Here is a 72,089-nt window from a genome sequence, read left to right as displayed (position 1 = left end):
CAGGATCCTTGAAAGACTTTTTTCTTCCCAAACTGGGCCATGATTGAGTTGCGAGTTGTGTAGCTCCACCGTGGGAACAACAAGAGCCTGCCTGTGAAGTTTAAACGGACACAGGGAGAAGACTACCCTCTGGCTGGTTGTACATTGGCTTCAATTTCCCAAGGACTTCTTTTTTGTTAGTAATGTACCCCTTTCAGACGTCCCATTTTTGAGGAGGAGCAGTCCTTTGCGGCTCCTCGTCCTAATTCCTATTGCCCTGTGTGGTCCTCCTCGTCCCCTGGAACCAGGGTTATTTTTGACTATATTAAATGATACTCTAGCCCTCATAAAAGAAACACTGGAAAAGTCTATTGAAAATGTTTTTTACATAGAATTGGACTAAATGGTTCTAGGATTTGCTTTTTGCTTATGGTTGAAAAATGTTGATGGTTCTGTTTTTAATAATAGCCACTACTCTCTCCTGCTATCTGTTTGACCCAATGCTCTTTTCCCTTTGTACTCCTGCTTATACCTTATATGTACCCGCTTAATGAAAAGTTTAGAATGAAAAATGCCCACTTAGCAATGGATTAGGATATTGATGAATTTATGAGAATAAATGTGCAGAATATTTTCTATGTTCCTACTAGATCATAGGAATGTCGTTAGCTCATGCTAAAAGGACTATCTGTTAAAGATTGCAAGAATCGCTGTTAGCATGAGCTGAAAGCCATTTTGTACTTGGCAGCGATCTTAGTTAGCCATGTGCTTTCTCCCTCTTCCAGACCCTCACACTTGCTCAGAAAGGCCTAGCTGACAGAATGCATCTGTTGTTATGTTATAACTGTCAGGATATTCTTGCTAATGTAAGGAGAAATGTCTTCCTCCCACTTTGTTGAGCAAGCAAATTTTGTATAGTCATATTAGTCAGTAAGTATTCTTGTATGTGCCAGGACCTCCCCTTTGCTCTATGCTGACTATGTAACCTATGCATATATAACCCCCCTGTTCTCTGTACTCCTTAGACTGTCTCCTACAGTGGCCTGATGGTACTTTGTGTTTTGTATATGGAACAAGGACCTCCTGATACAATAGATACTCCAAGTCCTAGGTCAGGGATTAATAATATGTGAACTAACAACCAAGGCACTTGAACGAAACAATTATAACAATAAACCAGATGAATATTAAAATAAAATTTAAAATATAAGGAAGACGAAAAGTGGCAGGTCTGTACTCAAAATTTATTATTCACTTGATTTTAAAAAAAGACAAGAATTACAAGACATAAAAAGATCAGAAGAACTGATCAACAAATTAATTACTACCAAAATATTCACTAACTCAGCAAAACATATTTTAAAAACATTCAAGAAATGACAACTTATAGTAACTAAAGTGGCTTAAAGATTAGTTCTCTACGCGCGTTTCGGCGACCAGTGCCTTCTTCTGGAGATGCCACGTGTGGCGTACTATAGCGACGACTAAGGCGTAGGATAACCTCATAGAAGTAAACTGATCACTCATATTAGTGAATTAAACAGGACACGAATAAGCTCCTATAGAATTTGAACGCGGGTACCGCACCTTGGTCACACCAGGTTCTCAAATAAATAACAAATTTGTGGTAGGGACTTGTGATGAGAGATAGGAGACCGTCTGGATCAATTCTCTTAAATAATGTCCTGTTGTTTTGGTAATTTCGATGTTTAGGTTCTGATATATATACACGTTCTGATTTTGAAACAGATTTAAAATCCTGTCTCGCCTCCCAGTTTCATTGCGTAGATTGTATGATAGGAGCGCTAAAGTTTAAACGTGTGCTGCACAGATTGCAGTGAAGGTTTCTTTCTGATATGAAAAGCCTTCTTTTGTTCGTTCCCGAGCGGACGTCGATCAAAATGGATGCAAACTGGAGGCGAGACACAGGGTTCTAGGTTTTCCGAAGCAGCAATGATGGTACTTTGTGACACACTCTCCCTCATGTGAGGTTAATAAATGCATTGTTTTTATATTACAGCTTCTGTGCCAATTTCTTCTTTGTTGGTTAAAAGGACCAGGTGTATCAGTGAACCCCTTAGAAGGTTTTTATTTCTACAGTATTGGTGATGGTATTGGTGGTGGTGATATTGGTGGTGGTAGGTGAGGTATTAGTGGTATTGGTGGTGGTATTGGTGGTATTGGTGGTGGTGGTGGTATTGGTGTTGGTATTGGTTGTGGTGGTGGTGGTGGTATTGGTGGTGGTGGTAGTGGTGGCATTGGTGGTGATCGTATTGGTGGTATTGGTTGTGGTGGTTGTGTTGGTTGTGGTGATATAGGTAGTAGTGGTGGTATTGGTGGTATAGTCAGTAGTGGTGGTATTAGTGGGGGTACTGGTTTTGGTATTGTTGGTGGAGGAGGTATTGGTGGTGGTGGTATTAGTATTGATGGTGGTGGTGGTAGTATTGCTGTTGGTATTGGTGGTTGGGGTATTGGTGGTGGTATTGGTGGTGATGGTATTGGTATTTGTGGTGGTGGTATTGGTGGTGATGGTGGTGTTATTGGCATTTGTGGTGGTATTGGTGGTGGTGGTATTGGTGGTGGTGGTATTAGTGGTGGTGGTATTGGTGGTGGTATTGGTGTTATTGGTGTTGATGGTGAAATTGGTGGAATTGATGGTGGTGGTATTGGCGGTGGTGGTATTTGTGGTGGTGGTGGCATTGATGGTGGTATTTGTGGTGGTATTTGTGGTTGTGGTAGTGGTGGTATTGGTGGTGGTGGTATTAGTGGTGATGGTGCTGGTGGTGGTATTGGGGGTGTTGGTGGTGGCATTGGCAGTATTGGAGGTGGTTGTGGTATTTGTGATCTGATATTATTGGTGGTGGTATTGGTTGTGGTGGTGGTGGTATTGGTGGTGGTGATGGTATTGGTGGTGGTTGTGGAATTGGTGGTATTGGTGGTTGTGGAATTGGCAGTGGTGGTATTGGTAGTGCTGGTATCAGTGGTATTGGTGGTGGTAGTATTGGTGGTGGTGGTATTGGTGGTTATGGTGGTGGCATTGATGGTGTTGGTGGTGGTGGCGGCATAGGCAGTGGTGGTATTGGTGGCAGTATTGGTATTGATAGTGGTGGTATTGGTATTGGTGGTGGTTGTACTGATATTAGTGTTATTGGTGGTGGTGGTATTGGTGGTGATGGTAATATTAGTGGTGGTGAGGTATTAGTGGTGGTATTGGGTGTTGTATTGATAGTGGACATGGTATTGGTGGTGCTATTTGTGGTGGTGGTATTGGTGGTGGTGGTATTGGTGGTGGTGGTATTGGTGGTGGTGTTGGTGGTAGAGTTGGTATTGGTATTGGTGGTGATGGTACTGGTATTGGTGGGGTGGTATTGGTTGTGGTGTTGGTGGTATTGGTGGTGGTATTTGTGGTGGTAGTGGTAGTGGTGGTATTGGTGATGCTGGCATTGGTGGTATTGGTGGTGGTGGTATGGGTGGTGGTATAGGTGTTGGTGATATTGGTGGTGGTATTGGTTGTGGTGGTATTGGTGGTGGTGGTACTGGTATTGGTGGTGCTGGTATCAGTGGTCTTGGTATTGGAGGTGGTATTGGTGGTGGCGGTATACGTGGTTGTGATATTGGTGGTGGTGCTGGTGGTAGTGGTGGTATTAGTATTGGTGGTGATGGTACTGGTACTGGTAATGGTGGGGGTGGTATTGGTTGTGGTGTTGGTAGTGGTGGTATTGGTGGTGGTGGTATTGGTGGTGGTGGTGTTATTGGTGGTGGTATTTGAGGCGGCATTGGTGGTGATGGTGGTGGTGCTATTGGTGGTATTGTTGGTGGTTGTGGCATTGGTGATGGTGATATTTGTGGTGGTGATATCGGTGGTAGTTGTGGTATTGGTGGTGGTGATATTGTGTGGTTGGTGGTATTAGTTGTGGTAATGGCGGTTATTTTGATGATGGTGGTGGTATTGGTGGTGGTATTTGTGGTGGTGGTGCTTTTGGTGGTGGTGGTATTGGTATTGATGGTGGTGGTATTGGTGGTGGTGGTGTTGATGGTGGTGGTATTGGCGGTGGTGGTATTAGTTGTGGTGGTGGTATAGGTGTTGGTGATATTGGTGGCGTATTGGTGGTGGTAGTACTGGTCTTGGTGGTGGTGCTGTTGGTGGTGGTGGTATTGGTGGTATTTGTGGTGGTGGCGGTATTGGTGGTATTGGTGGTGGTAGTGGTAGTGGAGGCTGTGCTATTGGTAGCGGTGGTATTGGTGATGGTGGTGGTATTGGTAGGATTGGTGGTGGGAGTATTGGTGTTGGTTGTAGTATTGGTAGTGGTATTGGTGGTGGTGGTGGTATTGGTGGTGGTAGTGGAATTGGGGGTGGTGGTGATGGTATTGGTGGTGGTAGTGTTGGTGGTGGTATTGGTTGTGGTATTGGTGGTATTGGTATTGGTGTTGGTATTGGTTGTGTTGGTGGTTGTAGGAGAGTAGGGTCTGCTTCCTATGGTCACCCCCACTTTTTGCTGTGATTCTGTTTTTTCAACTATAGTGTGGCTGTGGGCCTGCTAATCAGAACCACAGCCCAACTGTTCTCTCTCTAAATTGATACCATGTACTATAGGTACATACCAGATTGGTTACTGGGTCACTCTTGTGAGCCCCGGTATAGTGTACCATAGGTACCCAAGGCATAGGTGTACCCTAGGCCTACCAGGGGCTGCAGCATGTATTGTGCCACCCCTGGTTTGCCTTCTAAACTGAAATCACAGGCCTGTTCACACAGCCTGGGTAAGGTGGTGTAATCACCCCTTACTTAGATATTGTATACCTATATCTGCTGTTACATATAGACACATATACACCTATAAGCCACTCCTATGGTAGGCCTCGATAATCCTTGAGGCAGAGTGCTTGGTTTTATGTGTGAAGGTGCCCTATTATGAGCTGAGCCCCTCTGCAGTTTTCAGAACCATCTCCTTATAGTTGTTCTATGATATAGCCATACCATATACTGTTTAGTGCATTATAATCCTCGCGGTTAATGCTAACTTTGGTTTGGCTTTATCAAAACATGTTGTGTAAGGTGTCAAACACTTTGGAATACTACCCCCACCCCCGCCAATTCTAGTGGCATGTGTAGCATTCCACCCTTCTAGAGGGAAAAGACATGTAGCTTACTGCTTTACCCGGTTAAAGTTAAACAGAGCCTCAGCATCACAAAATGGATGCTGCTGCCACAGACACGAGGCTGACCTCCTGTTGCTGGACTATACTCCGGCAGGGGATGCCTGGACAATAGGTTTGCTGTCCAAGCAGGTGCTGGCCCCTCCCCAGACAGGGGTTTTGTGTATTGGGGCAGGGAGGGCTGCATTCAGTGAATGCATCTAGACACTGCCTGGGGCACACAAGGTGCTCCATGCATATCCCGGTCAAACCAGTTGCTGGGGCCCTCCAGCTCTGCTCTGGCATGAAACTGGACAAAGGCAAAGGGGTGTAACCACTCCCTTCCCAGGTCCACCTATAGGAGGGACCTAGTCAGGTAATCCAGCCCCCATCCTTAGTATAAGTATAGGAGCTAAGTTCCTGGGATTTTAGATTATCCTGGACGAATCTTTGAAAGACATATCTTGGACCTTCGACATTCCATTCTGACTGGAAGACGGAAGACATCTCCCTTGTGGTCAAGGAGTGACCACCCTGTGCAAACAGGCGCCAACAGCATCATTGCCGGTCTGCAGTTTCAAGGCTCCCGTCAGAACCAACAGAGTCTACGACTCACGAACTGGACTTCCAGACTTCTCTGACACCGACCCACATCGACAGCAAAGCTGAGACTCGTGGCAGACACGAGAGACATGGGACTGGACATCTTGGACATCCTGCATTTTGCTACCTGCACTCCTTTCCTGAAGCCTCAGTAAGTTGTGCATTAGGGTACTAGAAGCCCCAGCCCGAAGCACCATTTGCTCCAAAGCCCAGGCCCCCACACTCCAGGAGTGTTCTGTGGGCCCTGCCTTTGCATTTGATCTCAATGTGTCATCCTGGTTCCTTGCCCATTGGTTATTGAGCCCCCTGAAGATGCCATTTTGAATTTACTTGGCTTTCCTGGTTGCTCTCGGATTGCTACAGCTTCCATGAAAAGGAGAAGTGCCACAGACCTTGCTGGTCTGCAACAGAGCCAATCTTGACATCCTGCGTGGGTTGTGGTTGCCAAGGCTTGTTATGTCCAATCATCCGGATACTCACACCGCAGTCATCTGAATCTATTGTGGGACAGCTTGAATCCAGTGCCTGGGCATCGTCGATGCCTCCTGGACCTCGTGGCTGAAGAGAAAAACTCACCTTCTTCACCTTCAAGCACCCAACATCGCCTGGTTCCTTCCTGGTACCTTCCTGGTTACTGGCTAGTGACCCATACTCTGTCCCCTCGGTTTTCCGGTTCTTCTCTTCACCGATCCACCCTTGGATCCACCTGTATACTTTTCCTCTGGTCGCCTGCAGCACTTCTTTGCAGCTCTCCATAGAAAACAACGACAAAACCAGACACAAAAAGACGCCTATGCACCCGGCTTCCCTGGGTGAGGTAACACGAGTACTCCAGTTCTCCCATGGGTCTTGACTCTCGAAGTGTCCTAGTTTAAAAGGGTTCCATCCTAGTCCATCCGGAAGTGTCCTTTAAATTGTATATTTGTAACTTCTTTGTTTCCCACAGAAAGTCAATGGTAACCCGCGTCTGTGTTTAGACACATCTTCCGTGGGCATCCTACTTCCTAACCTTTAGTTGTTTAGTGTAGCCCCAGCGATTCCACAGGCCCCAGGCCTGCTTTCTAACTCTTACGTGGTACTTATACCACTTTCTTAGTATATGGTTTGTGAGGCCCCTAGGGCATAGCGTATACTGTGCAACTTATCGAATATTAACTGTGTGACTTGTATTGTATTTTGACCTCTGACCTCATAAAGAGTGCAGAGGGGTTGTGTTTAGATTAAATACATATATATTTGATATATACCTTGTGTGTTGTCCTTTTATTTGGTATTCAAGGGATTATATATGGTAAAACAACTGACTTAACTCGCCTACAGAAGTCTTAGCCTGAAGACTGCTGTTTCATGCTACCACTACGATAGCTTTCTATAAGGTTGACTTTACAACCACCATCAATAAGGGTCGATTACGCTGGTGCAAGGTGCCCACTAGAACTAGTGGACATCATATGCCAGGCTAACTTCTCACATTGGTGGCAGCGGTGGGATAAGAGCTTTCAAGTTGTTTTACCAAATAATTTTGTAATATCATCTGAAAGATCATATCAAGGTAACTGTAGGTACATATAAATCAAGTCTTAGATATACATAGGTTCTACTGAACCTTCGTAGTTGTAGGTGGTAAGGGCTTAGCACACCCTGACTGCAACTCCTAGAGAGGTTCGAGTAGGAAACCATTTAGTGTAGGTAGGTGCCCACACCACATCTCACTAGAAAATGTCCTTGGAAGCAGGCCCTAGTGGACCTCTTCAGGAAGAAACCCAGAGGGCGCCTTCTAAATATGTCTCATTCACTTTTCAAGAACTGGGAAGCCTGTGTGCAGTCAGAAAGTTGAGACGAGGACAGAGTCCAACCTTTTTCCCACCTGGTAGATATCTTAGTGGCTCATGATGTAGAGAATGCATCAGACCCAGGTAGCCAAGGGGGTAGAGAGGGGCCCATCTCTTAACAGAGGAAAATACAATTGGGGGAAGATCCAGTTGTCTCTAATGAGGATGATGACCAGGATGCAGTGGATGAAACTGACCTGGGCAGCCTAGGACTATCTGGAGGTGGAGAGGGCCAAGAGAGGCCCCCCTCCACTCACCCCAGCAGTCCTAACCTTGGAAACAGAAGGCACAGATCTAAGCATGGGCGGAAAATCCGTTTCGCTCGCGGATTTTGCGGATTTTCGGTAAATTCGCAATCCGCGAGATTCGCGAATTTCCCGCAAAATCCGCAAATCCGCGAGCAGCGGATTTGCTCGCACTGTTCGCGTGAGTTCGCGGCTTCCCAGTTCAACCTCGCGCCCCGCGAATAAGCACTAAATTGCAGAAATACGATTTTAGCAAAACTGAAACTACTTACCAGGTTCAAAAGTTCAAGCTCATCATTAGTAGCCATTTCTTGTAGTGCTTCCGGAGGGGCCCCTCCAGAGTTCAGTTGCCTACTTGCAACTATTATGTGACCCTGCTCTGACCCTCAGAATAGTTACACAAAGGTCCTGAATTACAGCTAAGGCAGACAAGCAGGCGCCAGGCTGGAAGTTCAAATCCAGTGACACATTAATCAGCCCCTAATTCATTATTGTCAGTTGGGGCAGGGCAGGTGTTGTAACTAATTTTGCAACAATGAAAGCACTTAGCAAGTGCAAAAGATCACTAATCAGGAAGCACTAAGGAAGCAGGTGCCAGCTAAAAAAATATTCTGTGACACATTAATCAGCCCCAAATTAATTCAGGTCACTTGAGGCAGGGAAGGTGTGCTTTGCTTTGCCGAAAATAATGTACACTGGACAACCAGAGGGTGCGGTGATGAAACAGAGGGTGGCATGGGTGGGCCAGAGGGTGGCATGAGTAGTCAGAGAGTGGCAGTGGTGACAGAGAGTGGTAGTGATGAAGAAGAGTGTCCCAAACAGGCTGGACACATAGAAACAACAAGTTCGCAAAACTTGCGACCCGACAGGTAAGTTCGCGTTTGCGAAATTGTACAAAACCCTCGCGAACTGGCAGAAACCCACGCAAACACACAAAAAAAATCCGCAAATTCGCGGATTTTGCGGATTGCGAGTTCGCAAATCCGCAAAATTCGCGAACGTGAGATTCGCAAAATTCGCCCATGCTTACACAGATCACTGTCCAGTGGTTCTGAGCATTCTGATTCCTCAGTAGGGTCCAATTCCTCTGCACTGAGGAGGTTTTTTCCCCTCAGAGAAGAGAACACAAGGCTAGGATGAGAGAAGCCAAGCTTAGGGACAAGAGGCAAGAAGTTGCCCCGCAAATGAGACCCTAGCTCGTGAGAGAGAGAAAAAATTGAGAGGGCTAGAGCCCACTGGTGGCAGCAGAATTCCTAGAGATAGGGAAAGGTCTCATGACCATAGAAACCTGAACAAGATTGTCCCTCCCTATAAGATTGGGTATGACATCCACAAATGCATAACTCCTTTGGAGAGGGATTGCAAAGTACAGCAGGTACCCCAACGTCAGTGGGCAGCAATCTTCTGGCTTTCCTTTTCAGATGAAGGCAGAGATACGCTCCTGACAGTTAATGAACAGGATGCTGACAACTACTATGTCCTGAGGAGTGCTCTCATAGATGGGTTTGGCCTAACCACTGAGCAGTACAGGTTGCTGTTCAGGGATATCCAAAAGACACAGACTCAGGACTGGTGATTTTGTAGATTGTGCAACCAAGATTCTGGAAGGCTGGTTACTGGGCAGTAAAGTCAATGACTATACAGGATTGTATAATTTGAATATGAGAGAACAATTCCTAACAACTGTCAGAACCAGTTATTGCATCAGCACCTGGTTGACTCTGACCTGACCTCTCCCCAAGGAAGGATTGGGAAAGAAGGCAGACAAATGGGTCAGAACCATAGTGAAGCAGAAGGTACAGAACCAAGGTGGTGATCAGAAGAAGCAAGACCAAAAGGGTGGGGAGGAAGCAAAATACCAGAATTCTTCTCAAGGTCCCCAAAAAGCTTCTAATGGTCTGGGTTCCCAATAATCTAAAAAGAAAGAAGGCCCATAGAAACCATGGTGCAAGTTTTATAAAGTAAATACTCACTGGACCAGTGATTGCACCAAGAAGGAGGCAGCTCCAGCCACCATTGCCCCTAAGGCAACTGTTACCCTAGTCCAGCTCCAAGTGGTGGTTCTCAACAGAAGGGTGTAGAAGGGTTAACTCTGGGAACTGAGATGGATTCTGGCCTAGTCAGAATACCAACTCAAGCTGTTTTGATCTGTGATGGGGACACAATTCTGTCCTCTACTGTGAGTCCCAATAACTTGGGCAAGTACAGACAAACTCCTTTAATGACAAAGTGGCTCGGGTCTACAGGAACACATGTGCTAGTGTCACAATGGTGACGCCTGACTTTGTGGACCCTGGACAGATCATACTAGGTGAAAATTACCTAGTGACTAATGCTAGCAATGTCACTAGCACTCACAGTATGGCAATTGTTAATTTCTCCTGGGGAGGGGTAACTGGCCTCAAAAAGGTTGTGGTTACCTCAGACCTCCCTGTAGAATGTTTGCTTGGTAATGACCTGGAGACTTCAGCTTGGCTTGAAGTGGAGTATAGGACCCATGCATAAATGTTAGGGATATCAGCACATGTCTTTGCTGTGACTAGGTCACATGTCAGTAATTGCCACACTCAACAGGCACTGGATTCTGGAACAATGGACCAGTTGTCTACCAGGATGATACGCAGTAGAGTTAAGGCAGTGCCTTCCCCCTTGCCTCAGGAAGAGGATCAGCCTTCTAAGGAACCTGATTGTGAGACCCAGGAGGAAACTGTCCTAGAAGAGCTTGAGCCTGATCAGGTTGAGTTTCTTGGGGAAGGGGGACCCTCCAGGGCAGATCTGAGGCAGGCGCAGTAGGACTGCCCTTCTCTTGAACCCCTCGGACAGCAAGCTGCAGCTGAGGCTGCAGGGAATGCTAGTGGGACCCACAAAGTTTACTGGGATGATGGGCTCCTGTATTCAGAGGCTAGAGACCCCAAGCCTGGAGCTTCCAGGAGGTTGGTCATACCTTTGGCATTCAGGGGATTCCTTCTCACACTAGCCCATGATATTCTCCTTGCTGGACATCTTGGCCAGAACAAGACTTGGGGCAGGCTTGTCCCTCACTTTCACTGGCCTCATATGTCAGAGGATACCAAGGAGTTTTGTCACTCCTGTGTCACCTGCCAAGCAAGTAGCAAATCAGGTGGCACCACAAAGGCCCCCCTAATACCACTACCTGTGGTGGGGTTTCCTTTGAACGTGTAGGGATTGACATTGTTGGGCCAATGGATCCCCAAACCACCTCTGGGCACAGGTATATTCTGGTGGTAGTGGAGCATGCCACCAGATACCCAGAAGCTATTCCCCTAATGACCACAACAGCACCTGTTGTGGCAAGAGCCCTCCTGGGAGTTTTCTCAAGAGTGGGTTTTCCAAAGAAGGTTGTCTCAGACAGAGGTGCAAACTTTATGTCTGGATATCTGACTGCAATGTGGAAGGAGTGTGGAGTGAACTACAAGTTCACCACACCCTATCATCCACAGTACAATTGTCTAGTTGAGAGACTTAACAAGTCCTTAAAGGGCATGGTTAAGGGTCTTCCTGAAAAGCTCAGGAGAAGATGGGACATCCTGCTGCCCTGAATTTTGTTTGCTTACAGAGAGGTCCCACAGAAGGGGGTTGGTTACAGCCCTTTTGAACTTCTGGTTGGGCATCCTGTAAGAAGACCCCTTTGTCTGGTGAAGGAGGGATGGGAGTTAACTCTCAAAACTCCCAAACAAGACATTGTGGACTATATACTTGGTCTCCGCCCCAGGATGGCCGAGTACATGAAAAAGGCATCCAAAAACCTTGAGGCTAGTCAGGAATTGAAAAGGCCTGGCATGACCAAAAGGCTGTGCTGACAGTTTACCAGCCAAGACTGAAAGTGTGGGTGTAGGAGCATGTGGCCCAGCAGCTCTCCAAGACAAGTGGAGTATACCCCACACTATTGTTGAGCAGAAGGGAGAAGTCTCCTACTTGGTTGACCTTGGAACTCTCAGGAGCCCCCAGAGGGTGCTTCATGTCAACAGATTGAAACCATATGTTGACAGAGCAGACATGGGCTTGCTCATGGCTACAGAAGGGGGACAGGAAGAGGAGAGTGACCCTCTCCCAGACCTGCTTTCTGAGAACCCTGATGATGGTTCAGTTGATGGTGTAGCCTTGGCAGGCAGTCTCACTGACCAACAGTAAGAGGACTGCAGACAAGTTCTACAGTCCTTCAGACATATGTTTTCTCTGACTCCAAGTCAGACTACCTGGTGCACTCATGAAGTGGACATTGGGGAGAGTCTGACTGTTAAAAGTAAAATTTACAGGCAACCTGATCATGTCAGGGACTGTATCAGGACAGAGGTCCAAAAGATGTTGGATTTGGGTGTCATTGAGCCCTCATAGAGCCCTTGGGCCAGTCCAGTAGTCCTGGTGTCTAAACCTGACACCCAAGATGGTAAGAGGGAGATGAGTTTTTGCGTGGATTAGAGAGGTCTCATTGCTGTCACTAGGACAGATGTCCATCCAATACCCAGGGCAGATGAACTCATTGACAGATTGGCATCTGCCAAGTTTTTGAATAAGCCAAAGACAGCATTTTAAACCCCAGGTGGACATTATCAATTTGTGGTAATGTCCTTTGGTCTGAAAAATGCACCTGCCACATTCCAAAGGTTGGTGAACCAAGTCCTCTCAGGCCTGGATGACTAGTGTGCAACGTATCTAGATGATATTGCTGTCTTTAGCTCCACTTGGGAAGATCACCTGATCCACCTAAAGAATGATTTGAAGGCCCTGCAGAAGGCAGGCCTAACTATCAAGGCTACCAAGTGCCAGACAGGGCAGAGTCAGGTTGTATACCTGGGCCACCTGGTAGGTGGAGGCCAGGTTCAACCATTGCATAGCAAAATCCAGACCATAATGGACTGGACTGCTCCAACCACCCAGACTCAGGTCAGAGCTTTCTTGGGCCTGACTGGGTATTACAGGAAATTTGTCAAGGGGTATGGTTCCATAGTGACACCCCTGAATGACTTAACATCCAAGAAAATGCCAAAGAAAGTTCAGTGGACAGTCAGCTGTCAAAAGGCATTTGATGACCTGAAGCAGGCCATGTGCACTGCTCCCATTCTGCAAGTCCAGACTACTTCAAAGAATTCATTGTTTAAACAGATGCTTCTGAGTTGGGGGTAGGTGCTGTGCTTTCACAACTGAATAAAGATGGTCAGGACCAGCCAGTAGCTTTTATTAGCAGAAGGCTGACCCCTAGAGAGAAACTTTGGTCAGCTATTGAGAGGGATGCCTTTGCTGTGGTTTGGGCCCTCAAGAAGCTGAGGCCATACTTGTTTAATACTCACTTCAAGATTCAGACAGACCATATGCCCCTCGTGTGGCTAAATCAGAGGAAGGGTAAAAATCCCAAACTGCTTAGGTGGTCCATTTCCCTACAGGGGATGGACTTTACAGTGGAACATAGACCTCGGACTGACCATGCCAATGCAGATGGACTCTCCAGAAATTTCCACTTAGAACATAAAGACTCAACTGGTCAATGTTAGTTTAATGTCTCTGTGTTGGGGGTAGGGGGGTTGTGTAGGAGAGTAGGGTCTGCTTCCTTTGGTCAACCCCAATTTTTGCTGTGATTCTCTGTTTTTTTTACTTTAGTGTGGCTGTGGGCCTGCGAATCAGACCCACAGCCCAGCTGTTCTCTCTCTAAAATGATGCCATGTACTTAAGGTACATACCAGATTGGTTACTGGGTCACTCTTGTGAGCCCCTGTATAGTGTACCATAGGTACCCAGGGCATAGGTGTACCCTAGGCCTACCAGGGGCTGCAGCATGTATTGTGCCACCTCTAGTTTGTATTCCAAACTGACACCACAGGTCTGTTCACACAGCCTGGGTAAGGTGGTGTAATCACCCCTTACCTAAATATAGTATACCTATATCTGCCTTTACATATAGACACATATACACCTATAAGCCACTCCTATCGTAGGCCTCGACAATCCTGGAGGCAGAGTGCTTGGTTTTATGTGAGAGGGTGCCCTAGCATGAGCTGAGCCCCTCTGCAGCTTTCGGAACCATCTCCCTAAAGCTGTACTATGATATAGCTATACCATATTCCTTAAGTGCATTAAAATCCTTGCTGTTAATGCTAACTTTGGTTTGGCTTTATCAAAACATGTTGTGTAAGGTGTCAAACACTTTGGAATACTACTCCCTCCACCAATTCTGGTGGCGGGGGTAACAGTCCACCCTTCTAGAGGGAAAGGACATGAAGCTTACTGCTTTACCCAGTTAAAGTTAAACAAAGCCTCAGCATCACAAAATGGATGCTGCTGCCACAGACACAAGTCTGACCTCCTGTTGCTGGACGAAACTCCGGCAGGGGAGGCCTGGACAATAGGTTTCCTGACCAGGGACGTACTGGCACCTCCCCAGACAGGGGTTTTGTGTATTGGGGCAAGGAGGGCTGCATTCAGTGAATGCATCTAGTCACTGCCTGGGGCACACAAGGTGCTCCATGCATAGCCTGGTTCAAACCAGTTGCTGGGGCCCTCCAGCCCTGCTCTGGCCTGAAACTTGACAAAGGGTAAGGGGTGTAAACACCCCCTTCCCAAGTCCACCCATAGGAGGGACCTAGTCAGCCCCCATCCTTAGTACTTAGTATAAGTATAGGAGCTGTGTCCCTGGGATTTTAGATTATCCTGGATGAATCTTTGAAAGACATATCTTGGACCTTCGACATTCCATTCTGACTGGAAGATGGAAGGCATCTCCCTTGTGGTCAAGGAGTGACAACCCTGTGCAGTTTCAAGGCTCCCGTTGGAACCTGAAGACTCTGCAACTCAAGAACTGGACTTTCAGACTTCTCTATCCCCGACCCACATCTACAGCAAAGCTGAGACGTGTGGCAGACATGAAAGATGTGGGACCGGACATCTTGGACATCCTGCATTTTGCTACCTGCACTCCCTCCTGAAGCCTCAGTAAGTTGCGAATTGGGGTTCGAGAAGCCTGAACCCCGAGCACCATTTGCACCAAAGCCCAGGTCCCCACACTCCACGAGTGTCCCGTGGGCCCCGCCTTTGCATTTGAGCTCAATCCGTCTTCCTGGTACCTTCCCATTGGCTAGTGAGCCCCCTGAAGATGCCATATTGAATTTACTTTGCTTTCCTTGTTGCTCCATTCTTGCTCCAGCTTCCCTGAAAAGGAGAAGCACCACAGACCTTGCTGGTCTGCAACAGAGCCAAGCTTGACATCCTGTGTGGGCTGCGGTTGCCAAGGCTTGTTGGGTTCAATCCAGATACCGACACCGCAGTCATCTAGATCCTTTGTGGGACAGCGCGAATCTAGCACCTGCTCATCATCAATGCCTACTGGACCTCATGGCTTAAGAGACAAACTCACCTTCTTCACCTTCAAGCACCCGATATCGCCTGGTTCCTTCCTGGTACCTCCCTGGTCACTGGCTAGTGACCCAGACTCTGTCCCCTCTGCTTTCAGGTTCTTCACATCACTGATCCATCGTTGGATCCACCCGTACACTTTTCTTCTGGTCGCTTGCAGCACTTCTTTGCAGCTCTCCATAGAAAACGACGATGAAACCCGACACGAAAAGACACCTATACACCCGGCTTACCTGGGTGAGGTAACACAAGTACTCCGGTGCTCCCGTGAGTCTTGACTCTTGAAGTTTCCTAGTTTAAAAGGGTTCCATCCTAGTTCATCCGGAAGTGTCCTTAAATTATATATTTGTAACTTCTTCGTTTCCCTTAGAAAGTCAATGTTAACCCGTGTCTATGTTTAGACACTGCATGCGTCTCCCGTGGGCCTCCTACTTCCTAACCTTTGGTTGTTTAGTGTAATCCCAGCGATTCCACAGGCCCCAGGCTTGCTTTTTAACTCTTGCGTGGTACTTATACCACTTTCTTAGTATATGGTTTGTGAGGCCCCTAGGGCATAACATATACTGTGCAACGTTGTGTATATTAACTATGTGACTCGTATTATATTTTGACCTCTGACCTCATAAAGAGTGCAGCGGGGTTGTGTTTAGATTAAATCCATGTATATTTGATATATACCTTTTGTGATGTCCTTTCATTTGGTATTTACGGGATTATATATGGTAAAACAACTTGATTAACTCGCCTACTGATGTCTTAACCTGAAGACTGCTGGTTCATGCTAACACTAGTATAGCTTTCTATAAGGTTGACTTTACAACCACCATCAATAGGGGTCAATTAGACTGGTGCAAGGTGCCCAATAGAACTAGTTGACATCAAATGCCAGGCTAATTTCTCACAGTGGTGGTATTTGTTGTGGCAGTTGTGTTGGTGGTGGTGATATAGGTGGTAGTGATTGTATTGGTGGTAAAGTTGATGTTGGTGGTATTAGTGCAGCTACTGGTTTTGGTATTGTTGTGGAGGTGGTATTGGTGGTGGTGGTATTGGTATTAGTGGTGGTGGTATTGCTGGTATGGGTGGTGGTATTGGTGGTGGTTGTATTGGTATTTGTGGTGGTGGTATTGGAGGTGGTGGTATTGATGGTGGTGGTATTGGTGGTGGTGGTGGTGATTGGTATTGGTGGTGGTATTGGTGGTGATGGTGTTATTGGTGGTGGTGGTATTGGTTGTGATGGTTTTGGTGGTGGTATTGGTGGTGGTGCTATTGGTGGTGGTGGAGGTGTTGTTGGTGGTGTTGGTGTTGCCCTTCGTGGTTGTGGTGGTGGTATTGGATGTGGTGGTATTTGCGGTGGTATTGTTGTTGTTAATAAAAGAGACTTTTGAAAAAACAACATCTCAGATGGCTTTAGTGCGGATGACATGTAACACCGTGTCAGCTTCAGCCCATTAGCACAGGATTATGTGCTACCTGGAATTCACATGACTTAATTTGCTAATCATTTCAAAATCCATTTTACTTGGGGGGGGGGTTTAAACAGACACAAGATAATGCAGGTTTAAATTGTTTTAAAATTGGGAGCCCTTGTTATGGGGCGACCTGGTTGCTTAAAAAAACACAAGCAGTTTCAGCTAAGGCAGCGCATGTCCAGCATGCAGTAAGAGAAACTCAATAAAGTAAATAGTGCTTAGAGACCAAATAACAGGTCCTGTGTAACAACTAAGGTAAAAGGGCCAATAGCCATGGGAGGTTACAAATAAAGAAAAGGCCACACTAAGGAGGGATTAACAAGCCTATTAACAAATCCGAAGGCAGCATTTACAAAAGACAATGGCACAAGCCAATGAAAAATATGGGCGGACAGTGGGCACTGGCTTCTCACCCTCACTCTACTACAGCAGTATCGAAGTGCGAAAAGCACTTGCGTGCTGCCACCAGGCTCGACCTTAAAAATGATGGTTATTAAGAGTAATGAAGGTAAGGTATGACTTAGTGTATATCGTTGTTTGTCCTATCTAAACATAAATAGACTCTCAAGATGACCCAGTGGAAATGGTTTTTCTTCCTTAACCACACAGTCATCCATCTTAAAAGTGGATGAAGAAATTATGAATTAGACCTAATTCTAGTGGGCAGGTGTAAGCTAGAATATTATGAAGAAGAGGCAACAAATTATCCTAAATTGATTGTCTATAGCTTGCAAAGTAGAAAGGGTTGACGTAACCCCAGATATCGCTACCGTAAGACCCAGCAGAAGCACTCATAGCCTGATATGTCTTTAACATGGCTCTACAAGGTTTTTTACCTAATTTAGGCACAAAGTCAAAAGCTGACACAATAGTCCTTCAATAAAGAACATATAACAGTGAATAATGGGGACCAAGCGCACATACAAATAAACAACATCGTTGAGCCTGCAGCTCTACTTGGAGAAAACAGAAGTCCTTATTCTCGGACCCACCCCACTGCGTGGGACAACACCTGGTTGCCTCCCGCCCTCGGAAACCCTCTCACCAGATGGATCATGCCTGTATCCTCGGCATCATACTCGACTCCTCCCTCACCATGAACCAACAGATCAATGTTATATCCTTCACATGGTTCAACACCCTCTGCATACTCCACAAGACATTCAAATGGATCCCCCGAATCCATGAAGACCATCACCCACGCACTCATCCCCAGCAGACTGGTCTACGGGAACACTCTCTTTGCCTGAATCAACAAATCTCTACTTCACTGACTCCAGGCTGTCCAGAAAGCCACAGCCAGAATCGTCCTCAGCATCCCACGACAAGACCACATCAACCAGCACCTCCAAGATTTCCACTGGTTCCCCGTCGAAAAAAGAGTGGCCTTCAAGCTGCTCACACACGCCTTCAAAGCCCTCCACAACACAGGACCCCAATACCTCAACGAAAGCATCTCTTTCTCCACCCCCAAAAAAACCTCTGCTCTGCTAACCTAGCCCTGGGCAACATCCCCGATATCTATAGAGCAAAACCAGGAAGTAGATCCTTCTCCTACATCGCGCCAAGACCTGGCTCTTCAGATCACCTCAGAGCTGCCTGAAACCCCCTCCCCAGCACATTGAGACACCTACAGGTGTGTAGTGCACTTTATACATCCCTGATTGATTGATTGAATATATTCCCAGACATGAGAACAAATTTTCCCTAGATAAATTATGGTCTTCTTTTCAAAATGTTTTTGTCTTTGTTGACCTAGGCCTATGGACCACAAGATATGATTTATTATAATTGGTAATCAAATCAAGAGGATTCAGAAATGTAACAAAAGAATCAAATAAAGTTTCTAGCAAGTAGAACTACGTTGTCCTCCTACAATAGAGGTGGGTTCGGGCAAGACCCAAGACAGGGCAGGTCTGAGCTCTGTGCTAACAAGATCTTTTCCTAAAATATTGATGTACAAAGTAAATGGAAATGGTTCAAAGATGCACCCATGTCTAACTCCCATTTGACTTAGAGTGCCTGAGAACAAGATCTATCAACATTGTATCTTATTGTAGCAGACAATTTAAATGTAAACTTGTAAAAAAGATACAATATCCTAGTCAATTCACAGGGAAAACAATATCTTCCACAATTTGTCCCGGTTTACTCAGTCAAGGTTGAGAAAAGTTCAATAAATTCCATGTGTATAGACCTCTCTTTGACCATTATTTATTTGTTGATTGAAATATACAAATGTAAACACTGATAAATGCACTGAGCCCAGTCCTAAAACCGTATTGAAGGTCCAATATTATTTAGTTTTTATCTGACCATGTTGTCACTCTGGTCAAGACCACTTATCATATTGCTTTCACTACAGCTTACTTTAGCAATAGTGGTCTTTAACAATGGGGTAGAATCTTCTCACCTGCAAAATCCTACAAAATTACTATTAGGTCCAAGATTTCACAAAACCTTCTGTGACTGCTTCATTTATCATCTGAGTGAGCAGCGGACTGTAAACATGTTGGTAAGATTTGTATTAGTCAGGAGGAACTCCATCTGGCCTTTGTATGGTGTTCTTTGATAGCCATAGGATTGTTTCATTGATTTCCTCTAAAGAAAAGGATATCTTAATGACACCCTCATCGAGGCTCACCTCTATTTTAAGAGAACCTGTAGCATCAAAGCCATAAATCCCTGCAAAATGAGTCACTCAACTATCCAGAGAAATATGTGAACATAAAGGTACTCCGCTAGACCTGACACATTTGGCATGGTATTCCCCCCAACTTTTTGCCTTTATTCCCTGATTTAGACACAACTCGCTTTTGTTGGCATTGGGACTGTGTTCATTTCCCTCCTGATAACCTGTGCTAAAGTGCTTGTGCTCTCTCCTTAAAACGTGTGTTGGAGCTGGGCCTTTTTACAGATTCTCCCCCAGATTTTTGCCTTCCATTGCTGAACCGTTATTTGCTGGCATTGGGACTTGAGGTACTTTTTCCTTGCCAGTGATAAAGTGCTTGTGCTCTCTCCCTAAAACATGGCAAAATTGGTCTACACCTTATTGGCACATTTCTTTTATTTGTAAGTCCCTAGTATATAGTACTGTGTGTATGCAGGCCGGTAAATTAAATGCTACTCGTCAGATCCTGCAGCCTTCATTGTGTCACCGACTAAAGTAGCCTTTTAAAACATGTCTCAGGCCTGTCAATACAGCCTGTAATACAGCTTTAAACTGTCATTTTGACCTGGTGAAATTGTTTTTTTCCAGGCCTAAGCTAACCTTTTTAATAAATATAAGCCAACCATAAGGTAAGCCCTATACTACTAAGACAGGGTGCTTAATTTTTACATATCCTGGAAGTGAAAAACTCCTAACGTCATGTCCCACTTTTGTAAGGTGTGAAATATTGGGTTGTTGGGGTGTGAGTCATTCTCAAGCAACAGCCACAGTCCTTGTCAGGATGAACCACAAAAAGTCACTAAATTAACCTGTGTTTAACCCTCTGGTAGCTTGGCACAAAAGCAGTCTAACTCAACTTAGAGGAGATGTGTTGAGTATTTATAGACCACAGAGACAGTAACAAAACAAAAACACAACCCGAGAAAACTCCCACATCAATTTAGAAAAAAATTAGTTGACACCAAAATGACAAAAATCAAAGGCGGTATTTAAATCGATAAAAGCCAAGTAAAGACTGCCTTTGCCAATGGTGACCACCTTCCAATGTAGCAGTATCAGTCTAAAAGCCTGGTCTATCGTGCCAGTGCAGGCCCTAAAGCCCGCCTGATAAGGTGAGATGATGTTATTCTCATCAGCCCAGGAAAGAATCCTTTCCAAGAGTACCCTGCCAACCAACTTCTGTCCCGCATCTATAAGACTAATTGGATGGTAGTTGGCAGGGTCCTCCGTGGATCCCTTCTTGTAAATAGGGATCACTTCAGCCGCCTTCTATGAATTCGGGACAGGTGACCCCTCCAACAGAGCATTTGTAAGGCTTACAAAATAAGATGCCCAGCCTTCAGGATTGGCTTTAAAAAGGTTGCCCGGTACACCGTCCTGCCCTGAGCATTTAGCAGGTACTATCTTAGCTATTGTACACACATGAGGGGTGAATAGAGTAGGTAACATAAAAAATACATGTATACACAACAAACAGAGAGGGCCCCAATAGGGCAAACCACTCTATTTGAGAAAACTACCCTCACTCACATACCAAGGTATTTGACATGCTTCATCATCGGGCCTGCTTACAATACGCCCTGGTGTATCCCCACACAGGGTGGAGCATGAGGGAGGGGAAAAAAAATAATACATTTCTTTTATCACGACATATAGTCAGGACAAGTAGACATAGACAACACTTACCACATAAATTGGTGAGAATCGTGCAAACACCAAGTGAACTGATTGAATACTATCTTAGCTATTGCCACCAGCACCTCTTTCTTATCAACTCTAGTTACGGGGACCCCTCCAGAACCAGAAGCCAGGGCACCGCTCAAATGCCCTGGAGCTCCGGGCAGTTCATCGCCCCCATAGAGTTTACTGAAGTGCTCAAACCATTCAGTATCTGTAATATGGTTGGGGATTTGGTCTGTATCACAGCCGTTCGATCTTCTAACTAGGGCCCAAAATAACTCACCGTTCTTGGTTTTACTTGCAGCTCTGAGGCTTTCCCAGTGAGATTTTTACCACTCCCTTTTAGCTGTTATCATGGCTTGTTCATAGAGCAGTCTTGCCAACCGGACAGTAACTGGATTACTAGATTTATTAGCGATAATCAAGTTGTTTTTCCTCATTCTGCAAATACTGTCAAACCATTTCTGCACTGGCTTGGCAGTTATCGGGCTAATCTTCTTTCCTGGAACTACGAACAGTTTGCTAATCTGATCTATAGTATCGTTATAAATGGTAGCTGCCTCCGCAGGCCCAGCGGCACCATTTCATGCCACTGAAAGCCTTAGAGACTGCTCGATGAGGATTCCATCCAGTGCACCTAATCTAGTTTCATCTTAAGCTAAACTTGGGCCACTTGAGGAATCTATTGCAGTTAGATGGTACAACTCTCTTAGTTAATAACCTCGCACTATCTGACGGAGTAAGCTCGTTTCTCTGCCACACATCCAATAAAGTAAGGGATAGGGTGTTATGGTCACTCTCTACTGACGGTATAATAACCATGTCCACCACTAACTTCCATGCTCCCCTGACCACCATTATATAATCAATTCTGCTTTCATGCATTACTCTATTATATGTATTTGCCCCTGAACATCGGAGATGGTGCAACCATTTAGAGCTCTTAATCCTGTTTCTATCATGAGGGCGTTCAATTGGATAACAACTGGGGACCAACACCTCACAGGCGTGAGCAAGAGGGGCGGGATGCCCCACCGAGCATCATCTTCATGCACTCCAAGGATGTCATCTGCTGCCAAGGGCTCAAACGAACAATTAAAGTCCCCAGCAACCAGAACTAAAGAGTCAGGAGAACACAATTTTAACAAATCAGATAAAATGGCAATGGTGGATGATTTGGCCCCCCCATGAGTGCCTCTAGCATATACATTAAAGATTGCCCAAGTGGTAGCACCAATCGGGCCCCTAATGGATAGTCTCATAATATCCAAAAAGATGAGCAAGTATGATGAGTGATCTTAAGGTTAAGGTCAACCTTTACCCATGCCATAAGCCCTCCAGAGGGACGTCCTCGCCCAACCTTGGTAGCAGGTACATGAAAACAAGAGAACCCCTGTTTTTATAAGGGTTCAAGGCACCATGTCTCCTGGAACATACATATGTCATACCCATCAATAAAGTTATTCCAGTCCGGTAGTGAAAGCTTGTTTCGCAGACCTGCCACATTCCACGAAGCAAGTTTAAGATTATCAATGTGAGCATTACCGGTAATCAGGGGACATGAATTAACATTGCAATCTTGACTGGTGGCAGAATTAGTAATCCTCATAGGTTCCAGGGCTGAAGTTGTGAGATCAGGGGTTAGTGGTAACACAGATAAATTGGCAGAGCAACCACCCAGAGGGGGAGAAGGACTATTCAACACTCTTGCTTCAGCATCGAGTCAATCAACTGACTCCAAACAGTCAAACCGGTTGTAGTTGGAAATAGGTTCTAAATGAAGGGAGAGCATAAGCCATCCCCCCTGAGGTGGTCCCCTCCTACTCCGCTGCACCAGTGACCAACCATCTGTCTCTGAGGTGAAATGACCAGGGGGATACAAATAAGTCAGTGGGAGCGAGTGAATAGTTGTATCTGCACTTGGGTAACTCCAATTACAAATATGATCAACAATTCTAGGGTTGTTAAAATTGATCAAGATACAATCGCCCTTTATGTTTTTGGCTAGGTTTCCGACCCACGGAACCCTCCGGATCATAAGTATTTTAGCAATGAGGTGGGGGGCAATGGTCTGTTCAAGTTTAACCAATGTACAACCCTGTTCCGCAATTTGGTGGGGGTTTCAACCTCGCGTTTGCCCAACTCTGGTACCCCAGCCAAAATTACTACAAGTGGACAAACCTCCGGAGGTAAATTTAAGATGTTCTTCCCTATATTTGGATGAGCAATTAAGATCTCACCACCTATGCTATCTTCTGGTGTATTATATATGTGCGGCCTATTTATATTAACAGATGCTGTATCCTTAATAGGAGGTACACCTGAGGGTGATGGCAAAACCTTGTGGGCTGTGTTTGATACTACTACGTTCTTCTGGACAGCTGCGGCCGGAGCCTTATTCCCACGAGTTTCGTTTAATGGCTTAGTAACTGTAGGTGTGTTATCCCTTAAAGGGGGTTCAACTATTCCCTTGAGGTCACATTCAATCCGTTTTAAGTGGACCTCAATGTTAGTCAATCTAACCTCTAATGGAGCTAGAAGAACTCTAAGAGTCTCATAGATGGCATTTGGCTCATTCGCCGTCCCCCCTTCCTGATCGCCTTGACTCGGCACACCTCCTGCCACCTGGTGCACCCCGCAAGGCAGTGAAGGATCAGCTAGACCCGGGGTGGAATTTACAAAGGGCTGCTCAGGAGGGTTTGGGATTTCTTTCATGCTTTTTGGGGCTTTCATTTTCCTCCCACCTGTATTATTTGTAAGCCTTCGCTTATTTTTTGGAATTGCCCCCGGGTCTTTCCCACGCTGTTGTTTAGTATTATGCACCTTCATTACATAAGGCACAATGGGCAACTTTTGGGGAGATAACAGCAAAGATTCTGAGGCTGTAGACTGATTATCTAGTGCGGTCTGTGATAAGTCACAAGAAGGGAGCAGTAGAATGGGGAGTTCTAAGATTGGTGAGACACCTAAACAAACATTTCCACCTAAGTTAACAGGAGTCCGCACATTTGCAATGTGTCCCATAGAAGACCTTCTTGCAATGGCCAATTCCTGAGAGGCGCGGCGCTCCATTATAGTGATCCCCTCATCAACAACAGAGTTCATTCTTGTGATAAATTGGTCCAGAGCTCCCGTAAGGTTTGCAGTGTCCACTCTCCCCTTAGCTTCCTTAGGGGGTATCTCTGAAACCCCAACGAATTACAGTAACGAACATAAACAAAGTACTCACAGGGGTAGGTCGCATGATGAATATCAGGGGGGTGGCCCAACCCGGCCTAGTCCGGTCTTGAACGGGCTTGAACGGGCCCGCCCTTGGCCCGGGCTTCGCTCACGTCCCGCGACGCGGGGAGCGCTTTGGTTAAATGCGCCTCCTGGCGCCCTTCTGCCGTTCAAAGTGCGCACTGCCGGGTAGTATAGTCCCGGGGTGGCGGCGCGAGTAGTGTGCCGATATTGACTCTTGGCGGTGTCGGCAATGAAGCCCCTGAATTCTGGCTGTGCCCGCTACCGCTACTCCGTTAAAGATTGTGTCTGGAAAGGAGTAATATAACAAAGGTCCCAAATTCTCCAGCACAAGCACTCCTAATATTAACATTCTCAGACCCAACAGTGCACACTTTATTAAGAAGCGGAACTTCAAGATGAATGCAAAATGATGCCTATACGTCCCCTTCCTCACTGTGATCTAATAAACTCTCTCCCTCCATCCAGCGTCCAACACAAGACCATCTCCTCTTCAGAAAAATTGAGAAAATCTGGTCCGAGCACACCATCATAACCCACACACAATAACAACAAAACAACTCACTACCATTGCTAACACCACTATACATATCTCTCGTATTACTCAAACTTTAGTACATTACCTTTAAGCAACTTTTTCTGACTAAGCTTATGCTCCTTCTTAAATGTACACCCATGCAGTGTCCAACTCCCTTAGCACTAACATAGCCTCATAGATATAAACAACATTGTCAAACTCTCATCCTCGCTCTATGTCTCTCTTTTCATTCATTCATTCTCGTTCTCTCTCTTCTTTTCTCCTCTTCCTTTTCTCTTTCTTGCCACCTCCCTCCAACCCCTTTCTTTCTCTTTTTCTTGAAGCTAGGAAAGGTGACAGAGTCAGCACTGCAGTCAGGGTCGGATTGGGATCACAATTCGGCCCTGGCACTGACGAAAAAAGTGGCCCACATTCAAGAGGCGTGGCCCACATTCAAGGGGCGTGCCCTTTCATGAAACACCATTTGCACAGACAAGGAATGAAAGTGGGAGGATACTGTTCTTGTAGAGAAAGGCAGTGTAGCTAAACTCTAAGGGCGTAAATATTCCCTGAATCAAAATCCAAAACAGAATAATAGACCCTCTAGAGCAATCAAAATAAATGTGTGCTGAAACGAACATTTATACAAAAATCCTTTAGTTTATTTATTTTTTGTTTTTAGTATATTTTGTTTGTTGTTCATATCCTTTATGCAAAATTCATTTACTTTTTTAATTCATTGTTTACATTTAAAAAGAAACTTGATGTGTATTGCATGATATCAAAAAACATAGGCAAACAGTTAATTATTTACACTTAAAGGTGTATAGAATTAGTAAGTGAGAACAGAAAAATTTACATAAACACAAATACATGTACACATTAACCCCGTGATATACGAAATATTCAGTTGTTGGTAAATTGATGAAGGCAATGCGGTTGAGTGGAACTACGCGCGTTTCGGCCAGAGGCCTTCGTCAGGTGACCGTCATTCGTATATTAAACATACATAAAAAATAGTGATATAACACAACAAAGGACAGGATGACGTATCAACGCTTTTGCCTCTTATGGTGACACATTTGATATCGTTAGTCCAGTGTTAGATATTCTTATTTGCTCCTGCCACGTGGTTTTCTATCCATCAAATCAAATCACATGTTGAAGAGTAAAGCGAATCTTTGGGATCCTTAATTCAGAAAACTGGTTCTTAAATATCTGGTATTTCTGAAGTATTTTTTTCGCAAGGCAAACCACCGAAGAGGTACAAGCTTTTGAATCACTTTCTTTGTAATCAATCTTGATCTAGTAGCGCTGTCAGCTGCGCATGCTTGGGATATTTGCCACTTTGAATACTGATGCTCGGGCGTTCTAACGGGAGTTCTGTTAAGGTGATGCTTCCGACGTCCGCAATCTCAAAGGATAATGTTCTTGCACAGGACACAGAGCCAAGGTGACAATGGCCTACATGCTGAGCAACTAAAAAAATAGCAAGGGCCCTTTTTGTCACAAAATTATTCGAGCCCTCCAGCACAGGAGCACCTGAAAAGCAGCAAAGCCCCTGCTATTACTAACCTACTTAGCCCTCCCCAGACCTTCAGCTCAGGAGCACATGAACAGAGGTAAGGCCCCTTCAATTAGTAAATTAATCAACCCTCCAGGCCTTGGGAAAATGTCCTGCAGGGGAGCACAAAACACAGCTTTCTGGGTCATCCAAGGGAGCCAGGTAGCCAGGGGGAGGCTGACGTGAAGCTGGTGCATGGGAAGTGCCTTCCCAGTGTGTTCTGGCAGTTTGAGTATTTACCATTTACTGTAGTATTACCCTTGTACCTGTGTATGGTACCCTTTTGTAACTTGCACACGTCACTTTTCTCTTGTAACACACTGTTTGCTACCTCTCACTTTTGTTTGCTTTAGATACTTGCACAAGTGCCACCATTGCCTACGTAACGTTTGTTCTTGTGCTGGAGTGTCTGCCATTAATTGCAGTATTATACCTCTACTTGTATTTTGTACGCTTTTGTAACCTGCACACATATCACTTTTTCCTCCTGTAATGTATTGTTTGCTCCTCTTGTGTTTTGGTTGCTCACTATTGTCACTTTTGATTCATGTAACTTAACGTTTGCTTTGTAATTTGTCCACTTATAATTTTCTCCTCATGTATTATTGCTGTTCCTAGTGTGAAGCGCTCTGACACCTTCGGGTAAAGTCCGTGCTATAAAAAATCGCATAAATAAATAAATAAAACAAAAAAATTCCAAACATCACCAGGCCCCCACAGCAAGACCCATTCTTCCTCGCCCACTGTGCCCTGAATGTGAAGGGCTGTGGGCGAGGTGTTAAGACTAACACCGTTTCTGGGCTGCATGGGCCCCTGGGGGGCCGAGGTGAAAATGGCTCAAAGGCCTGAGAAACACCTGGCCCCCAGGGAGGCGATTATTGCATATAATCACCCCTCCCCAGCCCAGCCTCAGCTTGATTGCTTGGCAGGGTAGGGGTGAAGGAGAGCCCACAGCTGACAATCGCTGTCTGGCCGCACAGCGAGGCTGCTTTCATTTTCTCTGTCTGTCTCCCTGCACTCTGTGGGCCGGTTTTTTTTTCTCCCCTTTCCTAGTCCACTCTCTGTGGACTGGGACAGGGGAGAAAAAAAACGGCCCACAGAGGGCACTGAGGCACCGGCCCTTCGGCCCATGCCCGAATGCCCGCCTTGCCAATCCGCCCCTGACTGCAGTAGCCCTGGGCATTTAAAACCGGACTCCTCTAGCTCCTTCCAACCGGGGAAATGCACAATGAAATAAAAGGCCAGACCATCCGTGCTCGCCGTACATTTACGCGAAAAATAATGGTGTAACTGCTTGTATGTTGATGTCAGGAAAGGTGAAAGTTAAAGGGGTAAAACCGGTGAAATTAATTCACATAAAAGAATAATTACTAAATAGGAGTAACAGGTGGTCTCAAGCAATTTAGCTAAACAAATAACTGAAGAAATATTGCTGAACCCAATTTAAAAAATCGTCTTGTGCTCACATATGTAGGCCAAAGTGTCATTTAAGCTTCATGAAGGTAACGGAAGGGGATTAATGTTCTGGAATTTTGCTCATAAAAACCTCTGAACTAGTCATTTTTTACACTAACCGAATCCTTGGTGAACGGAGTAAACGGATAACATCTCACTGTCTTATTATAGTGTGTCATAAATTGCCAGATTTATTTTTATTAGGTTTTAGACCTTTACATAAGTCTACTTTGTATTCATTAGGTCACTTTACTATGTAGACAACAATGTATTTAGATCAAAATGTGGTTTAATAAATACAAAATATAAAATCACGGGTTGAAATACAGTGAAGTCCTACACAATAAAATTAGAGATTCAGGGAATCAAGTTCACTACGAGAGCCTGTTGTCCCTGTTAAAAGAAGTCTCTAATTTCCATATTACAGGCGAGTTCTGATGTCTCTTGTCGCGTATAACAACGAATTTACATAGCAGCTCATCTATAGTAGCTTATTACAAGTGAGTTATGGTGTCATAATGCCTGCTGCCAGAGCCTTTGACCTCGTTCCTCTATATTTCAACAGAACCGCTAGGGGACTTGCAGAATCCTTCACATGTAAGAAAGCGGGGGTACTTTATGTCATATATTGAGCCAGAAGAATTTCGTGGCCTCCACCACCAATGCACATGCTGTTCCGGCTTGTTTCTGGGAATTTTCAAACCTTTCATCCCAGTCAGCGAGATGCTGTCCGTGGCTTCAGGCAAACTTGTTGGGAGCATGATAGGTTGATTATCCATAATGACGTATCTACCACAGGAGGGCCATTCATTTGGGGACTGTGGAAAGTACTGGAAACCAAAAGTCATTGCATGGTGAAAAAAAACACTTTCCATGATGGGAATCCGATTTTTGTATAGCTAAAGTAACTTAAAAAAATGGTGTGTGTTGTAATTCTTTATTAAGAGATATCAAAGGTACATAACACGAAAAGGCTTAATTCTTCAAACATGTACAGTAGCTGCATACAGTGATAACATGGAAGATGTGTTAAAAAATAGGATTAAGGTGGATCATGGGTCAAAGCTATTGTGCAAGGTTAATCCTAGGGAAAATAAGTAGACCGGAGTGGCCCAGTTTCCAAGTGTAAAGGGACCACAGAAGCAACTTCCAGACAGACTATAGACGATAAAAACGTAGACGCTTTCAGTAACTGCTCGCATTTATTGCCTAGAAAAGGACAGGAACGCGACGCGATTTATTTGCGGTTGTCAGCATTCGTCACACAACCTCCATAATTGCTGCTTAGAGCAGCGCCAAAAACGAACACCTATTAGAGGGCCTCATGGGGCGGGGGAGGGGTGCTGCAGGTGGGTCCTGAATACCAACGCTTGTCTCAGCTGCAGCTGCGATGTTAACAATTCTGAGTGCTCAGTAAAAATGGAATAACCTTGAGCAACTGATATGTGGCGCATATTTAAATGCAGTGAAGAAGCTTTATTTTCTGCATCACTGTTCCCGCGCCTCTCGTGGAATGGGTTCGCTCTAAACCTAAAAGCATTTTTCAGTGAGTCATTAAACCAGTGCCTGGTGCTACCTGCTAGGTAATTTTAGGATACCGCCAAATTAGAGAAGCGTGTAATGCGTTTCCCGCCTCCCACTCCTTGGCAGCCACATCGTGTAATTTTCTCCAACTGAAAGATGTGTACTGCAGCTATTGCAGGGAATGGACGCATTGAACATCTAAAATAAACATTGTTATTTAGGATGCTAATAACAGAAATCAACGTAATCATAAGTGTATTTCAAATATGAAGGTTGGTTCTTGAGCGATATCCATATTAGACATCTGTATACCTTTTGTAGAGGGCACCTGGGACTTATTTTGAAACGTGTGCAAAAATAACATTTTTTTTTACTTGAATCAAGTAGCAAAATAAAGTAGGGTGGCATTATTGTGCAGGATGTTTCATCTCAGGCAACAGACCCTTAATGCTACTTGTTTCAGTACCAGATAATGTCCATGTCATCAGGCCAAAGCGAATGCTTTCAGTACAGATTCGCAAAACCAAAAAGTACAAGGCCACAAAGTTCACTCATGCATAAAACAATTTTATTTTCTGTTTCTTTCAGTACCTCATCAGAACGGCATCATAGCCAAAATCAAACCACCTTCTGAAAATGTATGCAAAATGTAATCATATTTCCAACTCACTTCTTTCTCATGCTTGAGATAGATCCAACCCACTGGAAGCATGTACTGGACTGCATTTGATCTGATTTGGTTTTTTTTATTTATGTCTTTTATCGGATAAGCGTTAAAAGTATGAATTTAAATTTCATCTGCGATTTTATTGAAAGGTGCCACGTTTTCACAACTTGATAAACCCTTTGTCAATAAAAAAAAAACACCGCATTCTCTGAAAACACAAGAAGCTTCTACTGCTCTCGTTCTAATAGAATGGGAGAGAGAAATGCTTACATGGATAAGATTGCTGAATATAGCTAAGGATGTATCCTGACGGCTAGAGCCGTCGAAATTAAAACTGGGGCACAGGGTTCGAGTCTCAACGATGTCTAGGTCGACAAACGCAAAACTGTAAAAGAAAATAATAGATCGACTTTGACAGACAACTCTTCAGCATGTATTGTATATATCTTCAGGTGTCATTTGCTGTTAACTAATACACTTTGAGTGTTGGCATAGCCATGGCTACCAGTTGTACCACCAATACCACTCTTAGGCATATGTTCACGGTTTCTTTTTTTAATTTATTAAGTAGAGGATGAGATGGTAGCACATATTTTGACATATTACAGAAATAATAGGTAGAACATAGATTTACAGTAAAGTCAATAGCAGTAATAAGACAATATATTCACAGTCAGATTTATCATAGTTCATTATATAAACACATTCAGCTATCTGGCCGTATTCTTGTCATTAATGTTAAGTCAAAACACTTATTACCATGAGCACGTTTAACAAGTTGTACTGCAGCCTCAAGTTTATATGTATTCTATATCAAAATGCACCAGTTCTCTATATTTGGTGAACTAAGATGAGTCCAATCTAGAGCCACGACGAATTTGGCTACCACATTATCATTAAATACAAATAATATGTGCTTATAGGGTATTGCTTTTTAATAGATCTTAGCATTGCTATTGCTCAATGATTTTTGCAGATTAGATGTACAATCACGTGAGGGTTTTTTTGCTGCAAATATCACTATTATACAAAATTGGGTTATTGGTTGAGGGTTGTGAAACGTCTCTAAAGCAACAATCACATTCCTTGTCAGAGTGAACCACAACGGTCACTCTGGTAGCTTAGCACTAAAGCAGTCAACTTTAACTTAGAGGCACTGTGAAAAAGTATTTATGCAGCAGACAAACAGTGATGAAGTAAAAACACAACACAAGAAAATTCCAAACCAATGTAGAAAACACAAGTACATTTCAATATATAAATTGAGACCAAATCGACAAAAGTCAGATCGGTAGTACTGGAGATATGCAATTTTAAAGTTTTAGGTAGGTATAGTACCTAACAGCACAATGTTCCAGTTGCCGTTACCTTCTTGTGCTAGACCATGGGAAAGTCACAAATTCAGGCCAACCACAATAGAGCATGAGTGGGATATAGAGTCAAGGTTAGTGCATCTGAAACATTTACTTTCTCAAAGTTCACACAAAGAGAACAGATCTTCAGGATTTTAGCTTTCTTGTAGAGGAATGCACCATGATGCCAGGCAAGGGTCCAGCACCTGGGGAGGCACAACTTTGGGATCATGGACTCCCTCTAGCAGAGACAAGCAGAGCTCAGGTTTGTCCGGTTGCAGAAACAGGCAGGTACAATTAAGCAGTTCAGTTGGGCAGTTGCAAGGAGTACTCTGGAGTGATTTTGTCCCTGTAGCTCTGAACAGTAGGTCAACCACTGACCCTTGGAGACACTCCGGTAACCTGGGAGGAAGGGAGAAGGAATATCTTCATTAACAGAGAGCAGGAAATGCCTCAATCAGCAGGGCATTCCTCTGGGGTACAAGGCAGGCCTCAAGCATCAAGGCAGTGCTTTGGGGAGCAAGGTAGGTCTAAAGCAGCAGGACAGTCCTCTAGGTAACGTGGCAGACCTCTAGCAGCAAGGCAATCCTTCTTTTTTAATGTCCCTAGGTCCAAGATTGTACTGTATAGTGGCTCAGGTGGTCTAATATTTATACATGGTGGTAGCCCTTGAATTGCGGGAATTTTCAAGGCTACCCCCTGTATCTGGTTCTGGAAAATTCTTCCATTCCCCTGCCAAGGCTCCAAAAGTCTGGGGAGACAAAATACTAGTGTCAGGTTTCTTTGTGTATGCCAGAGGCAAGCCCTTTTAAATCAAAATGGGGCAAGGAACAGCTCTGCCCCAACCATTCTAGCAGGATGATCCACCCTGCCCCAGGTATTCCCTATTGTTCAGTGTCTTGGCCAAATATGCTTTCTTAATGGGGAGCCGTTAAAAGGCCCAGACATCTAAAATCTCCTACAAGGCCATTGAAGCATTTGGACAGGAAAATAGCAACTTTTAAAAAGTGGATTTTCAAAACTTTAAAAAAGAATTGAAGTTTAGCATTAGAAATGATTTTATATTAAAATTCATTTTAGACCAAACATAACATTTCTGCCTGTTCCTCATCCAATGTTAGCACTTATTAAATGTAATAAGGTAACCCAATGTTATCCTATCAGAGCAATAGACCTTAACCCAAATGTAGGTATTTTTCTCTGCTGGGACATGTATGCCTTAAAGGCATATATTTAACTTTTTAAATATAGTGAACTCTGCTCTACGGTCTGTTTAGAGCCTACCTTAGGGGTGCCTTATAATGTATTAAAAAGGATTGTTTAAGCCTAGCAAAAGGTTTATTTTGAAAGGTCCAATCAACAGTTTAAAACTGCACTATGGGCTGTAATGGCAGACCCGAGAAATGTTTTAATGGCCGACTTTAGTGGGTGTCATAATGAGTGCTAGTAGCATTTTATATACAGGTTCTGGGAACTCACAGTATAACTTTACTAGGGACTTACAAGTAAATGAAATGTGCCAATTTGGTGTTCACCAATTTTACCATGTTTAGAGGGGTTAGGAGCAAGCACTTTAGCCCTTGTTAGCTGTGGTAAAGGGCATAGAGTCCTGAAATCCCAAAAAAAGAACGAATTCAGCAAAACAGGAGGGGGAAAGGCAAAGAGTTTGTGAAAGTATCACCCACAGGTGTCAGGTCCAACAAAAAGCACTTTCAAAACAAATACTTGAGTTAGAAAACGTGGAGAGCTATTTGACAAGCGAAAGAAGGGGAGGCACTGTATACAGTTCAATTAACATAATTTCCCATTTTTTCTTCAGATGTTGCGATAAAAATCTATATTAGCACTGACATTCATTTTTAATGTAATTTTATTTCATCAGTAACCATCAGATTATAATCAGTGTCAATCTGGGTTACTGGATTTGAGGGTATTACCAGTGCTGAGGAACAGTGGCAGAGTAACAATCCATTGAGACAAGGGAGGAGGTGTAGATCGTTGGAAACTTATAAAGGAGAAGCACGGCTGGATTCAAAAGGGAAACATGAAATAAGGTTGTCGCGATAACAGATGGCTTGGGAGGCAACCGCAGACTGCAGTAGAAGTCCTACCAGGAGAGGCCCAGTGTGGGCAAAACTGCAGAGAGAAAACTTGTCCCATTTTAGAAATGCAATGGATTTGAATAAAGAGGAAACATGTTGATTTTCTGGTGTCAGAACAGTCCTCTTTATAGAGTTGGAATGTATGTAATGACTTTAAGCAAAAGGTGGGGGAGTCAATAAATTAACAGGGCCAATGTTCTGGCTTTGTTCCAAGAGCCCATGCATGAGCCAAGCCCTGAAAAAGCTTCTATGTAAATTATGCAACAAACCTTTTGTAAAAAATAACAGAATCACTTCCAAATTTTTAAAAGTGTATTTCTTTAACATGCTGAAGCTTTGACATTAATATGTCACGTTATGTCACTGCACTGAGTGGTTTTCATTAAAAGTCATGGTTTTAAATGGGATCTTAGAACCATTCCAGCTCCTGCCCTGGTGATAATACTGATATATTTGAAGATACATTCATATGTGATAATGAAGAAAAAGGAGGATGGAAAAAAGTATTTGTTAAAAGGGTGTTTGGATATAAAGTCAGCAAAATAATGTTGTGATACAAAAATATACTGTCAAGAATATCAGGACATCAAAAATGTCATGGACTTGAATTTTGAAGGTAAAAATTGTGTTTTCAGTGTCGTTTTTAATATTGTTGTAAACAATATTGATGTAGAAAATATTCAATATCGTTTGTAAGTGTTAATGATTCTGTAATGTACTGTAGTATGTTTAATTGCATGTGTTTATTGTTATTTTTATTTTTGTTTTTAGTTAGATATTTTTTTACTCAAAATTGTTGAAATTTTTATTTTCAATTGTATTAATCAATATGATGAATTATTGAATTTTTCTTTAGAATCAGGATGTTGGTTTTTTTTAGGGGAGAAGGATGGTGAGAATAAAAAAAATACATGTTTTATATTTAAATTGTAAAGTAATACTTTTAAATGTATGCAATTTAATAACTTAAAAATGTTAACAAAAATATGATATCCATATTTAAATATATTTTAATTCTATGGTAATTAAGATGTGTTTCAAGGGTATTATTTGTTTTAAATGAGAAAATATTCAATAGTAAATGGTATTAAAACATATACAATTTTTAAATTAAGTAGAATAATTAGAAATATGTTTACTTGAAATTGAAAAAACTACACAGTTTTAAAAAAGATTTAACATTCCATAATTTTAAGTTTGATAAGCAACAGAATATCAATTTTTAGTCAAATAGTTTTTAATGTTTTTAATACAAAATGTATACATTATTTTAAAAAATGTATGATTGATAATTTTGTATTAGGGATTTATTTTTTTGTTTAAAGTTTATGAATGGAAGTAAATATTTTGAAAAATATATTATTTTTTAATCAAAATTAAAATAGTAATTGTATAATTTAAAAAATAAATATGTAAATAAAGGTTTGTAATTCTGAGTAGTGTTTTTTAGACAACAGTATTGATTGTGTATGTAATATTTTAATTTTGTAATATGTTATGTAAAATGTTTTATTTTGAAGTGGATATTGTAAATTTCAACTCTTCATTATCCAACACATTTCCCCAATATGGTTAAATTGGAGTGAGAATAGTAAATGCCACCCCAATAGTGTAGAACAACTTCCAAAAATTGGTTTAGATTGGAGTGGGAATAGTAAATGTTACCCCTTTAGTGTCCAACACCTTCCATAAAAGTGATTAAGATTGCAAAGGTTATAGTAAATATCACTCCTTTAGTGTACAACACCTTCCTCAAATTGGTTCAGATTAGTTTGGGAATACTAAATGTCACCCCTTTATTGCTCAACACCTTCTCCCAATATGGTTAGATAGGAGTGGGAATAGTAAATGTCCCCCCTTTACCATCCAACACCTTCCCCACACTTTTTTATATTGGAGTGGGAATAGTAAAGTCACCCCTTTTAGTGCCCAGCACCTTCCCCCAAAATGGTTAGATAAGAGTAGGAATAGTAAATGTCATCTCTTTAGTGTCCAACACCATCCACAAATTGGTTTAGATTGGTGTGGGAATAGTAAATGTAAACCCTTTAATGCCAGCACCTTCCCCAAATTGGATGACATTGGAATAGGAATACAAAATGTCACCCGTTTAGTCTCTGTTAATTGGTTTAGATTAGAATGGGAATAGTAAATGTTACCCCTTCAGTGTCAATACCCTCCCAAAAATTGGTTGAGATTGGGGTGGGAATAGTAAATGTCATCCCTTTACTGCCCAACACCTTCCCTCAATATGGTTAAATTGGAATTGGAGTAGTAGATCCCACCCCTTTAGTGTCCAAAACCTTCTCCAAATTGGTCAAGTTTGGATTTGGTATAGTAAATGTCATTCCTTTAGTGTCCAACACCTTCCCGAAATTGGTTTGGCTTGTAGTTGGAACAGTATATGTCACTTCTTTAGCATCCAACACCTTCCCCATATTAGTATAGGTTGGTGTGGGAATAATTGATGTCAGCCCTTTAGTGATCAACACCTTCCCTCAATATGTTTAGGTTGAAGTGGGAATAGTAAATGTCACCCCTTTAGTGTACAACATCTTCCCTAAATTGGTTTAGATAGGAATGGGAGAAGAAAATGTCACCCCTTTAGTGTCCAGCACTTTCCCCTAATTAGTTTAGATTATAGTGGGAATAGTAAATGTCACCCCTTTAGTGTCGAGCAATTCCCCCCAATTGGTTGAGATAGGAGTAGTAATAGTAAACGTGATCCATTTAGTGTCCAACTCCTTCCCCAAATTGGTTGGGAATAGTAAATATCTCCCCTTCAGTGTTCAACATCCTCCCCAAAGTGGTTTATGTTTATATTGGAGTCGGGATAGTAAATGTCATCAATTTAGAGGCGATCAGCTTCCCCCAATATGGTTAGATTGAAGTGGAAATAGTAAATATCACCCCTTTGGTGTCCAAAACCTTCCCCAAATTGGTGTCGATTGGAGTAGGAATAGCAGATCTCGCCCTCTTTAGTGTTCAATACCTTCCTCAAATTGGATTAGTTTCATGTAGGAATAGTAAATGTCCCCCGTTTAAGGTCCAATGCCTTTCCCAAATTGATATAGATTGGAATGGGGACAGTAAATGCCCCTCCTTTAGGGCCCTACACCTTCCCCAAATTGGTTTAGATTGGAGGGGGCGTAGTAAATGTCATCCCTTTACTGTCAAACACCTTCCCAAATTGGTTTAGAATGTAGAGGGAATAGTAAGTGTCACCCCTTTAGCATCCAACACCTTGCCCATATTGGTTTAGGTTAACGTGGGACTTGCTTCAATACGGTTGTGTGGTTGGACTGGGAATAGTAAATGCCACCCATCTGGTGTCAAACTCCTTAACCATTTTTTTAAAATGTGATTCGGAATAGAAAATATCACTCTTTTAGTTTCCAACACCTTCTCCAAATGTTAAATAATAAAGACATGTCACACATTTTTCCATGTTTATTTTTTTCAATTTTTTTATTATTTTATAGTTTTACATTTTAATCAAATCCACTGCAAATATGAATAAGACAAATTATAAAGATAAGTTAATGAAACTTTTTTAAATATGTTTTTTAATAATAAGACATCAGGTATATACACTTATATGTTGTACATTGTCAACTCTTATTTTTCAGTGTTAATAATTCTTTAAGATTTCTTAATTTCTTTGTATACATATTTTCAACACTATTTCAAAATGTGTTCCATTACTTTAATAAATATTTATATATATTGTATACTAATATTTAATCTGTACTTTGCAATTTTTGTATAATTTGTAAAAACATTGTTTAATATGTTTTACATGTATCCGAACTGATAGTTTTTTCTGTCAGTCGCTTTTCCTTTGCCTTCTGGATATTCAGACAGAAGCTTACATCATAGATTGCACCGTATTATCAATTGTCTCGTAAAATATGCGCTTTATGTATTGTGTACTTTAGAAACGCTCCCCTTATTTCTTTGGGGACATGCAGGCTGCATGCTTCTTAGCAGGAAGCATGCCCCACAGCTGTTTCTTAATGTATTTTGATGTTTGCTTGGCTGTCCATCTCTTGAGCCCTTTTTTATTTAGCTATTTGAAAATGTATCAGTTTTTATGTTATTAAACTGTAAATTAACAATGTTTTCTAACTTTTGTATACTTTGATGGTTTGTACAAGCAAACCGAATAAAGTTATTTGACTGATTTGACTGATGCATGTTTAATAATTTTTTACATTTAAAAAATATTTATTCAACATTTTTCCAATAGTCCCCACTTATTGTTTATCATTTCATAGCCATCTTGTTTTTTACTGCTTCCTTCTATTTTGTAAATTTAGTCAATTTTCCCAGAACCAGGTTGTGGTAAGGTGGTGCTGTACATTGGAACAGGTAAGTACCTTTTCAAGGATTTATTAAGAGCTGGTCTGTTCCCATGAGGCACAAGGTCAAGACTGATTTACATATAGCTGTGTCTGGACTGGGGTGGCAAAGTGAGCTAGGAGAGAGGTTTAAAAGTTAGTTATGGTGTTGTTTATGTTTGTTTGTATATTTAGATACATTTTTGTTTATGTTGTTCACTAGTTTGTCATTTTGCATTATTGTACACTGCTTTAATAATGTATCACTCTGCTACGTTAAATTGTGTGAAATTAGCCATATTTTGATGAGTAACTAGAATGTATATGTATTTTTAAGGTTGGTTTCTTTAATTTACTTTACAGGTTTTTGTCTAGAAATGCATTCTATAGGCATTTGGAGTTTATGTTTTGTTTTTAAAAGGAAATCAGTTTTGGTTTATAATAACTCGATGGTTTTTACTTTAATTTTCTTTTCATCCCTTGTTTTTGGGCTTTCCTTTCATTTAAAATGCTTTTTCCAGTTTTATATGGAAACTAGATACTTTGTATTGCTTCTAGGAGTTTTGATATATTTTTCTACCTTTTGGGGAGAATTTTGAAATGATTTATGTCACTTTTTTGGGATTATTATGATTGCTTTGGAGAATCTTTTGGATTATGTGTCGTAATTTTTTATTTGATCGATTGAGTTTGCTTTTAACTATTTTGGCTAGTGATGGTTACATAAAAAAAATTATATATATATATATATGTATTTTAATTATCTCAATCTTTATCAACATTTCAATTTAAAATAATTATTTGACAGATCTAATGCAATATTATATTTAATATTTGAAAAAATAGATTTGTTATGGGGGTTTAGAGTTTGTCATCCTTTTTGAGGACTTTATATTATGCTTTTGGCTATGATTTGTAAATAATCTACTCCTTTGTTATTAAGGAAGGCTTTTTCTTAAAATTGTACATTCTTTTTGTTTGTTTGCTAAGTTGCGGGCCACCTTAGCTAACAGATTGCTCCATTCATAGTTCATGGTAGCTTTGCTCTTTTTATAATGCTTCTAAAAAATGTATTATTGCCTTGTCAGGATTGGAAGGCATCACTCCATCCATCTATTGCATTGTTTGTTTTGGCTACCTGTGCCAAAGTCCTGTCATGGACATTCCACCCTGGCATTTAGAATTTAGGTTGGCACCCAGATGAATGAAGTCTGCAAAACCAAATGTCTTCAAAATAGTCCATTAGGAGACTTAGGGGCTCATTATGATGGCAGGCGGACATCAGTCTGCCCACCATTGTGGCAGAGCTGGGACCAGGGACCAGGTTATTTCACATGGCAGACGGTGCTGCTGGCTGCAGCCCTGTACGCAATGCTAAATGCCATGCTGTGTATTTCACTGCACTGCATGGCAGGCATCATGCTGTGCCTACCACACATTGCAGGGAAGTGCACCCCCCAACTCAGGCTCCACCAGTTTTTTGGAGTCAAGTCAAGTCAAGTCAGACGGAAAGGAATTTCATAGGGCCACAATGCTGGCCTGTTTTTGGTGCCGCAAGTTGGGCAGAAAAGGACCGCCTTGTAGAACCAAGGTGGACAGACTTTCTGTCCGCCACGGACACATTAGGATCCCCACCGCCATCCTTATGCGGCAGTGAGAATATCCTGTGTGATGGTGGAAGAACTGCCACCGCAGGCAGGGCGGTGGCGGTCCTTCTGCCACCATAATGACCCCCTAGGTTTGTCTTCCTTTTTTTGGGCGAAATGGCTTTCCATTAGTAAAATATAGTGATTTGCTAGCTCTGTGACAGGGTCATAGGCTAGTGCTGTAATAGCTTTTAATTCAAAGGGAAATTGGCTGTTTGTGGGATATTCTACAATTACGATTACGATTACGGGGGTCCCAAACTGTGGTACCCACATTGATGATCCAATCACCCGGATACGAGGTTGGCATACAGACTACCACAAGCTTGATGAAAGACTGCCACAACTGTCAGGATCCTGACAGTTCGGCAGAGGGAAAAGTGGTGATCAATGGTGGTGGTGCTGAGGCCGACATCGCTGTGCTGACCATGACCTGATTTTCTGCCAACCATTTCATGGTGGGGACCCCGCTATGAAAAGGTAGGTGGAAAAGCAGGGAAGGAGCACAAACAGGATCACAGGGCCAATTGACCCGTAGGGGTTGTGCACGGGGGCCCTTCTGCTTGCACTGTCGTGTTTGCACTCCCAACATGGTGCATGGTACACAGTACACCAATGTGCAAGCAGTGCTGCCACAACGGCTGCATGTGCTTTAGGCTGTTTCTATGAGTCAAAGCATCCCGCCGCTGTGGCACCACCGATACCACACAAACAGCCCAACACAGTACTCATAATACAGTGGTTAGGATGCCAACAGCTTGGCCATGTTTGAACAGCTAAGCTCTCGCAACCACAAACAGAGTTCCACAATTCAGTATATTGGTGAGTAACAAAACACAAAATAACATAGAAGCAGATCCTTTGGTGTGATTCTTGTCCCAGCAGGGTGGAGTTTTATTGGGTCCAGACTTGAGGAATAACAGTAAGCCGACACGTGTTTCGTCGTGTGCCGTTGAGTCAACACGACTCTTCAGGGCTTAAACTCAACCCCTAAAATTGGGTTGAGTGAGGTCTGGAACTTATAGCGGTGTTCCACGTAGGTGGACTAGAGAGAGGCACTGGGATTACTGGAATTCAAATATCTTTGGTTGCAAAGAGATGGAATATCCTGTAGACCTGAACATAAAGTCACGTTCTGTTAGACTAGTAGCGTCTATTTCTTAGACGTGTCAGAGACTTCCTGGTAAAGAGCCTCTGATTCAAGCTGTGTAAAATGTGTAAACCGGGAGGGGATCCATAGAGTAGAAAACCAAGGAAAACGGGTATGTCTCCTGGTTGGCGGTAAGCTATTATTCGGTATCCCTCCTCCGTGAGTTCCCGGTGGCCGTCTGTCATGAGCTTGGCCATGTTTCCCCGATTGCTGCAATGGCGTTCCGGCAGTCAGACCGCCAATATCGTAATCAGGCTCTGATTGAATTTTTTTGGAGGTGTCACCATATGCTTTGATCTACATAATAGTAAGAGCTTTTTATGACAATGTGGGGGTACACTTTTAGAATGGCTTAAATCATGGCTTGCTAAAAGTGTATGATCATTTTTGGGAGGTAGTTGTTATTTGTTTTATGTTTTATTTGGTTTAAGAGCTTGTAGTAAGTGCTGCTTTATTTATTTGGTAGTAGGGGGTGCTTAAAGTGATATTTGTGTTTTGATATTCACCATAAAGGGTGCATATCTGAGTGAATGGGTTGGAGCACATTTTGAAGGTCCCATCCGTCATACAGTTTGATTAGGTTGTTTGCTGTATTGAATATTAGGATTTGTTTCTCATTTTTTAAGTTGTCATGTAAAAGGAAAGGTTCCTCATTATATGTAATCGTTAAATATTCAGGTATGTGTATGTCTTGGTATCTTCTAGCTGCAGTTGGGCTATCTCTGGTGGCTTATTTAGTTCACACCAATAAACATTTTAGAGTGGGGTGTAGTGCTTGTAATTTTACACAATAGGGCTACCTCCCATCCAGATATTTCAGTTGGTATCTGGGAGTCTAACCTGCCTTAGTTTTTCTGGAAAACATTTTTCTTTTCCCTTTTAATTTTCTTTTCGTATCCTGACAAGTGATACCAAAAATATAGTGCTTGTAATTTGATACAAAAGGACACACCTGGACCCTGCACTCCCAATAGGAAGCAAATGCACTACTGCACCTTTAAACAATACACGTTAAACATTACTCCCAAAAGACGAGGCGATAAAACAAGACCCAGCACAATCTTAAGGCGAGGCAAGAAAACAAATTCAGGTGCATTTAAAGTGACACACACATGTTTATTTAGTCAATATTTTAGAAAGGAAGGAAAAATATATCAATTATTGCAGACTCCCACATATCAAGTACCTCAAGTGCAAAACCAGAATAAAATGTACAATATATACATGTAGCAAAGAAACGTAGAAATGATGTACACAAAGTAAGGAACACCTCACCAATCGATCATGCAACATCCTTGCCAGTTCAAGCTAGAGGCGCCCGTCGACAGCCCAGAAAAGAGTTTGTTTCACAGCAGTACGTCTACTCTGTGAATGAGCCCCTACCCTCCCTCCTGAAGACTTCCAGCTTTAAAACCTTTACTCAACGTGTGGCGAAGGTTCTAGAAACCTCGCCTCCTTTCTTCTGTTAAAAAAAAGAGCAGACCCTTCTGGTCTGTGTCAAGGTCAAGACAGATGCTGGCCAGGCTCCTGCATTTTGACTCCGAGACAGAGCCGTACATTCCGCACAGTCCCTGAAAGGTACCAGGCACGCATCCCACACAACATGTTCCAGTCCCCTCTGATCTGTGAGGAGTGAAAAACAAGAGAAGAGTGAAAACATGCCCTCCCCACTTTGCAGCTACGTGCGGGCACAGAAAATGGAGTCTTTCACACAAGATAGAATCTGCACAGAAAATTGAGTCAATTATGCCAAATGGAGCCAATGGTCAATATATCATTCTTAATATCAGTACATGGGGCTATGTGGTAGTTGCCCTATTATGTGTTCCGGGACTCTAGGTTGTATATCTTTCAGGATTTTGCTCATCGGTTCCTGAGAACTAGACCTTACCTCTCTTATATCCTGCTACATTTCTCTTACTTTTATTTTTGCCACATTTGGGGGATAGTTGTGCTCTCCTACATGGATTACAACATCACCTTTTGTAGTTGCCCTCCATAGTATACATTAGAATAATATTTAGTACGTTTCTAGTTTCTAGTTTCAGATGATGCAGTAGGTGTAACCCATGTGATTTAGTATCTGCTTTCCTTTCTGAGAAGTGATACATTTGGCGGCCTCTGTCATTCTATCTGCAAGTAAACTACTAGCATAAATATATATTACATTTTAACTTTCGAATATTTGTTATTAACATGTTAAAAATTCAATTACTTTTATTTTGTATGCTTACATGTATGTTCTGTTGAGAGGTTTAACAGTTTTCCAACTTCAAATTTGAAACAGGTGCTTTTTTTCTGCTGAATTAAAAAAAATGCACATTTAATTTTAAATGGTACTATGTTGATAGCTTGTAGAGGTTGAGGTTGTTAGGAATATTTTTATTTGCTATTTGTGTGAGATGATAATTTGTTATTTATTTATGCATACTTACTGTCTTATAGGTTTTTGCTGGTGTGTGATAGTTGTTATTTTCTGGTTGTTTATCGGTTTTTAAGTTGTAGATTTTTCATTTAGGAATTCTATGTAAAAAGATAACATTTGGAGAGTGTGTTAATATTTATTTGCTATTTTAAATGTTTAACTTTCATAACAGTTAAGTTTTAGTTTAAATGTAAGTACTGCCTACGTGGTTATGTAGCTGAGATGTATATATTTTTTCTTTGATGGTTTGCGGAGAGAATCTGGCAGTTTCCTCATCTTGCAGGTTTTCCATGCTTTAAGTATTTAGGGCCTCATTATGATGCTGGTAGGAAAACCTCAGGCCACACATCGGAGGGTTACCGGCCAACAGGGTTGGTGTACAGTCTGGCCAGTGAATTTGACTCGGATCTGATGAGCTCAAGAAGCCCAGGCATCTGCAAGTTGGAAACCTATCATAATCCCTTATTATGGACAGCTTTTCTGCCATCTGGATTATGATGTTGGTTTCTAACAGCCTTTCCATGTCAGCCTTTCTGACATGGAATTGCTGTCAAAAAGAGGCTTTAGGAACCCCCTGAAGGCCCCCATCCCTCCCCGGCATATGGTAGTGGGCCTGGTGGGCACCTAAAGGGCCACCCTGAAAATCGCTGTATGGTGTGGCAGGCACCATGAGGTGCCTGCCCCATGGTTCAGGAATTTTTACAAACTTTTACAAACTATATATTATTTAGGTTTGTATTTCAATGTTCATAGTTAATGCTAATTATTTGGGGGTTTTATTGTATATGGTTTGGTTATATAGTTTTTTTGAGGTGAATGGTATATGTTTATTTAAAGGTGACAATAATTTTGTTTTCGTTATATATGTAAAAATCTAAATTATTAACAACAATATTTGTTTTCTCGATATTTGTGTTTTTCATGGTTAAATATACAGAGTTGATATTTTTGCTATCGACATTTAATTTGCGATATTTTTGTGTGTCAATATTTTATGGATGTATATTATGTCACTGATCCTGTCTAAGACCACAGTATTTGGTTCAGCGGGAAAACTTGGGCTGATCTCATAATTTCAAGTTTTGCTTCGTACAGATCAACCACTAAACAGGAATTTATTTGTCCCTCTTTTTTACTGGAAATGTTAATTCTTTGCTTTTAGTTCTTTGAGCATGAGTGTAGAGCAAAAGTACGAAGGCAGAAGCCACCTGAAAGCTTGCCTTGATTTGGCCTTGAGTTTCTAGGAGTACCTCGAGCTGAGCCACAGCCTAGCTCATGGCTCTAGACTGCCTTGAGCATCCAGTGGCTCGTCTACCTTTACTTTTATCATCATTCTTCTTGGTTTACCCTTATTTTGAGAGTAATCCAACTGGAGCCTATCTTCACCCTCTCAACATGGAAAAGGCTGATTCAGACGTAAGTTAAACTGTCCACTCTGCAAACAGCCATCACCTACTAAAACACGTCAACACCCTTGCATGGAAGGACAGGTAATTCTGACCCTGTGGCATAGTTTTAATCAGTGGCAGAATAGAGGATGCTCCTAGAGCATCATGGTCTGCCATAACTCAATCTTACAGAAATTGCAGCCTATTGAAATGCCTGAGTGTGCCTGTTTATAGTGGACGTAAATGCTTTAGTAAATTACATCTTTCTAGGGCTCATTGGAAGTTTGTTATCCCTTCCTTACAACCAAATACGCACAATTTCTGCATCTCTTTTCCAAGAAGAAGGTTGTCTGTCAATATCTGCTCCGAGACACCTATGCAGCTTGTAAATCAATTCAATTACTTTATTCGGATAGATGCATATCCATAAAAGCGCAAATCACATTTCAGCATATAAAATACACAGTTGCATCATAATATAGAATATAAAATGAGGTAAGTTAAAACATTATTCATAAAGTGCACTTAGTTTTGCGGGCTCACACAGCAACTTTCAGAAAGGCAGTAAGGTGAGTTGGTGAGCTATTTTTAAAATAGGGTATTATGAGCCATTTAGCATACTTTATATAAAACTTACAGAAAAATATAAGATGTTGTGTGGATTGCCCACTCTGGCCATCACACGGGCAAGGCAAGAGTTTGAGGTTGACATGGAAGCCGAGTGTGAAGCAAAGTAAACATTTCACAGTACCCGCTCGTCAGCAAAAAAGGAGTCCCCTCTTCGACTGACCAATAGGTTTTTTGAGATAGCTAGCCAGCTGATAAAAGTGTTCTCGATTGACATAAAGGCAGCTACAGTTGGTTTCTTCGACTCCCTGTCTAGTTTTGCCTTGTTGTAGTGCATGTAAAGGTCTCCTTTGCTAACAGTGTCTGCATTGTTTGGGTTTGTGAAGTTATGTTGGTAGTTAACCCTGCTTAGACTTGAGCACACCTCTGCTAACCACGGGATGTCCATTCCCTTTTCACATTTAAGACAGTGTCCTATGATCTTCCGTGTGAGGGTGGCAGCTGAGTTTTTCCAGATAGCTAGCCAGAATAGGGCGGGGCATGCCTGTTTATAGGCTTCGATGTAACATGCAGCTTGTAAATCTTTTCAAAAAAGAATAGTCCCGATGAAAGTAATGTCTTTTGTAGGAGTTTTGGGGCATATTACCAAGCATAATTATCGCTATTGCTTGGTTAGAGCTAAAAAATTATCGCCGAGCTGCGGCGATTTTTATCGCAGATAAACCTTGGTATTACCAAGGTTTATCGCAAATGCGATAAAAATCGGCAATAATGCATGAATATCGCTGAAAAGTCAGCGAAATTCATGCATTACCGAGCTAATGCTCTTAGCTATGTTATCAACTTACCATTGGATAACATGGCTAAGAACTGCTATGGGGCAGGTGTTAGCTTTTGGAGATATTCGCGCTTAGCGCGAATATCTCCAAAAGTTGGTAATAGGAAATAGCAATGTTAGCGACTGTTTCCAGTCGCTAACATCTTGGCACGCCCACTTTGCATGTCATTAGTAATAAATATCACTGACATGCAAAGCGGGGCCCAAGATGGTCGCTATCTCCTACTAGCTGTCGCTAACTGGTGTTAGCGACAGCTAGGTAATAGGGAGATAATTTTATCTCCGCTTTCTTGGCTTTTAAAGCCAAAAAAGCGGAGATAAACTCCCTTGATAATATGCCCCTTTGTGTTTGTCTTTGAAAAGTCAGTACATATCCATATAATATCAACAATCACTAATCTGATGTTTAAAAAAGTACCTTTTGGTGACAGGATTTGAGGGATTAATGTAATCCACCATACTTAGCTAAATATCTCCATCGCTAACTCCATAAGGTATCTCACGTATGTGCTTGCTCACTGAAAAATGAACACCACATTAAGGCTCTTATGAGGAAATGAGCAAAAAACGGAAATCTACACGCTTCCATCATTACCCTAATTTAGATTGATGTGGTAACACTGCCATACATACCAGCATTTTCAAACGGGGATGGGGAGGTTTTGGAAAATTCAGAGACAATTTTAAGCGGGAAACACTTAAAAGAAAGCCATTTTTAGCTTCAAATAAATACTGTAAAGACAACCACCCGCAGAGGGCTCCTGTCTGTAATTTAGAACCCCCAAATGCAAAATAAACTGCACAGAATTAATCGCTGGAAGTTATTATCTTTTTTTATTCAAAATCCCTACATTCAGTTATTAATCGCCACTTGACTGGTGTAACATTAGCTCTGCATCAGGCCTTTACCTCTGGTTTCCAATGCTCTCTAAATGAGCTCCGTTGTTAAGAGCTTTTGGATAAAGACAAATCTTTTCAGTGAACTCCAGATAATTGATTGACACTGTGCAATAAGGTTATGAGGTGAACAGCGTTTCCTCACCTCAGCGTAGGTTTCTTCCTCGGTGTATGTTGTTGATATCAATAAGGGCTTTATTTCGACTGACCTAACATTTGTAATAGGCTTTTGGGAATCGATATGACAGGATAAACATTGACTTTCAACAGCCTAATCAAATCTGAAACTGCTGACACCACCTGCGCTAACCCTGATGCGCGCCCTAGGGTGACGTGGCTGTTGAAATGAATGATGCAGACCGTGCCAGCTGTTGCAGCTGATAATGAGACCAGAACAGCGGCGGCCCAGCAGCAAGCAAGAGGAGGGCCTTTCAAAAGAGCACTTGTGCACACTGACGCTGCAATTATGAAAATGTCACACAGACCAATCTGAGACCTTGGCAGCTAGCCAAGGTCTCAGATTGGTCTGTGTGACATTTTCATATTTTCAGTGAAATTATGAGTGACATTCAACGACTATGATTGACACTTTCTCGCGAGCGTATTCAGGCAATGAAGACAAGGGAGACATAAAAATATCAGAAATTACACCCATTTGAGCAACGAGAAACTCTAATATCTTACAACTGCTGCAAAGCACCAATGCACATAACGGTTTTCTTGAAGTTCGTGGTTCTTATTTATCCAACAGCACACATTCCTTTCTAAGGTGCTGCACAATGTTCAGCCTCTTAAATACTTATGCACACAACCTGTCATAGCTGATAAAGATTTGAGATTGCTTATATGTAACATTTCAATATACTTATGAGTAATATTCAGCTGCCAAATGTGACACTTACAGCGATACTTTCTCTCCATTAAACCCATGGAATGAAGTGCTTTGAAAGAGCTACATATCAAGTCAAGTGATTTATTGCATAATTAATTAAAATTATTACAAAATTTCACATGATAAAATAAAATGAAAGTTAATAAAAATGTTCTTGAGTTATTGCTTCTCGAGATCTAGTGAAATTAAAAACGAATATCTAAATATCAGAAATTACAATATTCTGAACAATTTAAAACATGTCTTTAAACTAATTCAAAACTCCTGAAATGAAAGCTAACTAACAAACAACCTCTTTCGAAATGCCCATACAGTAGAGCAACTGTGGCAAAGCCTTTCACAGCAATGAAGACACACAAGGAGGACGTTTTCAGGGGGCTGTGAGCCACTTGCTTGCCCTGACAGGACATCAATCGTGGGTCAACACTGCGCAGCAGGCACAAAGTAAGTTTTAGAGGCCAGTGCGTCTAAAAATATACTGAGACTAAGACGAGCATGCCTTGGGTTCTCGGTGTAATATGGCTAAAACATTGAATGGTGGTGATGGAGTAGGTCTTTTGCAAATAGAAACGTGCCTGGATTAACACCCCGTAATTCACACTAACAGTGTGCAGTGTAATCTGACATACAAAATCACATGAAAACACATGGGAAACTGCTTTTCGCATGTGCAATAATGTGAAATAATGCATGAAAGAACTAAGCCGCATTTACATTGCGCTTTGAAATAAACAAGAAATAATGCATGACTAGGCTGCATCTTGCATCTTGCTTTAAAATAAAAATAATGCTGCTCTTACTTAAAGCTTTGCTAGGAAAAAACACTAACATGGGATAGTGAAATGGTGGGCGGTAAACAGTAAAAAGTGCATTTCTGTGTAAATAATAAATGTCTGTATTTTGTTCGTCATAGTGAGATGAACAGGCATGAAAATGCTTATCTTGACACGTTAGTTGAGCTGTAGAGAAAACCAGAAATAATAAAGAAAATAGACAGAAAAGGCTGAGCACAGCAGAATAGGAACCAAAGACCAAGGTTGTTCAGCTCAAAGAACATTGGGGCATATTATCAAGGGGGTTTATCTCCGCTTTTTTGGCTTTAAAAGCCAAGAAAGCGGAGATAAAATTATCTCCCTATTACCAAGCTGTCGCTAACACCAGTTAGCAACAGCTAGTAGGAGATAGCGACCATCTTGGGCCCCACTTTGCATGTCAGTGATATTTATCACTAATGAGATGCAAAGTGGGCGTGCCAAGATGTTAGAGACTGAAAACAGTCGCTAACATCGCTATCTCCTATTACCAACTTTTGGAGATATTCGCGCGGGAATATCTCCAAAAGCTAACACCTGCCCTGAGCAGTTCTTAGCCATGTTATCCAATGGGAGGTGGATAACATGGCTAAGAGCATTTGTTGTTGGTAATATGCCCCATTGTTTGCCTGCCAAGAAATGAGACTGGCCGTGGGACCCAAGACTTCTTCCGCGGACGTTGCTGAGAGACATGAGAAAAATAAGTTTAAAAGGTTACATGTATTAAATGTATGAACGAGTCAAATCTTATATCATGAGACTGGAAGTAGAACAATAGACTATAGTAAACCTGAATGAAATCATGATGGTGTGACAGACTACCTCACGGCCCATCCAATGAAAAGTCAAATTCTATTAATTGTTTTAACTAATGTGGGTTGGATATGTACGTTTTAGGTACAACTGGGGTGCCTTCTGGGGTGTGGTTTAGGTTGTCATTGGGGAGAGAAGTGAACGTGAGGAGAGAGGGGTGATGTGTTGCTGTCCGTCGATTTGCAGAGAGGCCTAGCTGTTCCTGTCCTGTTCCTGGGTTTTGAAGACTTTGGGGCATATTACCAACAACTAGCGATAATTTTTGTCTCTAAGTTGTTTAGAGACAAAAATTATCGCCGCACATCGGCGATTTTTATCGCAGATAAACCTTGCTATTAACAAGGTTTATCGCAAATGCGATAAAAAACGGCCGAAATGCATGAATATCGCTGAAAAGTCAGCGATATTCATGCATTATCGAGCAAATGCTCTTAGCCATGTTATCCACCTTCCATTGGATAGCATGGCTAAGAACTGCTCAGGGCAGGTGTTAGCTTTTGGAGATATTCCCGCTTAGCGCGAATATCTCCAAAAGTTGGTAATAGGAGATAGCGATGTTAGCGACTGTTTTCAGTCTCTAACATCTTGGCACGCCCACTTTGCATCTCATTAGTGATAAATATCACTGACATGCAAAGTGGGGCCCAAGATGGTCGCTATCTCCTACTAGCTGTCGCTAACTGGTGTTAGCGACAGCTTGGTAATAGGGAGATAATTTTATCTCCGCTTTCTTGGCTTTTAAAGCCAAAAAAGCGGAGATAAACCCCCTTGATAATATGCCCCTTTGTTCCCTGACTCCATTTCTGGGGAGGCCCACTACATCCTTGGCAAGGAGGGTGGTATTTCCCTGATCTTTGGGTTAGTTTATCCGTCTGACTTGTACTTTGCATCATTATTTGCAAATATATTTTGTCTCTGAAACTTATGTCTCTTTATCTATCCTCTCCATCAAGTATATTGTTTCACATTGTCTTGCTGAAACCTATGTCTCTTAATCTATCCACACCTTCATGTGCATATTGTATATTGTTGAGGAGTAGGACACTGTTTTCATTTGAACTTCATTGTTTGCATTTGTAACCGTATGCAATGAGCATTTATTATTCACAATTATTTGAGATAAACTTTATTGACCTTACTGAGAGTCTGTGATTATTTAGCTAACTAAATAGTTAGTTAGATAGTACTATTATTACCATCAACTACTCAACCAATTGGTCCATCGACCAGAGGAAAGAGAGTTGATATACAGGTTTAGGTATGTATTTAGAAATGTCAAACATAAACATGTGAAGAAAATGAATTTCTAACGTCATTAAAACTTGACCCCCAGTGCATCAGGGATATTGGGTGAATTTGGATGGGCCATTTGTATTTGATGTTATTAAGTATTGATCCTGATTAAGTGTTGTGCTGGATCCCTTTTCTGGAAGCAGACAATGCTTTTAATTATTGATTAGTTTGGTAATTATTATTGATTAGTGATTATATGTTCTTAACATGAAAAGTTAGTGTACTGTTCTATGTTGTCTAAAAGTACGGGTATGTAGTTATGTGAGGAATCCAGGGATTAGAATTGAACCTGAATTAGTCAGAAAAATAGTGTGGATAAAGAAATCACACTGCAGAAGTACTTTGTCTGTTGTTATAATATCAAAACTGTGCAGGGTTTTAGGTGTTATATTTAGGGACAATTTTGTATGTAAGTAGAGTGTCTGAAATAGCAAAGGGTCCACTTCCGAAACTCTGGCCTTATCCCCAGGGGAGGAAAAAGACCGCTTTAAATAAAGTCCGCTTGTGAAACGTTTGCATTATCCCTAGAGGAGTACCAAGTCCACCTGGAACTTGTTTGAAAGGTAAAATAGCACTGGTCGGTATTCTTACTTGAAGTGAAATAATTTCTCTTTGGAAAGGTGAAGACTATCTCTTTATTTAGTGGAGCAGACAAGATGCCATTGTTTTGTGCTGTTACTGACAGAAATTTTGATTAAGAACACGTAGAACAATATTGCCATATTATTTTATAAAGGGAGGGTCAGTACTAGGAGTAATACTGACGTTACAAAAAGGCAGTGCTCGCATTAGTCAGGCAGCAGGCTTGTACTTAGCTTTGATTGGTTGGTTAGTGTGAGTCGTGCTAGTATTGGTCAAGATAGCAGATACGTAAAGAGTTGTGATTGGATGGTTGTTGTGTGTCGGGCTGGTATAGGATGAGAACTGACAAATAGAATAAGTAGGATAAAAGAAAGGTTTCCTTGTTCTTTTGCTGAGATACATTAGAGTAAAGAGTCGGACAATGAAGTTGATTAAGAAAATAAAAAATTTCTTTAACAAGGTATTGGAAATGGAGTCTCTAGTTGGCAAGGGTTTGCACCTTTTTCCAAGTAGGGACCCTACTTCCTAGTCAGGATAAGGGAGTTACACTCCTAAAATAACCCCTGCTCACCCCCTTGGTAGCTTGGCAGGAGCAGTCAGGCTTATCTTAGAGGCAGTGTGTAAAGTATTTTTACATAACCAACAGTAATACAGTGTAAGCACTACAAAAGGATACCACATCAGTTTAGAAAAATATCCAATATTTTTATACACTTAAAACAAGTTCCAGATGACCGCGTTGGTACAGGACAGCAACAGCGTGAATAGACTCGTTAACAGTACCTTTCTTAGGGCGGCTCACACGGAGGTTCGAGTCGGTCTTGGCATCCGTCGCGGTTGCGATGCAAAGTGGAAGCGGTGCACGGTGAGGTGCCCTTTCGATGCGGTGCGAGCAGCCGCTCGGTGACGATCATCCACACGGTGTTGGTGAGACCAAGGATTGCGGTGCAGGGTGAGATGATGCTCGATGCAGTGCGAGACAGTGCTTGATGCAGTGCTGGCAGGTTGCGATGCAAGCAACAGAGCCGGTTGGGGGGAATTGGTGCTAGCGGAGCTGGACAGCTGGCAGGTTGCGGTGCAGGTGACAGAGCCTGTCGTGGAGTCCGTCGCGGTTACGGTGCAAAGTGGAAGCGGTGCAGGGTGCGGTGTCCTCTCGATGTGATGCAGCCAGCGGCTCAGTGACGATCGTGCAGACAGCGTCGGTGAGACCAAGGCATGCGGTGCAGGGTGAGACGGTGCTCGATGTAGTGCTGGCAGGTTGCGATGCAAGCAACAGAGCCGGTTGGGGGGAATTGGTGCTAGCGGAGCCGGACAGCTATGCGTGACGAGGCGGCGGCGGGTTTTGAGCCAGCAGCGATTGTGTCGGTGAGACCAGGCCAGCGAAGTGAAGCAAGGGGGTGCAGGTGGCGGTACCTCTTGATGCGGTGCCGGCAGCAGCTCAGTGACAATCGTACATACGGCCAAGGCTTATGGTACCGGGCAAAACGGTGCAGCCTGCGGTGCCTTCAGGACACAAGGCCAGCGACGGAGTCAGTTACAGAGTCAGTCACGGTTCCCTCTTCTCTGTGGCAACTGAAACAGCGGTTCCAGGAGCTGTACCCAGAGGTGGGTGAAGTCTTTGCAGTCCCTAAGACTTCATAACAGGAGGCAAGCTCAGTTTCAGGCCCCTGGCGATACTCAGCACAAGTAGGGAAAGTTCAGTCCAGTCCTTTCACTGCCCAGGCAGAAGCAGCAGCTGCAGGCCAACTGGAAAAAGCAACAACGCAGCAGAGGGGCAGTACTCCTCCTGGCAGCTCTTCCAGCTCTTCTTCTTGGCAGGTTTCTTGATTCCAGCGAGTTCTCAAGTCTTGGGGTCTGGGCTCCAATATTTATACCAGCAATTCTTTTGTCCTCTGAAGGCAGAGGGTTGTGTACATAGTCCAAACCAGTTCTGTTCAGCCTTGGAGCACTTTGTTTACAAGACTCCTGTTTTTCCTTTGACAGCGTAGGCCAGGGACATCAGACGCAGCACAGGAGGTGGAACCAGCATTGTGGAAGGCAGACACTGCCCTATTCATACCCAGGTGCTTCTCCCCTCCCATCTATGTGCAGATAGGACTATTCAACCCTGTGCTGCCTGGAGTCTCCCAAACCCCTTTCACTCACAAACCAGACAGACAATGCACAACCTCGCAGAGGCAGGCTAGATGGTTAGGGAGGAAAATACCTACTTTCTAAAAAGTGGTATTTTCAAACACAGAATGTTAAAACCAACTTCACTAAAAAATGCATTTTATCATTCTGCGTTCTGGCATACTAAACTCAAATTTCTACCATGTTCCCTGGGTTAGTTAGGATTATAGGATGTTACAATTAAACTGCTCACTCTGGCCTATAGGGAACCGGTAGCCTTGCAATAGTAAAAAACAAAGTAGGCTGTATTTCACTATCAGGACATGCCACACACACCAGGGCATGTCCTGCCTTTCACATACAACACACCCTGCCCATGGGGGTACCGTGGGCCTACCTTAGGGGTGACTAACATGTAGAAAAGGGAAGGTTTGGGGACTGGCAAGTGTGTGCACTCGCCAAGTTGACATGGCAGCCCCAGGCTGCACACAGGCTCTGCAATGGCAGGCCAGAGTTACACTTTACAGGCTGTTTGCATGAGTGGCACAATCCAGTGCTGCAGCCGCCCAACAGCATTTAATTTATAGGCCCTGGCACCCTCAGTACACTTTACTAGGGACTGACACATAAATAACATAAGCCAATGATAGAAATACCAATCCATAACACATTTTACTACAGGAGCACTTGCACTTTGCCACTAGTCAGCAGTGAGGAAAGTGTGCATACTCATTACACCATTACATGCCATGTACCCCCATGTGCACCCCCCACCCCACGGAGTCCTTGGGGGCCCGCAATGGGCCCTCAAAGCACACTCTGCATGTCTTTCCGTGGCCGCATGCCCATTCTAACATGGCTAGTGATGTCTGATAGACAACGCCACCATATGAAACCCTTTTCCACCCGGTAGACATGTCAACCGGGCGGAAAAGCTGTGGACGGTCTTTCCGTGCGCCGCGGACCCCCCAGCCATAATAATATGGCGGGGGGTCATTTCGGCACGGATGGCGGGCAGATCGCCTCCGCCAGGCCAGCGGTGGCTACCACCCGCATGTTTGTGGCGATCCGTCAGACATCCTAATGGGGTCCTTTGTGTATTGTTTTGTATTTGGATTGAAACCAGAGATTAGTAACATGACTCAGAAGCATTTGATCTGCTGGTAAAGCAAAACAATTGATGACAGTTTAAGGTATGCAAAGTATTGTAGTGATGATATTGAATCGTGACATAAAAAGACAAAAGTGAACATTTTGTGGGCGCAAGTGAAGGTAGCATCAAGAAACAAACAATAGTTCTCAAACAGGTTATCAGATGAAAGGTCAGAATCAAAATGGTCAAGTATCCAGTGGAGGTAGATGTAGATGTAAAATGAGTAGAGAGGGAGCTAAGAAGAAATTTCCTTGTCCTACATGCGGGAAATATGGACATTGGAAGAACGAGTGTAGATCTGCTTGAAAGAATAATGGGGTAAATCAAAATTTAAATCCGCAGAATGAGGTGGTTGTGAATCAACAGCAGCAGCAGGTAGTTACTTCATAGTTACAGATGCCACAAGGTCCAATGCCAAATAATATGAATGCTTAAGTGCAGAGGTACAGTGTGAACACTGGATTTCAAGTTGGAGGTGATCAAGTTGGTATGAATCAAAATGTGCAAATGGTTCCGCAATACTAGTTGCAGGGCAATGAGATTTAGACTCATCTCGATGATGGTGCCTGAGGGGGGAGGAAAAATGTGTACTTGGCGCATCTTTTTCGGTAGATCAGTCAGGTCCATTTGTTGACAGAAAGATGGAAGGTAATAATATTACATTCTTGGTGGACATAAATTCCGAACCAACCCCTCTCGGGTGAAACTATCCAAGTTGTAGGACTCTTGAATAAGCATATTAGAACACCAGTCAAAAATCCAAGAGAAATCATTTTTGGAGTTTCAGAGACATGCATCACTTCGTGGTATCTGACTCAAGTCCAGTAAATCCCTTGGGCAGAGATTTATTGTGCAAAATTAATTGTACCATCTATTGTACGCTGGATGGTATTGCGTTTCAGACACCTGATTCTTGGGGTAGCCCCAGAGAAGGCCCGATTGCGCATTCTTTTTTTCCTGAAGCGTGCGAGTTGGAGCAAAAGGTCTCTGGCGTACCGGGAGTTTCTGTCTCCTCTGGATATCACGAGTTTCTGGGTGTGAAATGCAGGGGACTTGGAGTAAAGAGGCTTTTGGGTGATTCAAGCCAGCCTAAATTAGATTCTGGCCTCAAGAGGAAGTCAGTTCAGAACTTTGAGGTGGGGCGAGATATAGTTGAGAGGTGTGGCTCACTGGTTAGAGGCGGCAGACCCGAGTGCAGAGAACGGCCCGGGACCAGGGTTCGATTCCCGACGCGGCAGGGTCTTGGACCAGGATCAGCGGACTGATAATTCTCGCATCGGTGCCTACTCCGACCAGGGAGCACACTCGGCAACTCTGGGCATTAGCTTGCCTCATCTCCACAACGGCCCCACACAAACGCCGGGGATGCCTGGTTTCACCTTGGAGACCCCCAGGAGGGACTATCTCACAGGGAAAGCCAGGACGGGTTCCCCAGCGGTCTATAGCGCTACGAGGCCTCCGGGTAGCAGTGCGCTTTACAAGACACAACAATTTACAATTTACAATAGTTGAACTTCTTAGAGCCAGTTAGAAGCCTGGCGGCGGCGTTGAGGCAGGCTTTCAAGGGTGCCAGAGAGATCTTGGGTAGGCCTGTGAGGGTGGAGCAAACATATTCTCGCCTAGAGATGACTAGCGCCTGAATTGCTGATTTTAGATCTGGGGTGTCGAGGAATGGTTTCATATTTCCTAGGTGGTTCAAATGAAATCTGGCAGTTTTGGCCATCGAGTTGATATGGCCACGTACGTTTAGGTTGCCGTCTAAGGTAATTCTAAGGGATTTAGCAAAGTCCACAATGGTAGGAGGGCAGTTTAGCACTGTGATAGCCTTGATCCATTCTTGAATGTCTCTATTGTCATTAGGTGGTGAAACTAAGAGGAACTCCGTTATTTTAGCATTGAGTTTAAGCTGCTTAGATGTGAGCCAGTAAACAGTCATCTTCAGGGCCTCATTCAGGGAGTGAATGTCCTCTGGAGAAGAGATTTTGATATAGAGCTGTGTGTCATCTGCATACATGTGTTAGGAGATATTGGCAGTGCGCAGCACCTCTGAGAATGGTTCAAGGTAAAGATTGAATAGGGTAGGGGACAGTGTTGATCCTTGAGGGAATCCAACCGTGATCAGTGAGGGATCGGACAGGTTGCCGTTGAACAGGACTCTCTGTGAGCGATTCTGGAGGAAGGACATAAACCATACAAGAACAGTGCCATCTAGTCCCATCCTAAGTTTGAGGCGATTAAGGAGAATTTCATGGTTAACCGTATTGAAGGCAGAGGATAGGTCCAGGAGGATTAGGAGACAGGTTTTGCCCTGGTCAAGGGCTTAAAGGGCATCATCCATGATGTGGAGAAGTGTGGTTTTCATGCTGTGCCCAGGTCTGAACCCGGATTGAAAGTCATCTAGTAGGTGGAAGTTGGTGATGCGATGGCTCAACTGCTGTTGTACACATTTTTTCATCACTTTAGCTAGGAGTGGGATTTTAGAGATAGGTCTGTAATTGTATAGTGAAGCAGGATCTTGCGTAGGTTTTTTTAAGATGCGGATGACCTGAACGGCTTTGAGAGAGTCAGGTATCGATCCCTGTATCAGAGATGCATTGAATATTGCAGTCCAAGAGGGGATGATAGCCTGAGAGTCAGCGGCTAAGCAGTTTGAAGGGAGAGGTTCATTGAAGTGATTGTTGGGGTTTAAAGAGGATAGAATTTTTGAGACAGATTGTTCATCATAGACTTTAAAGTTGGACCAGTGAGTTTGTTTTTTGAGGGAAGTCTGGGAGGGTGGCGCAGAGTGAGGAGGTAGAGCCGGCAGAGTTTGTGAATGGGTAGCAGACATGAGTTCCTTTCCTAGGGCTGAGATTTTATCGCAGAAGAAGGAGGAGAATTGCTTGCTTGGGATTGGAGATATAGGGGTTTCTTTGGACGTTTTAGCCAGTTTGTTGGATTGGTGTTTGACCAACTCGAATAACTTGCAAGGTTTATTCTTGGCGTTCTCATGTTCTGTTCTGAAGAAGAGGATTTTCTTGTTGTAGGCGTTTCTGGCCTGGCGGAGAAGTTTAAGAGGGGCTGCTGATGGGTGCTTTTTCTAGTTCCATTCTGTTTGCTGGAGGGACCTCTTCTCATTGTTGAGGGATCCTTTGAACCCGGGGCTCCTGTCTTTGATCTGGGTTCTTTTTAGTTTTAGCGGAGCAAGGTCATCGATAATGTTGGATATAGTTGTGGAATAATGTTAAGTGAGGTTGTCGACTGTGGTGAGATGGGGGTCAGATTCACAGCGGTCAGTCAATTTCTCGAGGTCAAGGTTCTTGGTGTCTCTGATCCATCTTTTGGGGACCACGGGTTGCGGTGTCCATGTCTTGTGAGTGCCAGGCAGAAGGAAGGTGAGAGCCTGGTGGTCAGACCAATTGCAAGGATCTATGGAGATGAGTTTGTCCGCAGATTCCTTAGAGAAGATCCAGTCTAGAATAACGCCTTTTGAGTGAGTAGGGAGAGAGCAGGTTTGGGCAAGGGTTTGGTTGGCCAAAAAGTGTCTGGTCTCTGATGGCATTGACCTGCGGGTCCTTAGCGTCGGTCCGGTGCAAGTTGAAGTCGCCAAGGAAAATGTCATTGGAGTTATGGGAGGCCTTGGCTGTGATGATTTCCATGAGTTAGTCTGTGAATGTATCATTGTTGCCTGGGGGGGTGGTAAAAGATGTGCAGTGTGCACTGTAGGCTGGTTTTGCTGCAGATGGAGAGAGCAAGATATTCGCAGGAGTCTGTAGGTTCGCCCAGAAGTTCAGTGACAAAGAGGTTTGAGCTGTAGATGCAGGCAATGCCTCCCCTTTTTTTTTTGATGGCCTGTCCAGTCTTACGATGTAATAGTTGGGTGGGACTAGAAGGTCTAGGCACGGCAATGAGGATTCATTTAGCCAGGATTCAATAAAGATCGCTAAGTCCGCATTTAGGTTCAGGATGAGATTGGCTACATCAGAGGTATGCTTTTCTGCAGACCGGCAGTTGAGCAGGAGACTGGATAAAGGGGGGTCAAGATGCGTGTCGTGACTAGAGACAGAGGTTGGAACTAGCACTAGGTTACTCTTGACTACTCCTCTGTTGGGGTTGGTTGCAACCGTGTGGATAGGTTGTTCTTCCCTCGACTCGGAGGGGAATGAGGTCTCATAGCTAACAGGAGGTCCACAATTTCTTCCTCCAAGAGCTCCAGAGGTCTGGCTAGTCGTTGCAGGGGTAGCTTTTTAGTTTAGGGGGAGGGACAGTACTTCTTCCTCTGTGAGGGGCAGGGCTGCCTTCGAGGGCGCAAGTGTCTCAGGGATAGCGAAAATGGGTGGAGAAGGGGTCAGAGGAGGAAGTGGGGGGTAGAGTTCTGCAAGAGCCTGATATTCGCGAGAGAGAGCTCAGTGAAGTGCAGGAGGTTCTTTAGGTCCGTAATGGAGTTGTGGGTGCTCAAAGTTAGTTCGGTAGCTTTGCGGTGGAGAGTGTCTAAATCCCTAAAAGAGGGGTGCTCTTGCGGGCAGGGGGCTGATGGTATGGGCACGGAACTAGTGGAGTGTGCTGTAGGCCTAGTAGTGAGGCTAGGTCGACAAGTGTCATGAATTTCAATCTCCCTGCGGTAGGGAGGATTTGAGGTTAAAGGTTTGGGGAGACTCGGATGACTTGTGCTGGTGGCTTGGTAAAAGGGCTAGGACATTTAGAGGGTCGGCCCATGGGGGGTATCAGTATCCATAGGAGAGGGATGAGCGTGTAGGCTAGAGGTCAGGGGTAAGGGCATGTCGCAGTTGGTAAGTGCTGGATGCATAGTAGGGGGCCTCTGTCAACCTGTGTTGGGGGCCCTGTCATGGGTGGTTGGTGAGAGGCCATGCTCCCTTGGTGGATTGGGTGGGGGAAGGTGCGAGGGGAGTGTGGATGAAGGGGGGTTGTGCACATATTTTTTAAGGAGAGTGAAGAGGTCTGCACATTTGTTGAGGCTTTTGGTGGAGCTTGGATCAGGATGATGCCATTTTTTTGTATAAGGTGATGGTGAGGTCAGCACGCAGGTTTGTGGATGGTGCGATGTGGATTGTTCCTAGTTTTATGTATGTTGGTTCGATAATGTTTTGCACCAAAGGGACGTTCTTCTGGAGTAGAAGATAAGGTCATTAATGATTGTGCCCTTGTCCACGCTGGATCGTAGGTCAGAGACACGGGTCTCAGGATGCCTTTTCAGGATGGAGTGTTTGAAGGATTTAGTTGCGGTTTTGGAGAGGTTGGGAGGATAGATAACGGATGTAGGAGTTGTCGCCTGTGGGGGTCAGATCAGGTCCAGCCTTGTTGGGGAGAGTGTGGAAACTCTTGTCCAGGAGGTCTGTTGAGAGTAATGATGTATGTGGGCCGAACTCCCCAAAAAGGTCTGCCCTATGCAGTATGCCTACCTCAGAGTGTGCAATAATGCCAAGCAGACTTGCCCCATCTAAAGGGTCCACAATGTAGTAAAGGTCAAATAAAGTCAGATCCATACAATTAGGCTATCCAGTGTTCGGTTGGGAATACTAGAACAGATTGAGAGGGCTGAATGATTGCAAAAACATGCCATGCCTCAGTATGTAGGACAAAGTCCCCCAGAAGGTCTGCCCTATGCGCTAGGCCTACCTAACAGAGAGTGCATTAATGCCAAAATGACTTGCCCCCTCTAAAGAGTCCATAAAGTAGTAGAGGTCCAGAAAGTCAGATCAATAAAATTTGGCTATCCAATGATCAAATGATCAGTTGGGAATACTAGAACAGATTGTGAGGGCTGAATGTTAGGAAAAACAAATGCCAAGATGGCAGCTACAGAAGTTCAAACAGACTTCTTTCTTAGACCAAGATGCACTTTGAGCAGTCCTCTTTCGCTTCCCATGAGGAGGGTTATGAGAGGACAGAGAGATTGTTCAATCCTCTTTCTATTCCTATGAGTGCTTTGGATCAGCCCTCTTTCGCTTTTTATGAGGAGGGGCATGTGATGAAATTTTCAGAATCAAATTTGATGGGTCAGGTGCACAGCCTTATTTTTCCAATGCCTTCTTTTTTCAATGTACTGTGATACCTTCACAAATTTTCAGGTGCTCTACAGGTGGCGTCATCCGTCCGAGGGCGTCTAAAGTATAATTAAGTACGTGCTCCTAATGGTGCATTAGTTGAATCCCTGTAGGCACACTCATGCTCCTCTGTGAGAAATGTGGATTCCACACTAGTTCATAATGAAAAGTACTTCATTTTTTATTTCACGTAATTTCTTTGAATTTCTTTTTTTCATTCAAAATTGTAAACGTGTTCAAAGCGGCATTACTGAAGCAAACTCCAATGCATTTCGGGCATAGAGAACGCCCTTCGGCAGGGAGCAATACTGGGGAATAAACAATAAAACACAATATATTCTGATGCTGTAAACATCAACAATGTAATATATATGCCCATGTCCTTCTGGTGTTCTATGGTGCCCAACACACGCTTCAAAGGAAAAAAAACTAGTGGTGTCTCATGTGCTGTAGATCCGTGACTCTATGGTGTCACCTTATAACCTTAATGCCCGCATGGTAATAAGTGAAGCAGTCAAAAACGCTATTTTAGAATTGCAAATCATTATGTTGATGCATATGCCCCAAAATGTGGAACGGTGTGTGCATGGTTAATATGTGTGTACTGGTAGTGTGTTCAACTAGACACACTCTAGTACTGTTCATGGGGAGTGTAGAACTAAACAGTGAGCGGAGACTGAGTTTGTTTGCTGCATGTCAGTATGCTGGTGGTAGCATGATAAATGTGGAGCACAGTATTGGTCACTGAATGTCATGTGACCTTACACTGATGGATATATTTCGAGATTTGTCACCCAGTGCAGCACTGCCAGTCACCTTGCTATGCTGCAATGTTTGACAAGAAAAAGGACTGTGATGTGCTGTATTTAAAAGAAAACAATACATTCCTGAATTTTCCCCCTGCACTGATGCCTTTTTCACTGCCTAGCGCCAATGTTGGCCCCCTTGCACCATGTTGCAAGGGTGCTTGTGTTTCGTGCAGGATTGTTTATGTGCATGAAGGGGCACATTTCTGCACAAAAACAATCCTGAGAGGCATAGTCCTCTATCTATGTGTGCTGAAAAATGCAGCACACATTGAAAGAGGAAGTAACAAGAAGGAATAAAGATATTACTCCTTGTTGCACTTCTCTTGAAAGTGTATCGTTTTGGTGCATTCCCAGGTTTCTTAATCTGGGAATGCATCTAAAACCATGGTTGTGTGGGAACACTCACGCAAAGTCCATGGGATGCCTGCCTTGCACAGAGTGAAGCAGCACAGCAATTTGTGATGCATTGCTTTACTGGAGATTCATGAAGTCGCTCAGGGCTAGGCAAAGGTGGTCTTGTGTAGCTTCACAAATCTCATTCTTGAGTTGCATTGTGCATGTATTACATTCAACGCAACTGTGGTGGTGCAGATACAGAATACTGAGTACAAAATATTGAGTTGCACAAATATCGAGTTGCAAATATTGTGCGTCAGAAATATCGACAGCAAGAATATCGAGGTCAAGAATATTGAATTAAGGTAAGTAATATAGATATTAAAATTATCGAAGTGTTTAATATCATATGCAAAAATATAGTTGTTAAAAATATCATTTTATAATATTGTTATGCATTTTAGTATATATTTTATATTTATCTGATGTATGTTTTTGTGTATGAGAATTGTTTGTATTTTTAATATATATGTTAAATTTTCAGTAGTTATAAAATAAAGAATTACTTCACACTTTGAGTACTGTAGCGAGTTGTAGGTTTATAGGAGAATAGGGTGGGTAGTAATTTTGTTATATTAAATGTATTCATTTTATTTCAATTTGAATTTTGCTCTTTTAGTTTCGTACAAGGTTGTGGGTTTATAGGGGAATAGGGTGGAAAGTAATTTAATTATGTTAAATGTATTGAATAATTTGTATTTATTGATATTTATTTCATTGATATTTTATAGTGTTAAATGTGTAAAGTAATTTATTATTATTTAGTTAATAACTGGTTGTTAATTCATTTTATTTAATGAAGTGATAAATAATTTTAGGTGTGTGCTGTGGTGTTTAAAGGTGTAAGGTTGGGAAGTAATTAATTTTTATTGTATTAATTAATAATTGGTTAATTAAATTTAATGAATTAATTTGTAATTTTTGGTAATTGTGTAATTAATTTTAGGTGTGTGTTTTGGGGTTTATAGGTCTAAAGGGTGGGATGTAATTTATTTTTAATTTATTAATTAGTAATTGGTTGTTAATTAATTCTAATTAATTAATTTGTAACACATGTTGGTAATTGTGTAATTAATTTTCAGTGTGTGTTGTGGTGTTTATAATTGTAAGGAGTGGGAATTCATTTGTATTTAATTAATTAACATATAGTTGTTAATTAATGTTAATTAATAGTAATTATTCGGGTAATTTAAAAAAAGAATTGCTTTATTTATTTTTAAAAGGGGAAAAGGGTGGGTATTAAATACATTTTAAATATTTAACTATTAGTTGTTAATAGTAATTGTTTTTATTTTTAAAATATGTCTTAATTGTGTTTTATAGTTTAAATTAGGTTTGGGTTGTGGAATTGATAGTGTTAAAGTGTGTGTAGTAAATTAATGTTTATAGTTTTTTATATTACTGATATCTTTTTATTTATTATTCATTATGTTAAATATATAAATAAATGTAAATAAAACATTTGACGTGGTTTGTTATTGGTGTGGTGTAATAGGTTAGGAAATATAATAAAAACATTTATTTTGTAATTAATTGTTTTGTTTGTAAATATTTTCTAGTTTAAAGGAAATATTTTTATATGTTTAAGGACTTCTTTCATTTCCTAGCCCTCACACAGGCATTCCCAGACTTCACAATAATGGACGCTGAGAACTATCTCTGAAGGGGATAGCCACCCTCACACTTCGAAGTATGCAACAGCTGAAGCTTACTCCACTTCTTCCGAACCCAAGGTGCGCATCCTCGATGTCCCACAAATCTCTTCACTCATCCCTACTCTCTTGAACTTGTATATGACCACTCTGGAACTCATTATCAAGACCCAGGGACTGTACATCATCTCTTACATTGATAACATGCAGATCATACAATAAGTCTTAGGAGACTCCAACACCACCAACAGTTGTTACATTGTTCTAATAACCAACATAGCTGACTTTATTTGACTGTAATGGCCTAGCTCATACTCAACCTTCCAAATGATGATGCTTATATGCTGCGTCATGAACTCACCCTCTTTGCACACATAAAAAGGCCCAAACCCCTCAAACTCAAACCATTCCAGAAACATATCCTTCATCCTAAACACCTACCTCACCATGTGACTTCATAATATTAGTATCAATTCCACCTCCTCCCAGATTATTAGCATGGTGAGATATTTGTTTGTATGTCTCCCTCCTGACACCTTCAAGACCGTCACCCAGGTCCTCTTCACATGTCGTATAGCAATGCTTTCTACCACAGCATATCTGCACAGCTGCTACACAAGAGGCAAACTAACCAGCACACCACTGCATGCCTATTACTCAGCCTTCCTTGCAGCACAGAAACAACACCTTATCTCATCAAAATACGATGCCTCCCCATTCATATTCTGTGGCAGTTAAAAATTCTCAGCCACACCTACAATGCACTACACTACCAGGGCCCCACATATCTCACACACCCTCTACCCTACCACCAAACAATCATGGCCCTCCACTCTGCATCACTTGCACTTACCTCTACCTCCAATATCTATATGGACAAGGCTGGGGTTAGGGTGGTACCCTACATGCAAGCCCGGACTGGCCGTGGCGGGCACCGGGCAATCCCCCGGTGCGCCGCATGGGTGGGGGCCGGTTTTGGACCCCTTGGGGGCCGATTTTGTTACAGGGCCTTTTTTTGCAGCATAGCTGCAAAATCGGCCCTGTAACAAAATCGGACGAAAACCAGCCCTGGCAAAGAGCTCGGCGGCACCCCAACAACCCCACCTGGGGGGGGGAGCACTTTGCCAGGGTCGGTTTTCATTCCCAGTCCTGCCCTGCTTACATGGCGGGCAACACCAGCAGAAATCTCATCCAGCACATCATGACTGAAGGTAAAAAATATGTGCTATTGACTGTACACCTGGCTCCTCAAGTGATCCTAAAGGGCATGTACATACTCAGCACCTGGATACCTTCTCAGGTGGCAAGTTGAACATCTGCCAAGCAACATTACTTTATATTACATTACATTAAACTTTTTGCTGCCTAGCCCCAAGACAAGCACCCCTACATCATGGTGTAAGGGGGCCTGCATTGGCACAGACATACCTGCAAAGTTTTCAAGGTCAATGCATAATGTCTTGATTTTTTACTTTGCTTTGAGGGACTTCGACTTCTAGTCCTGGTCAATGATGTTATTGATTATTCTTCAAGTCCAGGATTTAAAGGTCAACATGGACTGAGAGTACACGTCATACATGGACTTGTATAACTTGGCGGGGCTGGACTGGCCTGAATAAATTGAGACTACGAAATAAAATTAGTGATGGATGAGTTAACATGTGAGAAATTCTTGCCCTTTCTCTTGCACAACCTGCAGCGTTGCCCAGCCAAGTTGCTAGCTGCATTGCCTTCATGACTGTTTGAAACATATGATCCCTTGTTCTCATTTACTTTGTAGTTCTTCCTGGTGCTTGCCCGCACCACTGTCCTGTCCTTCTACTTCCACCAACTGTTTTGGGATGAGTGATGCCTCATGCTTCTCCAATGGGTCCAACTCTTCCTGAACATCAGGTCTTCATAGCTGCTGTAAGGTTCCTGGCCAGTTTTTCTTTGGTCCTGCATTTGTAGTCATGCCATCTCTGCTATCACTCCGGTACGGTTCTTTTGGTTTCACCTACACTGTTTATCCTATCCACTATGCATTGCCAAATGGCATCCTTCTTCCCAAATGGCAATTAGGAGGTGACAAAGAGAAGGTGTTCATTCTATGTCACCTCTTTATTAATATTTGGGTCTCCTCCTCAGTAAAATTGCACTTCTTCTTCTTCTTCCCCTGGGCTGTTGTCTGGTCATCTTGGCTGAGGTTGGGGCTGTTGCCCTCCTGGCTGGTAGATGGGGTTTCCTCCATTTCTGAAGTTATTGGTGTTCTGGAGTTCTGTAGAGAGAAATGCATTGCTTTTTGAAGCTTCCTGCCAGGCCACGCACTTCTGCATGATGCAATGCTGATTTGCAGCACGTACAGGTGCTTTACAACACGGAAATGCAGAGGCTGCACACAGACTTGGCACACAATAACTATGGTGGTTGCATCGTGTAGGAGAGTAGGGTCTACTTCCTATGGTCACCCCCACTTTTTGCTGTGATTCTCTGGTTTTTCGACTTTAGTGTGGCTGTGGGCCTGCTAATCAGACCCACAGCCCAGCTGTTCTCTCTGTAAATTGATACCATGTTCTTTAGGTACATACCAGATTGATTACTGGGTCACCCTTGTGAGCCCCTGTATAGTGTACCATAGGTACCCAGGGCATAGGTGCACCAGGGGCTGCAGCATGTATTGTGCCACACCTAGTTTGCCTTCCAAACTGAAACCACAGGTCTGTTCACACAGCCTGGGTAAGGTGGTGTAATCACCCCATACTTAGATATAGAATCCCTATATCTACCTTTACATACAGACACATATACACCTATAAGTCACTCCTATGGTAGGCCTCGACAATCCTGGAGGCAGAGTGCTTGGTTATATGTGAGAGGGTGCCCTAGCATGAGCTGAGCCCCTCTGCTGTAGTGTAGTTCCTTTATTCCCAATAGACTCCGCGCATTGGAATAACATAAACAGCAGTGTAGACGTAGGACTGAGGTCATCTAGGTCTCTACTGACATTGTTAGACTTAATTAATTTTGCCAGCTAGCACAGAGGTCACTAGAAGCTTTCTCGAATGTTCAGGAAAGGGTTAACCGTCCTGATTTAGACAAGAAGGGATTAGTTTCTGACAACAGCCTAAACATGACAACTTTGCTCCCTCAGAATAAAGCGTGTATCTCTAGAGTCATGTGAAAACAATAGACGGCTATTTCACTCAATCAATCGTGCATGCTTAGTTTCACCAGAGTGCAGAGAAATACAGAGACGGGTGTTTTCAATAAAAGGTGTTATTTTATTGAGCAGTCTTCTTTCTCATGCAAGAGAAATGAATTGCCACAATTGCAATACTTATCATAAAGTAAAGTGCGTACAGTAAAAGTAGTATAATGAAATAATACTGTAAAAGCATGGATATGGTTTCTTAGCCATATGATACTTTAAAATATATAAAATACATATACATATATAAAAACATTGAATAAATGAACTCAACTGGTGCTTCTAAGTTACGCCTACCCCAGTGTACCTGACCTAAGCCTAATATGTAGGAAGGAGTATGTAAGTAGCAGTTTTAAGTTAAAGTTAGGTTTTTGCCAAGGATCGGAATCAAGAATTCTTTCGAAGGTTTTAATCAGCTCCCTACATTGGTTATAGAATGAAGGAGGTCTTGCATCTCACTTCTCAGGACTCAATTTCCCAGCAACCCTTCGAGGGTAACTCGGGAACACCAGAGCTGGATTTCACGGCGTGAGAAAAGGCAGCTTCTCCAGCACGTCAAAAAGAGAGGGGCGGCTTCCTTCTGCTCTGGCAACAGCTGGGCTCTTGGACAAGTAGAACGTCTCTGCTCCCCACCACCGCGTGTTTGCTTAACGCAACATTGGTATATTTATACCTGAAAGGTGTCGGGTTTGACGTAAGGTTGGACATAAGACGTCATTAAGAACTAACAGTTCTTGCTGGACTCTAGGAGTTCTTGTGCAAATTAAAACAAAAGCAAGAGGGTATTGCCGGGCTGCTGGAGGATTGGTTTGTTTAAAGAACGCGTTGTGCTTTCTCAGAGTCTATGGGAATAGCCTTGCCTTGCTTTGGACTGCATGGGCTATTACTCAATATGGATCTGATTCTTATGCCTTTATAAGGGTACTATTTATTAAAACCACAGAAGGGCATGAATCAGGAATATCGACTTAGGGTCCTAGATAGAAATACAACACCCACTCCACAGATTAATGTCTATCATTACTAAAAAATAAGCAATAGTAAACATACGATGCATGTGTGTTTTCCAACCCACCCCAAAATACATAATTGCATTTGAAATGGTGTATAGTTTATACGCAAAAATGAGTATTGGTATTGTACGTTTTCAAGCAAGGTTATCATTCAGTTAAGTTCATATATATCAGCTGAATGAATTGCGAAAATTATAAATGAAATTACACATGAAATGGCTCTGTATACAGAAGAGAAGGTCGAGACCATTTCATCACATACTTATACGATATTGTACATGTGCTAGAGGCTGAGGTAAAATAATGTCCCTAATGTTTCTAAAAATAGAAGCTCTGTTCTCTAAGATAGTTCTACTTTAAGCAAAGTGTCATGTGCCGGGAAAAATGGAAAAATATTTTGATTTGAAAGGAAAAATGATTTTGTTTTCAGAGGAAAAATAGTTCCAAATGTTTTCAATTGCTTTGTTTAACAGAACTGAAGGCCAAATTCAGAGTTCAGGGAACGCTGTGTGCTTGTTGTTCTAAAAAGTTATTCCCGTTGTCCAGGGGAGAACATCATATCAGACAGACTCGCAAAAAATTGGTCTACCACATCAGGTGAAAGTTCGACCAAGTTTGAAAATACTGAAATTGTGCAGTTCTCTGCATGATTGCTATCATCGATGTTTGGATCAGCAATGCTCCCAGAAGGTTGTACCAGTTTGGTGCTGCTTTCCTCTCGTACTTCACCACCACCTAATAGTGGTGAAGTCTCAACGAATGCCATCATCAGAATAGGTAGCCGCTGGGGACAACACGTTGCATGAGTCGTTACCGGACCTAGCAAAGTATCGATGTTCATTGGTACTGCTGATGGTAGTGTAAGACAGACGTCCAACACGCATTCTTTACCCCATAGCAGACATCAAGCACAGGTAAGATGCAATCCTGCCAGATTGGTCTGAATGAAAGAAACCAAGTTGTACTCAGATCTCTTCGCCGGGCCAATCTGAGGACCTTAGTGATACGGTCTCGGTATCGTATTGCTAAGATCGTTTCTTCCATCGTTGCTGGAATCTTGTCTGTGGATTGGCTTGCCATATCGGAGCAGAAGGAGCAAAAATAAAATTCCTGCTACGAGTCCCAAAATTAAAGGTAGGCCTTCAAAGACAGAACGGACAAAATTCGAGAAGATGCCCAGAACTGTTTCAAATGGTGTTAACAGTCCAGAAAAAATTGTCTTAAATACATGTGCGATGCCACTGGTATCAGACATGTTTAAAATTTGACTTAACATTTCTACGAAATGCACGGGGCAATTTGTCGATAAAAGGGTATGTATCTCTGCAGCTGTCCTTGCAACTTGCAGGTCATACGTTTCTTTGGATGATGTCAAAGTCACAGTTGTCAGTAAAAGAATAGGCTTCATTCTGCTTAAAGTATCAATTAAAATAGAAGAGATATTCACATAAGGCCATATTGCCGCCTCCATGTCTGGATTGCTGTTTGGATACAATACTTGCATACAGCAAACAACCCTGGAAGTAACAGTTACGAGACAACATTCTCCTGGCACCAATCCACAACAGCTGTGGTCAGTTATTACAACGTAGCTACCTTTGGAGAGTTGTCTGAAGAATGGTTCTGTCTGTGTTGCAGGAGTGCCTTGCAGGTGACATGAAAGGTTATTTGAAGACCCTTCGCAGGCTCCATGCAAGTTAATACCTTGACACAGAAGTGTACCGCTTAGTGATTTTTTACAATTATTGCCACTAAGGAATACCTCCTTTTTCCTTTCACTGTAACATTTGTGTATGTAAGGTAATTCCCAGGTTGTTTTGATGTAACCTTTGCCCAACCTTTCATACTGGACTACTGGTATATATTCTTGGCAATATTTAAACTGGAAAGTTGGTATTGGAATTGTAATTTGCCATGTATTATCCATTCAATGACAGGTCTCTCCGACATTGTCAATGGTAATCTCTCAAGTTTTTCAATGCTCAGAATCGTATAATCTGCTCCTTTTTGTGCCAAACTGATTTGTTTATCAGTAAGGTTAAAGATAGAAAATAATGACGTTATGTTGATTAGACGCCATGGCACGTAGCCTGAACGTAGGTTTTGCAACGTCCAGCCAAGCTGTACAATAAAACGCATTGGGACTAACCATGTTGTAACATTAGCAAGTCTTGCTCTATTATATCAAAGGCAGATGATACAATAATGTCCAATGAATAAATTCTGGAATACAGAGTCGTTAACCCATTGTCCACAACAGAAAGGGATTTTTCCAAATATATACGATCAATTTCTCGTATTTTTTCTGCTGTTTCAATTTGCATTACTTTCCAAGCTTCGTTGTATGCAGCGTATATACCGGCCGCTATGAAACGTTTTTGACGCTGTTTGCGAGGTGCCATTATGAAATCTCGCAAGTCAGCACCTTCTTTAAGTAAAGTCAAGTGTTTCTTAATTTCAGCCAGTTTGGATGTTTGTAGCCACTCAAGGCATAGTTTCCCTACACTGTATGTTGTAACTATCCCTGGATGTTGTCTCTGGAAATATCTTGGGTCTGGTCTGGTCATTTTGAAAGCCTGTCTTTTGTTCAGGAATCTATCTTGACAGTTTTTTGTGTCTATGGGCCAGATCAACTATTTTTTCCAATCAGGATTTGTTCTGTTTTGGTGAAAAATATGGGATGCGTCTATTTCCATATCAGAAGTACTGTTGTAATCAGGTATGGGCTTCGGAATAGACGGTTTGTTTAAGTCTTTTATCTTAGCTAAACCAAGACAAGTAGTTTGTTGAATGGTATCATTCAGGAATGTTATTTGTTCTGGGATCATACAGGCTCTAAATAATGATTCTAGACCTTGTAACTGCCAATCTTTTGTTCTCCAGATGGTTTTTGTTTCAATGTTGTTTTTCCAAAATTCAAAACCAAATGTTGACATTTTGTCATAAAACTTTTCAGAATAAACCAATTTAGTAGTTGTCGGCATGTTTTTCATTCCTGTCCTATTTAACATTTTAAAATAAAACGTTTCTGGATCACTGTTGTTAAACCCTTAGAAGTAAGGACATTTCCCCAAAAATGTTTTCGAACTTCCTTTTGGTGGTGTTGGACAATGTTCCCATTGATTATAAGTAAAAATATTTCTAGGTTGTGCGGATTTATGCAAATAGTGAGAACATAGTGATTGTAACAGTATCATTATTCATAATTTGATGAACTCTGTAAATAATCATGTTCTGTAAATTTAGCTGACATTATTAAATCTGACATCATATTATTAATATTTTCAAAATCCCAATCATCAGAAAAGGAACTTGGTTTCACAAAATCACTTAAGGAAATCTTGAACTGGTGTGGATACTTCAAGAGCTCAATCGGGCCATAAATATCACAGTCAGTTCTGTCCCATACAATACCCCCAGGTATTGGATTGGCTGTGATGTTCATTGATGATAGTTCTCTTTTCTAGATATGAGAGGATCTGTGCGACTTTAGGAGCAAGTTGATGTTCTGACTTGCTGTGTCCATTGTACTATATTTTCCATCAATGAATCTACCCAAACATAAAACCATGATGAGCCAAAGCAGGAGGAAAAGTACACCTAACACAGTCCAAAATTCAATCCGTGGTGAGATCAGATATGTCTCTTTCAGTTGGTGAAACAGCTCTGTCATTTTCTCTTTGAAAGTTTTTGTTGCTGGCTTGTTTCCATGTTTCACTTGGATCATCGGATAAGTCATCAAAGTTGATAACATAGCCAGATGCAGTTCTGTCAATTGGTGGGATCGCTTCCGGATTTCCATTGATCTTTGCATTTTCTTTTGTTACGTCTGTACATTCTGAAGCTACATCATTGTAGATTGGTGTACCTTCACGAATTGTTGCAATTTGGGTTTGAAGAGGCACAATTTCCATGGCTTTGTTGCATAGTCCTTTTTTATTTACTGTTGGTTTATCGAATGTGATTAGTCTCTCAGTTTGAACCTCTTTGATTGTAGCAAAGTTTGGTCTTCTGCTATTTCTTAGGAGTCCACTGGGCCTGCTATTTATTATCGGCCACATGTTTGTGGTTTCACCAGGTCGATTGAAACAATTCTGTTTTCTTTTTTACCAGCAAGTGGCGGTAGTACTACTGATCTTGTTCCGCTGATAGCTAAGACAGGTACTGCTTTTCTGTAAGAAGGCCCAAATTCCTTCTTCACCGCAATCTTTTCTCTGACCAGATCCCCAATCTTTGGAATCCAGACAGGTCTTGCTGGGACAGGTGGTTCTTCAGTGGTTGTTGGCTTACTCTTTATGTTACTAACAGCCACATGCATAAAGCGATTTTGGAGTCGCAAACGGTGCGAATCGCAAAAATCGGCCATTTGCGATTCCAAAATCACTTTTTGGAATGCATTAAACAATTGTGTAGAAATCTTAATTTTTTGCGATTCTAAAAATGCGATTGCATTTAAGGAATCACATTTTGTGATTCCTTAAATGCAATGCATGAATGTTTTAAAAATTGCGAATTTGCAAATAGGGGGAGCAAATTAACACGAGGTTGAACCTCGTGTTAATTTCCAAAATCTTTCAAAAATGCATTTTTGAAAGTGTCATGTTACACACACACATGTCCTTTGGACATGTGTGTGTGTGAAACTTGCACTTACAAAAACATTTCAAGGGTGCAGGGGG

Source organism: Lissotriton vulgaris, chromosome 2_1 (genome assembly GCF_964263255.1).
Source record: "Lissotriton vulgaris chromosome 2_1, aLisVul1.2, whole genome shotgun sequence".
Taxonomy (NCBI): Eukaryota; Metazoa; Chordata; class Amphibia; order Caudata; family Salamandridae; genus Lissotriton; species Lissotriton vulgaris.
This window is presented reverse-complemented; position numbering follows the sequence as displayed.